The sequence below is a fragment of the Hordeum vulgare genome, chromosome 5H, assembly GCF_904849725.1.
Source record: "Hordeum vulgare subsp. vulgare chromosome 5H, MorexV3_pseudomolecules_assembly, whole genome shotgun sequence".
Taxonomy (NCBI): Eukaryota; Viridiplantae; Streptophyta; class Magnoliopsida; order Poales; family Poaceae; genus Hordeum; species Hordeum vulgare.
The window spans coordinates 65,765,817-65,837,905 of NC_058522.1; the positions used below are offsets into that span (position 1 = coordinate 65,765,817).

The following is a 72,089-nucleotide window of genomic DNA, read 5'->3' on the forward strand; positions in this document are numbered from 1 at the left end:
CTTGTCTCAGCAGGGCTCCGCCCGAGCTCTGCAGAAACGCGATCTAGAGGAAAAACCGTGGAGGTATGTGGTCGGGCTGCCGTGGAAAAGTCATCTCAAATCAGCCCTAAAACCTCCGTATATATAGGTGGGAGGGAGGGGGCCTTGCCTTGGGGCTCAAGGAGCCCCAAGGGGGTCGGCCGAGTCCAAGGGGGAGGACTCTCCCCCCCCCCCCAAACCGAGTTGGACTTGGTTTGGTGGGAGGGAGTCCCCCTTCCTTCCCACCTCCTCCCTTTTTTTTTCTTTCTCTCTTGATTTTCTTCTCCTTGGCGCATAGGGCACTTGTGGGCTGTCCCACCAGCCCACTAAGGGCTGGTGTGTCTCCCCCAAGGCCTATGGGCTTCCCCAGGGTGGGTTGCCCCCCCCCCTGGTGAACTCCCGGAACCCATTCGTCATTCCCGGTACATTCCCGGTAACTCCGAAAACCTTCCGGTAATCAAATGAGGTCATCCTATATATCAATCTTCGTTTCCGGACCATTCCGGAAACCCTCGTGACGTCCGTGATCTCATCCGGGACTCCGAACAACATTCGGTAACCAACCATATAACTCAAATACGCATAAAACAACGTCGAACCTTAAGTGTGCAGACCCTGCGGGTTCGAGAACTATGTAGACATGACCCGAGAGACTCCTCGGTCAATATCCAATAGCGGGACCTGGATGACCATATTGGATCCTACATATTCTACGAAGATCTTATCGTTTGAACCTCAGTGCCAAGGATTCATATAATCCCGTATGTCATTCCCTTTGTCCTTCGGTATGTTACTTGCCCGAGATTCGATCGTCAGTATCCGCATACATATTTCAATCTCGTTTACCGGCAAGTCTCTTTACTCGTTCCATAATACAAGATCCCGCAACTTACACTAAGTCACATTGCTTGCAAGGCTTGTGTGTGATGTTGTATTACCGAGTGGGCCCCGAGATACCTCTCCGTCACACGGAGTGACAAATCCCAGTCTCGATCCATACTAACTCAACGAACACCTTCGGAGATACCTGTAGAGCATCTTTATAGTCACCCAATTACGTTGCGACGTTTGATACACACAAAGCATTCCTCCGGTGTCCGTGAGTTATATGATCTCATGGTCATAGGAACAAATACTTGACACGCAGAAAATAGTAGCAACAAAATGACACGATCAACATGCTACGTCTATTAGTTTGGGTCTAGTCCATCACATGATTCTCCTAATGATGTGATCCCGTTATCAAGTGACAACACTTGCCTATGGCCAGGAAACCTTGACCATCTTTGATCAACGAGCTAGTCAACTAGAGGCTTACTAGGGACAGTGTTTTGTCTATGTATCCACACAAGTATTGTGTTTCCAATCAATACAATTATAGCATGGATAATAAACGATTATCATGAACCAAGAAATATAATAATAACTAATTTAGTATTGCCTCTAGGGCATATTTCCAACAGTCTCCCACTTGCACTAGAGTCAATAATCTAGTTCACATCACCATGTGATTCCAACGAATCCTACACCCATATAGTTATGGGGTCTGATCACGTCTTGCTCGTGAGAGAGGTTTTAGTCAACGGTTCTGAAACTTTCAGATCCGTGCGTTCTTTACAAATCTTTATGTCATCTTATAGATGCTGCTACTACGTGCTATTCGGAAATGCTCCAAATATCTACTCTACTATACGAATCCGTTTCACTACTCATAGTTTATTCGGATTAGTGTCAAAGCTTGCATCGACGTAACCCTTTACGAAGAACTCTTTAACCACCTCCATAATCGAGAAAAATTCCTTAGTCCATTAATTACTAAGGATAAATTTTGACCGCTGCTAGTGATTCAATCATGGATCACTCTCTGTACCTCTCAATAGATTTTGAGTCAAGGCACACATTAGGTGCAGTACACAGCATGGCATACTTTAGATTCTACGGCTAAGGCATAGAAGACGACCTTCGTCTATTCTCTTTATTCTGCCGGGGTCGGGTTTTGAGTCTTACTCAAATTCACACCTTACAACGCAACCAAGAACTCCTTCTTTACTGATCTATTTTGAACTCCTTCAAAAACTTGTCAAGGCATGCATCTTGTTGAAACTTCTATTAAGCGCTTTCGATCTATCTCCATAGATCTTTGATGCTCAACGTTCAAGTAGCGCAATCTAGGTATTCCTTTGAAAAACTCCTTTCAAACAACCTTGTATGCTTTACAGAAATTCTAAATTACTCCTGATCCACAATATGTCAACCACATATACTTATCAGAAATTCTATAGTGCTCCCACTCACTTCTTTGGAAATACAAGTTTCTCATAAACCTTGTACAAACCCAAAATCTTTGATCATCTCATCAAAGTATATATATTCCAACTCCGAGATGCTTGCACCAGTCCATTGAAGGATCGCTGGAGCTTGCATACTTGCTAGTATCTTTAGGATCGACAAAACCTTCTGGTTGTATCACATACAATGTTTGCTCAAGGAAACCGTCGAGGAAACAATGTTTTGACATCCTACGTGCAATATTTCATAAATAATGCATCAACAACTAACATAATTCTAACAGACCTTTAGCATCGCTACGAGTGAGAAAGTCTCATCATAGTCAACTGTTTGATCTTGTCGAAAACATCTTTGCAACAAGTCAAGCTTTTCTTAATAGTGACTTATCACCATCATCGTCTGTCTTCCTTTAAAGATCCATCTTTACTCAATAGTCTTATGACCATCAAGTAGTTCTTTCAAAGTCTACACTTTGTTTTCATACATGGATCCTCTCTCGGATTTCATGGCTTCCAGCCATTTGTCGGAATCTAGGCCCACCATCGCTTTCTCCATAACTCGTAGGTTCACTGTTGCTCAAACAACATGACCTCCAAGACAGGGTTACCGTACTACTCTGCAGCAGTACGCGACCTTGTCGACCTACGAGGCTTGTAGTAACTTGATCCGATGCTTGATGGTCACCATCATTAGCTTCCACTTCAATTGGTGTAGGCGCTACAGGAACAACTTCCTGCGCCCTGCTACACACTGGTTGAAGTGATGGTTCAATAACCTCATCAAGTTCTACTACCCTCCCACTCAATTCTTTCGAGAGAAACCTTTCCTCGAGAAAGGATCCTGGTTCTAGAAACAAACACTTTGCTTTCGGATCTGAGATAGGAGATGTACCCAACTGTTTTGGATATCCTATGAAGATGCATTTATCCGCTTTGGGTTCGAGTTTATCAGACTGAAACTTTTTCACATAAGTGTCGAAGCCCCAAACTTTCAAGAAACGACAGTTTAGATTTCTCTAAACCTCAGTCTATACTGTGTCATCTCAACGGAAATGCGTGGTGCCCTATTTAAAGTGAATGCGGTTGTCTCTAATGCATAACCCATAAACGATAGTGGTAATTCGATAAGAGACACCTTAGTGTGCACCGTACCAAATAGTGTGTGGCTATGATGTTCAGACACATCATCACACTATGATGTTCCAGGTGGCATGAACTGCGAAACAATTTCCACATTGTCTTAACTGCGTACCAAAACTCGTAACTCAGATATTCATTTCCATGATCATATCGTAGACAGTTTATCCTCTTGTTACGACGAACTTCACTCCGAAACAGAATTGAACTTTTCAATATTTCAGACTTGTGATTCATTAAGTAAATACTCTAGTATCTACTCAAATCATCATTGAAGTAAGAACATAATGATATCCACTGCATGCCTCAGCACCCATTGGACTGCATACATCAAAACGTATCACTTCCAACAAGTTACTATCTTATTTCATCTCAATGAAAACAAGGCCTTGCTCATGTGGTATGATTTGCATGTCACTAGTGATTCGAAATCAGGTGAGTACAAAGATCCATCAGCATGGAGCCTCTTCATGCAATTTTATACTATCATGACTCAAGCGGCAGTGCCACAAGTAAGTGGTACTATCATCATTAACTCGTATCTTTTGGCACCAATATTATGAACATGTGTAACACTACGATCGAGATTCAATAAACCATTGAAGGTGATCATTCAAGAAAACAGAGTAACCATTATTCTCTTTAAATGAATAATTGTATTGCAATAAACACGATCCAATCATGTTCATGCTTAACGCAAGCACCAAATAACAATTATTTAGGTTTAACACCAATCCCGATGGTAGAGGGAGCGTGCGACGTTTGATCATATCAACCTTGGAAACACTTCCAACACGTATCGTCACCTCGCCTTTAGCTAGTCTCCGTTTATGCTGTAGCTTTCATTTCGTGTTACTAATCACTTAGCAACCGAACTGGTATCCAATACCCTCATGCTACTAGGAGTACTAGTAAAGTACACATCAACATCATGTATATCAAATACACTTCTTTCAACTTTTGCCAGCCTTCTTATCTACCAAGTATCTAGAGTTGCTCCGCCTCAGTGACTGTTCCCCTCATTACAGAAGCACTTAGTCTCGGGTTTGGGTTTAATCTTGGGTCTCTTCATTAGTGCAGCAACTGTTTTGCCGTTTCACGAAGTATCCCTTCTAGCCCTTGCCTTTCTTGAAACTTAGTGGTTTTACAAACCATCAACTATTGATGCTCCTTCTTGATTTCTACTTTCGCAGTGTCAAACATCGCGAATCGCTCAAGGATCATTGTATCTATCCTTGATATGTTATAGTTCATCACGAAGCTCTCACGGCTTGGTGGCAGTGACTTTGGAGAACCATCACTATCTCATCTGGAAGATTAACTCCCACTTGATTCAAGTGATTGTCGTACTCAGACAATCTGAGCACACGCTCAACGATTGAGCTTTTCTCCTTTATTTTGTGGACAAAGAATCTTGTCGGAGGTCTCGTACCTCTCAACAAGGGCACAAGCATGAAATCACAATTTCATCTCTTTAGAACATCACTTATGTTCCGTGACGTTTCAAAACGTCTTCGGTGCCTTGCTTCTAAGCCATTAAGTATTTTGCACTGAACTATCGTGTAGTCATCAGAAACGTATATGTCGAATGTTCACAGCATCTACAGATGACGCTCGAGGTGCAGCACACCGAGTGGTGCATTAAGGACATAAGCCTTCTGCGCAGCAACCCTCGGTTTTACAGACTTAGTCTGCAAAGTTTGCTACTGTCAATTTTCAACTAAATTTTCTCTAGGAACATATAAAAACAGTAGAGCTATAGTGCAAGCTACATCGTAATTCGTAAAGACCATTAGACTATGTTCATGATAATTAGTTCAATTAATCATATTACTTAAGAACTCCCACTCAAAAAGTACATCTCTCTAGTCATTTGAGTGGTACATGATCCAAATCCACTATCTCAAGTCCGATCATCACGTGAGTCGAGAATAGTTTCAGTGGTAAGCATCTCTATGCTAATCATATCAACTATACGATTCATGCTCGACCTTTCGGTCTCATGTGTTCCGAGGCCATGTCTACACATGCTAGGCTCGCCAAGCTTAACCCGAGTGTTCCGCGTGCGCAACTGTTTTGCACCCATTGTATGTGAACGTTGAGTCTATCACACCCGATCATCACGTGGTGTCTCGAAACGACGAACTGTAGCAACGGTGCACAGTCGGGGAGAACACAATTTCGTCTTGAAATTTTAGTGAGAGATCACCTCATAATGCTACTGTCGTTCTAAGCAAAATAAGGTGCATAAAAGGATTAACATCACATGCAATTCATAAGTGACATGATATGGCCATCATCACGTGCTTCTTGATCTCCATCACCAAAGCACCGGCACGATCTTCTTGTCACCGGCGCCACACCATGATCATCCATCAACGTGTTGCCATCGGGGTTGTCGTGCTACTCATGCTATTACTACCAAAGCTACATCCTAGCAAAATAGTAAACGCATCTGCAAGCATAAACGTTAGTATAAAGACAACCCTATGGCTCCTGCCGGTTGCCGTACCATCGACGTGCAAGTCGATATTTCTATTACAACATGATCATCTCATACATCCAATATATCACATCACATCGTTGGCCATATCACATCACAAGCATACCCTGCAAAAACAAGTTAGACGTCCTCTAATTTTGTTGTTGCATGTTTTACGTGGTGACCAAGGGCATCTAGTAGGATCGCATCTTACTTACGCAAACACCACAACGGAGATATATGAGTTGCTATTTAACCTCATCCAAGGACCTCCTCGGTCAAATCCGATTCAACTAAAGTTGGAGAAACCGTCACTTGCCAGTCATCTTTGAGCAAAGGGGGTTACTCATAACGATGAAACCAGTCTCTCGTAAGCGTACGAGTAATGTCGGTCCAAGCCACTTCAATCCAACAATACCGCGGAATCAAGAAAATACTAAGGAGGGCAGCAAAACGCACATCACCGCCCACAAAAACTTTTGTGTTCTACTCGAGAAGACATCTACGCATGAACCTAGCTCATGATGCCACTGTTGGAGAACGTCGCATGGGAAACAAAAATTTTCCTACGCGCACGAAGACCTATCATGGTGATGTCCATCTACGAGAGGGGATGAGTGATCTACGTACCCTTGTAGATCGTACAGCAGAAGCGTTAGTGAACGCGGTTGATGTAGTGGAACGTCCTCACGTCCCTCGATCCGCCCCGCGAACAATCCCGCGATCAGTCCCACGATCTAGTACCGAACGGACGGCACCTCCGCGTTCAGCACACATACAGCTCGACGATGATCTCGGCCTTTTTGATCCAGCAAGAGAGACGGAGAGGTAGAAGAGTTCTCCGGCAGGGTGACGGCGCTCCGGAGGTTGGTGATGACCTTGTCTCAGCAGGGCTCCGCCCGAGCTCTGCAGAAACGCGATCTAGAGGAAAAACTGTGGAGGTATGTGGTCGGGCTGCCATGGAAAAGTCGTCTCAAATCAGCCCTAAAACCTCCGTATCTATAGGTGGGAGGGAGGGGGCCTTGCCTTGGGGCTCAAGGAGCCCCAAGGGTGTCGGCCGAGTCCAAGGGGGAGGACTCTCCCCCCCAAACCGAGTTGGACTTGGTTTGGTGGGAGGGAGTCCCCCTTCCTTCCCACCTCCTCCCTTTTTTTTCTTTCTCTCTTGATTTTCTTCTCCTTGGCGCATAGGGCACTTGTGGGCTGTCCCACCAGCCCACTAAGGGCTGGTGTGTCTCCCCCAAGGCCTATGGGCTTCCCCGGGGTGGGTTGCCCCCCCGGTGAACTCCCGGAACCCATTCGTCATTCCCGGTACATTCCCGGTAACTCCGAAAACCTTCCGGTAATCAAATGAGGTCATCCTATATATCAATCTTCATTTCCGGACCATTCCGGAAACCCTCGTGACGTCTGTGATCTCATCCGGGACTCCGAGCAACATTCGGTAACCAACCATATAACTCAAATACGCATAAAACAACGTCGAACCTTAAGTGTGCAGACCCTGCGGGTTCGAGAACTATGTAGACATGACCCGAGAGACTCCTCGGTCAATATCCAATAGCGGGACCTGGATGCCCATATTGGATCCTACATATTCTATGAAGATCTTATCGTTTGAACCTCGGTGCCAAGGATTCATATAATCCCGTATGTCATTCCCTTTGTCCTTCGGTATGTTACTTGCCCGAGATTCGATCGTCAGTATCCGCATACCTATTTCAATCTCGTTTACCGGCAAGTCTCTTTACTCGTTCCGTAATACAAGATCCCGCAACTTACACTAAGTCACATTGCTTGCAAGGCTTGTGTGTGATGTTGTATTACCGAGTGGGCCCCGAGATACCTCTCCGTCACACGGAGTGACAAATCCCAGTCTCGATCCATACTAACTCAACGAACACCTTCGGAGATACCTGTAGAGCATCTTTATAGTCACCCAGTTACGTTGCGACATTTGATACACACAAAGCATTCCTCCGGTGTCCGTGAGTTATATGATCTCATGGTCATAGGAACAAATACTTGACACGCAGAAAACAGTAGCAACAAAATGACACGATCAACATGCTACGTCTATTAGTTTGGGTCTAGTCCATCACATGATTCTCCTAATGATGTGATCCCGTTATGAAGTGACAACACTTGCCTATGGCCAGGAAACCTTGACCATCTTTGATCAACGAGCTAGTCAACTAGAGGCTTACTAGGGACAGTGTTTTGTCTATGTATCCACACAAGTATTGTGTTCCCAATCAATACAATTATAGCATGGATAATAAACGATTATCATGAACCAAGAAATATAATAATAACTAATTTATTATTGCCTCTAGGGCATATTTCCAACACTAGATTGGTAATTCTTGCAATGGGAGAAGTGCTTAGTTTTGGGTTCAATCTTGTTGTGTCCTCACCCAGTGACAAAGTAGGGGTAGCGAGGCACGTATTGTATTGTTGCCATCGAGGATAAAAAGATGGGGTTTTCATCATATTGGCTGAGTTTATCCATCTACATCATGTCATCTTACTTAATGCGTTACTCTGTTCTTCATGAACTTAATACTCTAGATGCAGGCACAAGTCGGTCGATGTGTGGAGTAATAGTAGTAGATGCAAAATCGTTTCGCTCTTCTTAACACAGACGTGATGCCTATATGCATAATCATTGCCTTAGATATCTTCATAATTATTTGCTTTTCTATCAATTGCTCGACAGTATTTTTTTCACCCACCGTATTATTTTCCTTTATGAGAGAAGCCTCTAGTGAAACCTATGGCCCCGGGTCTATTTTCCATATTATACTTTCAGATCTATAAAACAAAAATACCAGAAATATCTTGTTGCAATTTATTTACTTTTGTTTCTGAAATCTTTATATATATCTCTATCAGATCTCATCCTTGCAAATAACTCTGAAGGGATTGACAACCCCTTTTTAGTGTTGGGTGTAAGAGTTTGATTAGTTGTGTAGGTACTGCGATTGGGGCCTTGCTTGTTCCTCCTACTAGATTGATACCTTGGTTCTCAACAAACTGAGGGAAATACTTATCTACTTCGCTGCATCACCCTTTCTTCTTCAAGGGAAAACCAACACAAGCTCAAGAGGTAACACCCAACCACTGGAACACAACAGAAACGTGGTCGGTGGTTCCACCCCGGTGCAACCGCTCAACTCCAGTGCTAGACACGACAAAGTCCCAAGCGGTATAACCGCCTGGAACACCGGTAGTACCGGACTATATAATAAGAGCGGTACAACTACCCAACTATAGCCCAACAACCAGAGCTCAATAGAGTTGTGTCCGGTTGAATCCCGGTGCTGGGCTGGTTCAACCGCCTAGGGCTGCCACCCTGGGTCACCCAGCTAGGGACCACTCAGTGGCATCACCCCCAGGGTATCACCACCGGAGTGTTGGTTAGGCCGGATGTCTGGAGCGAGTGGTGCAACCGGTCAGGAAAGCGGTACAACCGTATCAAGAAGACACGTAAAACCAGAGCTCCCATAACTTCGCATACGAGCTCCGAATAGAGCAAACTCGAGCTTGTTGGATTCAGGACAACAAGAGCTATCCAACAGGAAATCTTAAGAAGAGCATGCAGTTATGAAAATGACAATGATATAGAGATGTGAAACCTCTATTAATTAAGAACCGGCAAAAACTCCAACATAGAAAACATCATAGAATATGCACATGAACTCCGTTTTCGATGAACACGAGCTTGTCATAAATATGATCATACGCTCTAATACTCACAAAGAGAAAGACCAAACAAGAACCAAGAAAGATGATGCAAGGATGCAAATGGTTTGAGCTCTCAACGAACGATACGATCAAGCTACTCACTTGAGAGCCCCCCTTAACAGTATGACAATCTATCCTAAAATAGAAGACCAATCAAGGAAAAACCTTTGCCTTGCGCATCGTCCACATGAGCTAGATGATGACTATGTTGTCCTCCTCAAGATGGACCACCTTTCTTGATTGCGCTGGCTCGATGAAGACTTGTAAACTTCTCCCTCATACTCCACTATGGGTGAGCCACTCTTCAACACATCTTCACAAGTCCATTGCCACCACAATGGACGGCAATCTTCAAGCATGATATGTTCGTGATGCTCCACTTGAACTTGCACACATACCATGGGATCACTTGATCCCTGTCGATACATCTTGTATGCTTTTGTGTGTTAATCAACTTGATTCACTCATTGATTTAGTCTTTATCAACCTTGTGTCTTTATGACCAATCTTTGGATAAAACCTTGAATGTCACCTTGGTCATCATATTAACTCCTTGAAACCAACATATGGACTTCAAGAAGTGCATATGGAGAAATCCTACAAATAAAACTTAAGGCAACCATTAGTCCATAGGGATTGTCATCAATTACCAAAACCACTATGGAGAAATATGCTCTAATACCATGTCCATATCTTCGGCTTCATTAGAAGAAAAGTCTAACAGATGAGTTAGATCTTCGATGGTTGCGACAAAGTGGGTGGTGGGAGGGGAATAAAGTTCCTTGTACCTAGCTTCGAGGCCGGAAAGGTCCTAGATAGGAGACTGCTTATCCAAATAGTCATCGGTTCGTGTTTAGGTCTTAGTCTCATTTGACCATGAGAGATCCGCCGGACTGGCGATCGAAGCCCCGATGGGACTGCATTCCGAAGCTCCGACGTAGAAATTGTATTCGGGCGGGATGACCCTCGTGCCCTCGAATTCCATAGTCGGATCCTGGCTCGACGCTGAATAGGGGTTAAAACCTATTCCGGACGTGAAGTCTAGAATAGGGTCCGAAGTTAAGGCTTCAGATTCTCCGAGGTTTTCGACGCAGCGGATTCTCGAAAAAGATCAAGTCGCCCCGGGTGTTGGGGACGAATTGCAACTTGCCTAAGTTAAATTCCTTCCCCGGAGTGATTCCGTCGATCTGATGATGAGCCACCTTGAAGTGTGAGGTGTTGCCGAAAGGAGAGGTTTGGTCGAAGACAAAGATATCACCGGGCTCAATGCCAACGTTGGTGACCAAACGAGCCATCGGTCCTTCTCGTGATCCCACATCGGAGCTCTCAATGAAAGCCCAATGTCGGTGTCCAAATCGGACGATCTCGAGTAGGGGGTCCGAACTGTGGACCTAGGGTCGATGGGTAACAAGAGACAAAGGGGATGGTGTTTTACCCAGGTTCGGTCCTTCTTGATGAAGGTAACACCCTACGTCCTGCTCTTGCTGTTATTGATGAGATAGTACAGAGTACAACGTTGATCTACTACGAGATCGATGTTGTGGTCTAAACCCTAATCGTAATGAGCATGATGTACCCTGCAAGCTATGACCACGTGGCTTATATATACGCTAGGGGTGTCAGGGTTTATACAAAGTCGGTTACAACAGAGAAGGAATATGTCGATGCCCATATCTCCTTGGATTGCACGCTAAGTCTTCGGAAGAGTCCATCCAGAATCCAACACTTGTGTCAATGGTCAAACAGGCCAGAGAGTTCGACCCATATGAAATAGGTAAGCAGCTCAAGGACCCCCTAGTTCCGGACCCCCTCACCCGTTGTATGTTTGTAAGTTGCAATCGTGCAAACCCCAAGTGGGCTACATTATCATTGGTAAGAATTGTTCAACTCAAGACAAGGGAATTTTTATCGTATAGAAATAATTGTCCCATGTGCAACTCCATATGGACTACATGATGAATGGAAAGAATTGTTCGGTTCAAGACAAGGCAACTTTCCATTTCTTACATATTTCTTCTAGTATAATATATTTTGTTTTTTTATCTCTTACTTGCTTTTCATATACATGCAAAATTAAACTAGCTTTTTAAAAAAGACCAAATGCAATACACTGATCGCAAAGAAAGTAAAAGAGTTTCCTTAAGAAGCTACTTGTTTGCATAACGATCAAGTTACAACAATGCATTATAAAGAGACAAAATAAACAACTGAAATTCATATATACATAAGTGAAGACCATGCAAAACTTTTTATATGATAAAGAAAGGGGAATACACTTTATTGATGCATGCTTCGTATATGTATCGAGAGGATGCGTGCGTGATTTTGTTGCTTTAATTCAACCGTTTTCTTGATTGATATTTTGTATGCATGGACCAACAAGCTATATTTTACGTGAAGCTGATACATCAAAACTTAAGTTTGTGAAATAAGAGAATGGATGAACTACATGCCTTTAAAAAAATAGTCGGAAGGTTCATAAGTCTATGGACAAGCGGTTACCCGTGAAAGCGTCCCCATTGCTTGTTCCAATCGAATATTTACATTTGTGCGTTAAAATGCACGATAACTTTTACCAAATTATCACCTGTAGCATTTTCTAGTGAAATGACAGCCATTTTTCATTTCCCTTGTGAGTATATATTTTCCCTGGCACAATGTCATGAGAAAAAAAGCAGGAGAGAAATGTTTTTATTCTTTTTCGAGAAGAAGCAGAAGATTTCTCTCCGCCTGTCGAGTCAAGCGGGTCTGTTCTTCTCCGCCTCTTGATCTCTGCAACTCTCCCGTTCCATTTCCACCCAACCAGACCGCCGCCGGCGAGCGGCCTCCACACCTCCACCTCCGCCTCCCGCTTCTTCCTCCCTCGCTCGCCCGGCTCCGGCGTCTCCTGTCCGCACCGCATGCCCGGAGCCCCCGTGCGCTCGTTCTCCCCCAACATCGACCCCCTCGACTGAAGCAAACCCTAGCCTCCTGCGCGCCTCGTGCAAATGGATGCGGGGGGTCCTAGCCCGAAGCGGAGGAGATCGGCCTCACCCGGTGCGGATGAAGACGGAGGATGCGCCGACTACATCAGCGCCCTCCCCGACGTCTTGCTCGGCGAAATCATCTCACTCCTCCCCACCAAGGACGGCGCCCGCACCCGAATCCTCGCGTCCCGGTGGCGCGACCTCTGGCTCTCCGCCCCTCTCAACCTCGACTGCCGCGAGCTCACCGCCGGCAGGTACGAAGTCCGTTCGGACGTCGTCTCGCGCATCCTTTCCTCCCACGGGGGGCCCGGCCGCCGTCTCTACGTCAACACCCACATCCACAGGATACCGGCAGACACCGTGGAAGCGTGCCTCCGATCCACCGCTCTGGACAACCTCGAGGAGCTTGATTTCATCAACTATCGGTCAGAGCAACCGCAGCGGGCATTGATCTTCCGCTTCTCGCCCACCCTCCGCGTTGCCAACATTGGTGGATGCAACCTCTCGGACGTCAACTTCCATGAGCTCAACCTTCACTTCCCCCTGCTTAAGCTGCTCGGTCTTCTAAATGTCACCATCTCCGAGTGCTCGCTGCATAGCCTGATTGCCGGGTGCCCCGCTCTCGAGTGCTTGCTGATTGACATGTGCGTTGGCTTCCGCCGCATCCAAATAAACTCCCCAACTATTAGGTGCATGGCTGCCCGTGTGACACAATGTGGGATACCGGTTATGACAGATTTACCGCAGCTCGAACAACTCGTCATTGAGAAAGCTCCTTGTCTTGTGAGGCTGCTCTTTCATAGAGGCACTGTTCTGCAGGTATCGGTACTCGCAGCTCCTAAATTGGAGACTTTAGGCTTTGTTAGTAATAAGTACGGTTCAGGTGAATTCTCCAGATTCACGATTGGCTCCACTGTTATTCTGGTAAGCCCTGTTGTTTCTCAGTTGCATTTCCATGTTCAGAAAAAAAAATACCCATCACCTGACTTGTGCATTGGCCTGATATTGTTGCTTTCATACTTGATAAAGGGATTGTCTGTTGATACCCTGATAACAGTGGTATACACCGTCAAGATTTTAGCTCTTGAGATGCACAATCTTAGTTTGGATACTGTTATTGAGTTGATGAGATGCTTTCCGTGCTTGGAGAGGTTGTACATTGAGGTAATGGTTCTTCGTTGATAGTTCAGCAACCCTTTCTTACCTACTTTTGGTCTGAACCTGTTGATTTAATCATTTGTGTATGTTCTTTCAGTCAGTTCAATCAAGACCGGGGAATTTGTGGCGTCGCAAACACCGGAATCTGATGAAATGTTTTGACACGAGTCTGAAGACGTTAGTGTTACAACCGTATCAGGGGAAGAGGTCACAAATCAACTTTCTTACATTCTTTGTATTGAACGCGAAAGTGCTGGAGTCGGTGACACTTGGCATCAAAACCAGGAATAACAATGAGAAGTTCTTGGCAGAACAACGCACCAAGCTTCAGTTAGAGAACAGGGTTTCCAGAGATGCTCAGTTTCATTTTAGAACTCGTTGTTGTGTCGGCAGCTCTTATGATATCGAGCATATCCGTGATTTGGATTTAACTGATCCATTTGCACATACGAGCTAGTTGTTCTTGCCGGTTGGCCTATTCATTTTGTGTCTTGTCAAACCTGAGTAGATAGCATGTTTGTAGTACCTTTTGAGTTTGTATCGTCTGGTAGACTGGTACCTTAATAGAATTCGGGAGACTATTTTTTATGATACTTTTGTCAGACGGGCCACATGTTTGCAACCCTGTGCTAGTTTGCATTAACTTCGGTGTTAGTGTTATTTCACCTTATGTTTTGTTGGCACTTTCTTGTTGCTTGTTGCCACTGAATGCTTGCCAGATTTCCTGAATGGTACTGTTAAAGTAACGTTTGCTCAACAGTGCAGATTCTAGCTATGCAGATTCTAGCTAATCATTGAACTCTATGCTAAATGTAAATCTTACTTCCTCTGATCCATATTACTTGTCACTTAGATGGATGTATCTAGCACTAAAATACGTCTAGAATACATGTGTTTGAACGACAAGTAATTTGGATCGGAGGGACTACCATTAAAGTAAAACTGTAAAACTCTGCTAGTTGTTGTAATGATTTTGAATACCATTATCTGAGTAATACGTGGCACATATTTTCGAATTCATTATATGCTCAAGATGAAAATCTGAAAGACTTGCTGCTAAATTGGAACTTTGTTGAAAAACTGAAACAATATGTTGTACATATATTACTGCTAGGAGAAGGATTTAGATGATTTTGAAACACTCTCAATAGCTGCTGCAAATCATCATTTGTTGTATCCATCAGAAGATACTCAAGTGGCCGAATATCCATTTCTGATCCCGAGCTCATCTGCATCTGGTTCAGAGAAAATAAATATAAAAGACATAAAAAATAAATTTATTTTTTTCCATTAAACGCATTAAGGAGCGCTAGAATGGTTGCTAACCAGCTATGCCATGTGCCGCATGCTGGTTGGTCGTAGTGAGAAAGTTTTTGATTTTTTATTATTTTCAAAATGAAAGTGAGATTTTTTTCTCTTTTTCTTTTTAAGACAAGTTTTTTTAGGGTTTTTTTATTGAGATAGATGTGATGTTCACATGATATAAGATTTTTTTAATTTTAAGATAAAGATATGGTGCGCACAGCTTTTTTCTCTAGCAGCCCGGAACTGTGGGCCCCAACCACTAGTGTAAGATGATTTGGTGTGTGAGGTCCGATCTAAATTTCAGATCATTTGAACATATGAATAGCTCTCAGAAAAAAAAGACAAATTTGGTCAGAACAGATGAACAGTAAACTGTTTCACATACCTTAAATTTATCATTTTTGCCGAGAACTGTTCAAATGTCCAAATAAGCTGAAAATTTTAAAACAGACCTCACGCACTTAAGTATCTTTGATGCAAACTTAAAAACAGTTTTTATTTTACTTTTCTTTCTTTTTGAATTTACTGTTCACCGCAGAAGCCGACGAGCTCGGGAGCCAAATAGCCGCACTCCTCAAAATTCAAATGGTTCCATGCACTGTGCCTTTGTCATCTACGCTATCTGCACCTGCTTCGATCTGAACCACGAAGGAAACAACAGGCTTGAGACCTGGTAGTTGTGTCCGCAGTTCTTATGATATCAAGCATATCCGTGATTTGGATTTAAGTGATCCATTCGCACATATGTAGCTACTTGTTCTCGCTGGTTGCCCATTTTGACAACCCTTGTTAAATCTGTTTTGACTTCTATTGTGATTTTCCACATTACCGCTTTTGATTTGCCTCCGCACACCAAAAAGCATCACAAAGATTCAACGGGCTTTCCTTTAGGCGCGGACCGATCAGATCTCGGACGGCAAATGCAAAGTTAACTGGGTAGTGGTTTGTCGGCCCACAAACCTGGGCGACCTGGGCATCCTTGACCTCGATAAATTCTCTCGGGCGCTTAGGCTTCGTTGGTTTGGTTTGTTTGGGTGGACCCTCTTAGGGCCTGGTTTGGGCTCGAAACCCCATGCCACGACAAGGACAAGGACCTTTTCTACGCAGCCACGAATATTACCATTGGAGACGGTTTAAAGGTGAGTTTTTGGCACTCCCCTTGGCTCAATGGTCAAAAGCCTAAAGTCATTGCTCCAGACATCTTCGCCCTTTCCAAGCTCCACAACAGCTGCGTAGCTGATGCGATGCACAACAATGCTTGGGTCAGGCATATTAACTTACAAGGCGGCCTTTTAGTTATCCTTTTTCAACAATTTTGTGATCTTTGGTCGAGAGTTCAGCAGATCAATCTCGCTCCGGGCGTTAGTGACAGCATTCGCTGGAAGTTCAGGGCGGACGGGTGCTACTCCACGGCCACAGTGTACAGGATGCAGTTTGTCGGATTGATTAAGTCTACACTGTCGCAGATGGTCTGTAAGATTTGGGCGCCTCCTAAGATTAAAAATTTCTCCTGGCTCGTCCTACAAGATAGAATCTGGACTGCTCACATGCTGCAGCGCAGAGGATGGCCAATTTGTGGCCTTTGTGAGCTTTACAAGCAGGAGCCGGAGTCGGTGGCCCATATTATGTTCAAATGTCGTTTCTCCATCAGGGTGTGGAACTTCATTTTCAGCTGGCTAGGGTGGCAATCTTCGACCCTCTCTTAGGTTGACCTTGAGACGATGAATCAATGGTGGGTCTCGAGCAAGGAACGACCAGGCTACTCCAGGAAGGCGATCAACTCTCTGCAGATGCTCGTTTGTTGGGAGATATGGAATGAGAGGAATGCTCGGGTCTTTCGAAACAAGGCTTCCTTGCCGTCGTAGATGACGACATCGATCAAGGATGAAGCAAAGACGTGGGTAGTGGCGGGTGCTAGGTTTCTGGGTACTATTTTACCGGGAGAGTGATCCCCTTGCTCCGGCCTGAATGGTCATGTAACCTCTTGACAATGTTCTACTTTCGTCTTAATTAATGAGACGAGGCAAAGTTTTTGCCTCCGTTTTCAAAAAAACAAAAAAAAAAATCGCGTCTTGTCCAAACCTTAGTAGTTGGCGTGTTTGTAGCCCTACCTTTTGAGTTTGTATTATCTGGTAGTCTGGTACCTGCGTGAGAGACTGTTTTTTGTCATGCTTTTATCAGAGGGGCTACATGTTTGCACTCCTGCGCTAAGCATTCGTTGCGTTTTGGACTCGAGACCAAGACCGTTTTCGTATATTGTGTATCCTGTATAGTACACGTGTAGTGTGTAAAATGGAAACTCAAAGTGAAAACAGTTTAGCTGTATATCGCCTGATTTTTCAAATTGAATAAGTTTATTTTATTTTCCTTTTGTCAAAGATTCGTGAATTTTTGTATTTCTTGTTGTTTCATGGTTTTTTGGCCTAGTTTTTTACTTTTTAAATAAGGGGTTTGCGGGGAAAAAAGAATAAGCAGTCAACAGCATGAATAAAACAATGCTCACATACACACGAAGGCTCTGAGTTGGATATTACGAACCTTAAATTTCTTCTACTATATTTCCAGCAAATGTTTGGACTGACCATTAACTTTAAGAAAACTGAAGTTATGGTAAGAGCATCTATAGTTGGACCTTGCAAATCCAGCTTCTCAAACGTCCGCGGACGCGATCACTCCCTATTTGTCCGTCCATGCAGCCATATTTTTCACTTTTTTTTCTCATATGTCCGGTCACTTACACGTGATTCGTGAAGAGGAAGAAAGAAGAAAAAGAATGAATAAAAAATGGTCTGGGACAGGGTCGTGTCATATGTGACGGATTGCCCCGACGCGTCCGCGAGCACTCATATCCTCCCCATAGTTGAAATGGATAGAAGGGTTCACGTACAGCCTAGACATATAAGGGCAGAGGCTCGGTTGAGTCGTTTGTTCTTTCTCTCCTGTCCAGTCATTGACCAGACGCGTTCGCGGACGTATAAAGGGTCATCTGAGGGGTCCGGGTGTAGATGCTCTAATGGAGTACTATGAGGTCGGGCGGCAAAGCATTGCTGGCCGACTTGATTGTCGGTTGGGGACATTCTATATCGCTTACTCATTCTGTTCCCAAAGAGGCATATAAATTCAGTTAAAAAAATTATTTTTAAGTTTGACCAAATATATAAAATAAAATATCAACAACTATAATATTAAATAAATAGGTCATGAAAATATATCTAATGATGAATATTATGATATTGATTTGATATTGTTTATCTTCAGAATTTATATATATATAGATAGATAACTTAGAAAACATTGAATTTTTAATAGAATTTATACGCAATCTATTGAGGGATGGAGGTAGTATCTGGGAAGGACGGGAATGTTTGGTTCCTAGGTGTATATACATCCTATATGTGAAAAAAATATCAATTCAATAAAAAGTTATAAAATTCTGAAAATATTTTAAAAATAAATTTGATATTTTATTGTATTTGTAAGAAAAATTCCGCAAAAGGACAATTGCACGTTGACGTCTTTTCCAAAAAAACAAATTTTTGATTAAGATAGTGTGAATAATAACCTATAATAGCAACTAAATTTTATCTTTTTTTCCCAAAAGTCAATGTTGGATATTTTTTCTTGAATTTTTTTATATTAATGCAAAACAAAGCAATTTTAATCAAAAATATTTTAAACTATTTCTATTTTATTTTTCTTATTTTTTTTTCTTATATGAAATGTATATACAATCAGAAAACAAAGTGTAGTTCCCTATCTGGGAATCCCTATTAGAGACTCTAGCATCGGTATTATTGATCTCCGTCTTGTTGTGACCAAAATCCAGCATAGAGTCCAGCCTTGGCAGAGGTGATTCTCCAAGCCGGCAAGAAAGGTGTTGATCAACTCGTTCATGTCAAGTCTTCTCATGTTTATTATGAGTTTCTATAACTTTAATGAGCCCTTAGAACACGAGATTGCAAAGCTTAAATCCAAATTCCTGTGGGCGGCCTAGACGGTCAGGGTAGGGCATCAGATTGATCAGATAGTGTCTTTTATGAGGACAAAGCATATTTATATATTTATAGATGTAGCGACTTTGTTCATCCACAAGAATGGTTTTGGATTGATCCCTGTATTTTTTTTATCAAGCTCCTGTGAATAATTAATAAAGGTAGTTGTATGTATCATGCTGGTGCGGAGGTCGGGGGTAAGGACATCTCCAACAAGAACCTGTAAATTTACTCCCGCGCCAGTCCACGGACAGAGTGGATTAGTCGTGGACACGGATGAGGGAGGACGCCATCCAACTTTAGCCGCATATATTTTGACAACAACTCAAATCATAGCCATCTAATCGGACGAAATTCGTGCAAACATGACCGGATTTCATGCAGACACGACAAATTTCATGCAAACCTGGCGGATTTCATATAAACACCACGAATTTCATTACATTTACATCAGTCCGGTTCTAGAGGTATAATTAATACCTAATCTAAATTGTCGTCGACGCCAGTTCCCCGTGTCCAACCATGAATCCCGAGAACTGAAACTTTGCCTTCTTTAGCTCCGCCTCCGTAACCTCCTCCCCCGGAGACCCAACAAGCGCATATATCCACCTCCATGTAGCTGCCAAGTGATTAATCGGTCAACATTGTTCAGCCCACGAAGTTTGGCATCGACGGGAGGGAAAGAGCGGTGGCCTTCCTGGGACCTGAGTGGCGGCGACCTCTCATGCACTACTCTTCGTAGTTGTCGGCGGCGCCCGTGGAAAGCGGTGCAGGGGACGCTCTCTCGGCCGACACGCCGCTTAAATGCCGACACCAGTGAGCGGTCGCGTTCGCTCTAGTCGGACATAAATGCGGACACTAACGCTCTAGAGCGGTGTTGACCGTTTTGTGTCGGAGGGGGTGGCGTTATTGGTAGGGCAGGGCGGTCAGTTCCTTACGTTTGTCTTTGGTTCCCCGAAAAAAAAAAACACATGTGAACCGCTCCGCGGGCCGATACATGACCGCGTTGGATGGCTTCCGCGGTCCGAACTATTGCGAGAGGTTTGTAGGCCTACCTTGGAGATGCCTAATCCATCAAAAATAATAATCTTTTAGGCGGTCAATAGATAGACATGCATTTGCAAACCTAAGAAAGAAAGACTCTAAATTCATTTAGAGAAGCAATACGCTTTCTAATCATAGAATGGTACGTTCTATATATTTTCCCTCATTGTACTATTCCCTTCGTACCTAAATATAAGTTTTTATAAAGGTTTTACTAGTCGACTATATACAGATATATATAGACATAGTTTAAAATATAGATTCATTTATTTTATTTTGTATGTAGATTTATAATGAAATTTTTTAAAAGACTTATATTTAAAAACGGAGGGGAGTACTACTACGTACAACGTAAGCGCTATTACAAATCATCTTGGAACTCAGCGAGTTGAATTATTCAGAAACTGTTTTTTAGCTATCACATGGCTATCCCATGACCAAATCTGGGGAGAATCATTATTCAGACCCGCATGCGGAGTGAGTCGCTGCCCAGCTGCTCCGTCTCACCATGACCACATGCTAGTGCTAGCTGGGGCGTCACCTGCTGGCGCCACGTGAGACATGATGGCGGGTATCCGTATGTGCATGGGCAGGGTATGAACATACTTTTATATATATGAATAGTATTCATACCCTATCTGTTAAATCATGGGCAGGGTACGAGTATAGCCTTGTATTCGTGGATATATCCATACCCTACTCATTTATGAATTAATGTTATGTTATCGTCAATTAATCATTATTTTGTCATGTGACTCATCTACTCCTATTAATTTATGAGTATGTTGTGATTTTTCAATTTTGCTCATGCTCATGTACTCATGTACCTCTTATCGAGCCAAGAAAATTCAATTTTGTGTCAAATGTGCTATCAATGAGTGTAGAATTGTGAACAATTTGTGTACTATTTGTTCTACCCGCTGGGTATCCAATGGGTACAGGTAATCGTGGGGTATGGTATGGGTAAAGTTTTATACCTGTGGTTATAGATATGGGTAGAATTTTATACCCATTAATTATACAGGTATGGGTATGATATTGCTCTACCCTGCCCATACCCTACCCATTGCCATCCTTAGAGTTCACGCGTTACATTATTAATGAAAAATAAGAAAAAAACCTAGGCGTCCTCGGCGGCGGCGTCGAGGTCGGGCTGTGCCGGAGCGGGGACGGGCTGTGCCAGCGCGGATAGGGCGGGTGTCGGCGATGGCGCGGCATGGTGCATCGTCATCTGAGCTTCAAGGTAGGCGGCCTTCTCTGGAAGAAGCGCGTTGGCGTGGACGACGAGGGTGTTCGGGAAGAAGCCGGGCGTAGCACGGGCGCGCTGGTGCGCCTGGTGCATCGTCCTCTTAGCCTGCAGCTAGACGACCTCCTCTGGCAGCATCGCACGGGCATAGACGACGAGGTTGTCACCGTTGTCCATGACTGTTGGGTCGTCGAGAAGGAAACAAAGGGGTGGCGAGATGTGGACGGGCGGGCTTCTGGAAGCAGATGACGGAACCCACCGTACGCTCGGATTAAAAAAGGCCGGGCGCGGTCCTCGACGCGTGGACCCGAGGATGGCGGCCGTTATAAATTATATTGACCGCGGTGGTTGGGGGCGGACACCGAGGGGGCATGCGTGTGTCGCTTCGCGTCCGCGCCGACGTATTTTAGTCCCAACTTTGGACCGGAAATGGGTCGACGCAGACACAAAGCGAACGCGTTTTGATAATGGGTTAGCGCGCTGGGTCATCATTTTTATCCGCGCCGACTCAAACGGTCGGCGGCAGACGAAATGGGTCGCCCCATTAAAGTTGCTCTAAGAGGCTTCACACACATGTATATGTGTTGCAACAGAGAAATTGTAAGTTCAGAACAACTTAAATTGATTATAAAGATAATGTGAACCACCCATTATAGCTGGTACAAAGATACTATAGCATATATGTTTGTATTTATAGCACAAGAAAGAAGACATGCCTGATGATGGTATGGAAAATGCATTATAGATAACTCTTATAGTCTTATTACTATCACAGCTCTTCTCTATTACTATCACAGCTCTTCTCACGCATGCTCGAGCAGCTGCTCGTCGACGTCATCGTTGACTCGCCATTGTAGTAATCCTCAATGTATACGTTGTCCCTCACGTGGGCGTAACAGAAGAAGTAGCGGTCGTCTACGCAGACCTTGGCAATGACCGTACGCTGCGCTCCATATCAAACTTGGCAAGTCTACGTACTTCAAACTAGATAAAGAAATCAACTTGATCTATCAAAGGTGAGACCATCCGACAAATATGAAATAACAGGGCACGTCATACATGCTACTCCAGATTATGTATGCTTACAAGTAAGAGGTTCACGTTCTCATAATCGATCCAATTCAGCTATTTTCAAGAGTTAATATATCTCATAGTCACGGATGAAATATTGATAGCAAATTACTCTTATTAACTACTGATGATGTTGTGCTATGGGTATTTAATAGTAATCAATTACCATTGTAATTTGACGTACGATCAAATCGAGGGCGGCACAAGGGGTGAGATCTTTACCCTACTCTTGGTGAAGATCTCCTACGACGGCAACGACAGGTGGGATTTTCGTCGGCGGCGAGGACTCCTGCGGCGAGGGTGCATGCGAGAGAAAGGGCGATGTCATGGAGACGAGATCACAATATGAGGGGCTTGCGGGAGACGACGTATGAGAGTGAATTTCAAAAATTGGCTCCGCTGATATAAATATCCCCTAGCTGTCGGTGATACTGACTTGGAAATGTTGATGCTACCGATTTCCATAACTGTTAGGTGAATGTGAAACTTGGTGTGGCCAAGATTTAGCAATCGGTGGTACCGAGATCATAAAACCATATCAACCCTAGTGCGTCAGTGGGACCGAGATTTTGGAGTTGATCACACCGAGTGGCACATGGGAGGTTTTGGAAGTCAGCTCTTGTCGAGACAGATCTGTGAGTGCTCCTCATAAAAAGTGTCTCTAAAGTGCTTGCTCAAATTTTGTGATGTAGCATGAATATAATTTGAGACGATAAAGCATTGATAACTAGAAGGGTACTTAGGCATTCTTGTATATCCAATTGGCCAAAGAAAAATAAAAGCCAAATAACAACAATTGGATATCCTCGAATGAGCAAAAATATGCATACCAACATGCTCACACAATAAGATGTCAAATAAAACATGGCAAACATGCATAACCACTCTAGTATCTACCGAGCACTTTGGCGATGACGAAGTCATCTATATATGAGTATATTAACTTAGGAGCCAAGAAAGAATACTTGATCATAGGTCATACTCATCGTTTAAGCACAAGTGGGGTTGCCACTTTTACATAAAGCTTTCAATGTGTTCACACCTTAAGAGATGCTTATACTCAAGTCTTAGAGTAAAGCTCTCCCTTGATGTGACATCCCCCCCAACAGGGATACACTAACCTTGTGTTTTGTCATAGAATACTTCATGTAGGTGTAGTAGTGGTGGATGCTTGTTGTTGATGAAGATCATCTTGAGTTCGGAGCAATCCTTGTTGTTTTTTACTCTTCTCACCTACATGGGTTAGTCCCACAAACAAGGAACATATACAAGGATATCCATGCACATGGAGTGAAGTGCATATGAGGTGATTTCCATTGATATATTAATTACATTGTACCTTTCTCACCTTTGAGGGAATGTGTGACTCCTTGAACTAATGCAAATGCTTGGAGTTGATTGCACATAGTTCTTGCCAAAATGAATAAGAGTGAATTTCATTGGCGGAGTCACCCCTCAAGAACTTCTCTAGTTCTTCTTCTTGGGTACCCACATCAAGTTGATGGGGATCCTTGGAGTTGAGATAACACTTGTTGAAGTAGAGCTAGTGGTGGCCTTGGGAACCTACTCGGACATGGCTTGGGAGTTGGGATTCTTCTTGAAATGAGTCAATCTCTTCTTGAAGATTGTCCTTGCCCTTGAGTTTGTGGTCTTGTGCTGGAAGGTCATCTTGAGCCTTTGTTCCCTTGGGAAGAGTAGGATCATACTTCTCCTTTTGGGGAACAAACTTCGGGTTGGGTATTGACCTTCTTCCCATTTAACTCCATTGACATTGAAGTAGCCAATGCCGTGTTTCTTCCGATGTCCTCCTTGCTTCCATACAATCTCCTCGAATTGCTTACTTCCGACAAGACTCTTGAATACACCTCTCTCTATAATTCCTTTAAATAAACCGTTTTCTTGCTCAAGTGTAACTTGACTAGGAGAATCATTAGTGGAATCGAAAGAGCGACTAGCAACAACATCATTAGATTTAGCATTAGTGATGTTGTTACTTGATGAAGAAACTTTCTTGCCTTTGTTACTAGCATGCTTAGGTTTAACTTGTGGAACAAAAGGAGACAAGAGTAATTGTTTGGCTAGATAAGAATAACTCTTCTTTCGAAGATCATCATTCATTGCTTTTATAAACTCATGCTCTTGCTCTAAATTTAGCTTCTCATGAGTTCTAGCAAGCTCTCTATGATCTTCTAGAGTAGTTTCATGAGCTAACTTAAGAGTGTTTAATTCTTTAGTTAGACGTTCAATCTCTTTCTTATCGTCATCACACGACTTATCTTGACTAGCATGATTATCATCAAGTTCATTTTCATTGTTATCACTAGTTCTCTCAAAGAGCAAGTCATCATCTCCATGTAAGTCACCCTCATCACTATTAAAGTCAAAGTATTCGGGGTGTGATACCTTGGGGATTCTTTCCATGAATCATTTTCCAATTCCTTCATTTGGTGAATCAAATATGTCATAGGAGTTGGAGGATACGAGCGCAAGACTGGCAACACCTCCATATTGACTATAGTCTGAGTTGGGGTGGTAGCTTCTCTCGGGTTGGTTGTCGGACTCGGAGCCGGATACCCATTCACCAACATGAGCTTGATGTCTTCTTCTTGAATGGCTCTTCGTGTACTTGTCCTTTTTCTTCGATTCCTTGCTTCTCCGGGAGGGTCTTCGTTCATAATGATCTTCTCTACTTGTTCTATCTCTTTGAGATGACTCATCTTTTGAGCTTCGTCTTCTAGATGACTCTTCTCTTCGTTTGTGGGGAGTCGAGCACTCATTGGAGTAGTGACCTGGCTTTCCATAGTTGTAGCAGCTTTTGTCATGACTAGATGAACGCTTCTCTTCATATCTTGAACTGAAGCATCTCTCTTTGCCTCTATTCTTGTAGAGATTGTCGAATTTCGTGACCATGAGGCTTATCTCTTCATTGGTTACAAGGTTGTCATTTGAAGTAGCGGGTGTATCACTGGAAGCTTTGTAAGCACCGCTTGACTTGTTGTGCAGCTCTTCTTTGTCCTTGAGTGACATTTCATGAGTGGCAATCCTTACAATAACTTCCGCTGTCTTGAGATCCTTGTAGTTTGGTCTCATTTGGATCAATGTGCACACGGTGTTGTACTTTCCATCCAAGGCTCTAAGGATCTTTTTATGATGAATTTTTCAGTCATCTCTTCGCTTCCTAAGCCGGAAATCTCATTTGTGATGAGAGCTAGCCTAGAGTACATCTCAGCGACTTCTTCACCATCCTTCATCTTGAACTTGTCAAGCTGACTTTCTAGCACATCCAACTTAGATTCCCTCACAAACTTGGTACCTTAGTGCATATCAACCAAAGTATCCCAAATCTCCTTTGCATTCTCAGGACGGCTGATTTTGTTGAACTCTTCGGGCATAGACAGTTGAATAGAATGTCACATTCTTGAGCGTTGTATTGCAACATCTTCAATTCTTCAGCAGTTGCTTTGCGATCCGATTCCCTTCCATCACCAAAGAATTCACCTTGCAAACCAACATGAACGACAACCCATACGATGGGGTTATGACCAAGAATATGCATTTTCATCTTATGCTTCCAATTAGTAAAGTTTGTACCATCAAAATATGAACCTCTACGGTGGTAATTTCCCTCACTAGACGACATACTCTCCTAGGTTGTGAAACCAATGCAATGGAGACCAAATCTCCGATACCACTTGTAGGATCTGAAGTATGTTTAGAGGGGGGGGGTGATAGACTACTTGACCAAATTAAAACTTAGTCTTTTCCCAATTTTAGTTGTGGGTAGGTTTTACCATTTATAGTAAGTCAAGCACACCCTACACATGCAAGTCTAAGAGTATCACAACAAAAAATAAAGACAAGCATATTTAAATAGAGGGTAGGGAAGGAAGATCAAACGCAAAGGTTGACACGAAGATTTTTGGCGTGGTTTCGGTAGGTGGTGCTATCGTACGTCCACGTTAGTGGAGACTTCAACCCACGAAGGTTAACGGCTATGCGATTCCATTAAGGGATCCACCCACGAAGGATCCACGAAGAAGCAACCTTGTCTATTCCACCATGGCTTACGTCCACGAAGGACTAGCCTCACTCGGGGTACATCTTCACAAAGTAGGCGATCTCCTTGCCCTTACAAACTTCTTGGTTCAACTCCACAACACAAATTAGGAGGCTCCCAAGCGACACCTAACCAATTTAGGAGGCACCACCATTCAAAAGGTAATATATGTGGTAGAACGATGAACTCCTTGCTATTATGCTTCAAAAAATACTCTCCTCAACACTCAATCACTCTCTCACATATTTGACATGGGCAGGAGAGATTGATTTGGTGGAAAGCAACTTGGGGAGGCTAGAAATCAGGTTTCAAATGGATGGATTGGAATATCTTGATCTCAACACATGAGTAGGTGTCTCTCTTTCAGAAATATGGATATGGCAAGTGTATGTGTGTTTTGAGTGCTTCCTCTATGAACGAGAGATGGTGGAGGGATATATATAGGCATCTCCAAATACAACCGTTACAACATTATTGCCCAAGTCGGTGAAATCAAAGTGAATCTCGGTGGCACCGATTTGCACAAAATGTGGCAACTTTCGAATTCTCGATGAGACTGATATGTGAATCTCGGTGGTACACATATGGTGACCTAGGATAGATCCGAAATCTTAGTGAGACCGATTCCAGAACTCAGAAATTCCGATTCTTCGAAACGTCATACCAAAAACTTGGTCACTGGTTTCGGTGGCACCAAAGTGAAAGTTGGTGGTACCAAGATTCTAGGGTTTGGTGAAGGTTCTGTGTGGTGGAAAATCGGTAGGGCCGAATGGGAATTCTTGGCGGCACCAATTTTGATGTTTTAGGCTTTGGACAGAGAACTTTGTGGGAGAATGGCTGAGTATTTTTGGTGCCTATCTCTAAGCACTTGGGCAACCAATTCATCATAGTTACTTCATCCCCTATTAATAGGCTTTCCTATGGACTCAAATATGATTTCTCACAAATATATAATGCAGAGTCTTGTAGCTTGAAGCTTAGCCAATCCTATTCATTTCCTTGCATTCAGGGGTTTCTCCTCTCAATCCTTAGCCAATGCATATTTGAACTTTTCTGAAATATACTAGGATTGAATAATTAGTTCAATGATACATATGTTCTTATTAATTATCAAAAGCAAGTTAGGGAGCAATTGTGCTTTCAGGGAGCTATAGTAGGAAATATCTAACCCTGATAGACTGGGACAAACAACATTAGATGTGTCGTAAGATGACGTGCTCGCGACGTTCCTCGGTAAAGATTGTCTCTCCTTCTGAGTCGTCCACCCAGCTACCTCTTATCCCCTTGCCACACCGTAGGACGGGCATCATTAAAGGTGCTATAACTCCATCGAGCTGCCACGCTTCCCGACCAGCCCCACCTAACCTCCTGCCCGCTCGACACCTAGCTGATGTAGACAATCAGCCTATCGATATGGAGCGACGACTTGGCGGGTGAAGACCTTGGGAGGAGCACTTGCAGTCGGGTCTTCCTTACCGGTTGTCTTGCTCCTTGCTTGCTGTTGCTTGGAAGTTGACGTCGCTCGACGAGGTCTTGCCGGTCCGGAGGCCGCAGTCGTCTGTGCACAAGTCCGGATACTAAGGGCCCGTTTCTTAATACACCGACACACGGGGATTTGTGGTAGTAAAAAATAAAAAGGAAAGGAAAAAAGAAAGAACACAAGTAGAACCAGTCTACTTTACAGTACTAAGGCCCTGTTTGGTTCCAAATAAGTCACCAACTTATAAGTTAAAAAGTGCAAAAAGTGACTTATTTTGCCAAACAGGTTCAACTTATAAGTCACCCCAACTTATAAGTCATAAGTTGCTCCACCCCAACTTAAAACTTATAAGTCACTTACTTTTGGGTGGGTCCCACCACTTTTTCAGCCAGCCCACCCGTGACCACGCCTCCCCACGCCCAGGCACCGCGCACCCCACCGCGCACCCCACGCCTCCCCATCGTTCCAGGCACCCACGCACCCCATCGCGAGCTCGCGCCGCCGCCCTCCATCGCGAGCTCGCCGCCGCCGCCCTCCATCGCGAGCTCGCCCCGGCCGGATCCGCTCGCCTCCGCCCGGATCCGCTCGCCTACTCCGCTCGCCCCCCGGTTTCCACCATGGCCGGTAGGAGCTTCGCCGCCCTTTTCCAAGATTCCCAAGGCACCGACGAGGAAGAGGTCAGGGGCTGATGTCGCTCCTCGAGACCAAGGCCCCGGCCATCGGGTTCGACATCGGCAGCTCCGACGGCGTGCACGGCCTGGCGCTCTGCCGTGGGGACGTCCCCAGGACGATGTGCGCCGAGTGCATCCGCTCCGCGGGAGCCCAGGCCCAACGCCTCTGCTCGTCCAAGAAGGACGCCGTCGTCTGGCTCGACGCCTGCATGCTCCGCTACTCCGGCGAGCCGTTCTTCGGCGAGGTCGACGACGACCACAGCGCCGTCGTGCCGGGAGGTGTCCAGAGCGCGGCGAGGTCTGTCCAGTTCGACAACGAGGTCGCCGGCATGATGAAGAGGCTCACGAGGACGGCGTACCTCTCGCCGCTGCTGTTCGCCGCCGGGGCAGCCGAGGCGGTCGCCGGGACGCGAAGACTGCACGGGCTCGCGCAGTGCACCAAGGACTGGTCAGGTGACTTATAAGTCAGGTGACTTAAAACCAGTGACTTATTATAAGTCAGGTGACAACCAAACAAGGGTGACTTATAAGTCAGTGGTTTTAAGTCACCTGACTTATAAGTCACCTGACTTATAATAAGTCACTGGTTTTAAGTCACCTGACTTATAAGTCACCTGACTTATTGGAACCAAACAGGGTCTAAATGTAAATGGGCCGGTCCGTTTCGATCGCGACCTGCCCAAGCCCCTATACGAGACATCACACCATCCTCTCCTCTCGTCCTCCCGGTCTAGCCCCCCACCCCCTCCTCCGGCCATGGCCCCGGTCTCCCACTCCCCTCCTCCGGCCACGGATCGCGCCTCCTTCCCTGACTGGGTCATTCTGGACCGTTTCGTGGTATGCAAGGATGACGTCCTCACGGACGGCGGCGACTCGACCATGGCCTCCGGCAGCAACTCGAGGGGAAACAAGTTCCACGCAGAATTTTGGATTTCGTTTTGCATTTTTTTCCGGTCCTGGGCGAAATAGACGAATTTCGGAATTTTGGAATTTTTTCGAAAAAAACCGGACGAAAAGTCAAATCCAAAAATTGAAAACTGGGACGAAAACTGGCCGAAAATTGAACGAAAAACGTCCGAAATTTGACATAATTTTTGAAATTTTGTGGAACAATGACATATCACAGAAACATACTTAATTGAAGGCAAATTATAGCATTCCAGAATTCAATCTAGATTGACGAATCAGGAGTAAAGATTATAGTCTACCAATCATAACTTAGGTTCTACATCCAGGCCAATCCGTAGCATAGTTTAACTACATCCAAGATCACAGCAAAAGAGCATCCATCCAAATGAATTGTCCACAACTAGTCCTGGACAACATTTCATGCATCCCACAAAATAACATTCAGAGTTCTCATACACCACAAAATGCAACCAGAAGCTTCCTTCTTCCATTCTTGTGTCATTTCTTCACTGGACAGCAACCTTGCGACCCCATACGATGCTCCAAATGCTTCTACAAATGCCAAAATGATGGTGTATTAAGTCAATCAATATTACAAGGTAAAGTGGGCTGATGCAATCATTTGGCAATTTATGAAGCTATGAATTATTTGGATTAATTTCCACTACAATGACATTCCTCGTGGTTGTACGAATGCTAGAATTAGCAATCTGTAGGTAAACTTGCAACGCCTAACCAAATATAATACTAGTAATTTTGAAAAGAAAAACAAACTTGCTAGCATTCCTAACCAGGTCCAATGAACTTATAACTGTGTCAGCAAAAAGAAACAGTTAGCACGCCCCATGCAACTTTCAGCAAACAAAAACCTTGGCAGAAATGTTTGGGCATTACCGAAATGCGAGGATTACTAAAATACTGAAACAGTAGTTTCTAACCAAATATAACAGTAATTTAAGCTTCAGAAATCTAGATCATTTCAAATCAGGTCAATGAACTTACCTGTCAATTGTAAAGGCTCGTCAAGTCCTTCAGCTTCGTGCTTTGCTTTCCTGGTCGAGACCTACGGCAGTTCAGCAAACCTCCATCATTTCTTTCCTCAACCTCGTTTCCATCTTGGCTTGGTTGATCTTTTTCAACTCGGGTAGTTGAATCTTCTCCATCAGCTTCACTTGCGCTATCATCTCCGCATTCATCCTCATCATCAATGTCTATGTAGTCATCTTCTTCTTCATCATCATCACAATCAATGTAGTCATCCTCATCTTCTTCCAATACTCTCTTCCTTTTCGTTCCATTGCCCTTCCTTCCAAGATGAGAGGATTTCTTGCTTGAGTTAAGGCGACGTATTTCCTCGAACACGGCGCTAGCAGCATCAGATCCATCCAAGATTACATGTTCCTCATCCTCATTCAACCACTCCATCATTGGATTAGCCTCATCAAACATGGTTGTATTCATCATCATTGCACATGGATCAACCTCCTTATATTTATCATTCTCTCTCACCCGGTCCTTGTCTTCTTCAGCACGTATCTTCAAAGGTGTGAAAACAAAATCAGTAAATAACAGCAACGTAAACAACAATGTTTTCTAAGAAAATGGAGGATCATGGTCTCAACACACAAGAGAATTTTATACCTTCAAGTTGTGGCGAACGGATACAAACTTGTGCAGCTTGCCATATAATAGACGATTCCTTTGTTTCGTGTGGACCAAGGCCCAAGCGCTCCAGTTCCTTTCACATCCACTTGACGACACACATTGGGAAACAATTCTCAAGGCATACTTCTGCAGATTGGGAACGTCCCCTCCAAACTGAAACCACCACTCGGCTACCACCGAAAAACAATGAGATTAACGAGTTGCAAATTGGAGGAAAGTGCGACTAAGGATCTGCAAGCATTGTAACTTACTTGGTGACATTTTTTCTGCTGAAATGTGTGCGACCCGTTGACCAAACCTTCCACGACGTTCCCTAAAAGCGCTGATTTCATAAATGGCCAAAGCAGCACTATCAGGGTCAGCTATCTTCTCTATCGCAACTGTTAGTGCAGAAGCGAATTCCGGAATATTGCTCAGATTGACCACATAATGTGTGTTTGGATCAAGGACAGCAGCTGCATAAGAACGGTCTTCCAGCTCCACGCTCCGCCGCGAGTGTCCCGCATACTCCTGCGGGTAGAAGGCGGCGCGTCGGTCTTCGACGACTTCCACGTCGTCGCCGCTCACCGCGACGCCTTGCTCCTCCAGATGTCTTATGTCATCGATGTGCCCCGTCCCGATCAGCACAGTATGATCTATAAGTGCAGGATAATTGACTTCTTCCTCTACAGGGCCGGTGGGGGTGGCTCGTCCCCGCCGTCGCTCAGGCTTCTCCCCACCCTCGGTGGCACCGAGGAAGAGGTCCGAGCCCGGATCAAGGCCGAGGGTTCCTTGATGACGACCAACCAGTGCGTGCGGAGGGCCAATTTTTTGGATGTGGGCGTCCTGTGCCGCGCCAATGACGAGTTTGCTGTCGCGGAGCTCCAGATCACCTGGTCCAAAAAACCACCGGAGCTCCATATCTTTTGTCCGTCCAGGTCCAGCCGGTGGGAGATTAAGCAGCCGTCGGTCGTACTCATGGATTGTCCGGATGATTTTTCCTTGGAGGACTTGCTGTTTCACTGGGATTTTGCTGGATTGACTATTGTCGTGGGATCATGTTCTGCAATGTATTCGACGACAGCCCCGAGATCCGGTTCCTTCAATTCCCTGCAAAAGTGCCCAATCTTCGTAGCAACTGCCACGGCACTGGGTGGGTAGATGTGTGCCAAACAGTGGGTGTCACCAGCTGTGGCGCCATGAAGTTCGTTACCGTTGTCCGTTCGGATGGACAGATTATTGGAGATTTGAAAGGATCTTCTAGCTTCACGGTCACCTCATGGACTTTAAGGATAACAGAATTGAACAAGATGGCGTGGGATAAGACTGATGAGCTTACATCCAATGAGCTCTGGAGTCTTGATGGTTTTGCCGCGACTCTCCCGCACGCCCCGTTGCAGTTTCCTCTCATCAGCATGAATGATCCAAATGTTATATGCTTTGTGCTGAGCCAGAGGGTAGCAGAACACTGTTATTACGATCACTGGTCAGTTTCCGTTGACATCAGCAGGAGGACAGTGAAGGGTTTCTGCCCATATGTCAATCCTGAATTAGAAGAAACTGATGTATCTCGTGAGACCAACTTCTCGAAAGCAAAGTACTGGTACTTCAAGTCGTTTCTTCCTGCCGAGTTCTCTAAACACCTGAATCCTCTTAGCGACAGCGCCAGGTAATTACTTACTCATGTGTGCTGAGGTTCATCATGACTAGCTATTGTGGATTACACTATTGCCTACTGTTTTGATGTTTGAATGATCAAGGCTTATGCTCTTCCTATTGATAACGCGCGAAATTATCTCTGAAAAACTGTGTTTGGCATTTAAGGCAAATTTGTGAAACACACACTGTTATTCACAACTAGCACGATGCCCGTGCGTTGCCACGGAGCCATTGGGATATGAGGTGGTCAAATAACGTTAGTGCTCTTGTGGCCGTTGTGTGATTTACAATTATACTAAAAGATGGCAAAAATACAGTGAGAGGCATGGTGCACCAAAGAATTTCAAATGACCATAGTAGGCTGGAAAGAGACACTAAAACCAATATCGATTTTGAATTGAAGTCACACTTTTGTGTTTGTTATTTGTACCCTTTACAATAAAGTTGGTCTCACATGAAAGTAGTGTATTTGTTTATTTATGATAGATCCAATATATAAGTAAGTACATTTGTTTATATGTTTCTTGGAAGGTTTGCAGTTTTACATGTGTGGATGCATGTATTTGTTTATTTTAAAAAGATGTTGGACCCACATGTGAACTCACCACCAACTTCAATCTTTAAAAGTAGGGAACATATAAGTTCAAGACATTGACATGGTTTTCAGTAATACTTTGACCGTAACAGATCTACTAATACGAATATGATGTTGTCCTGATTGGTAATTCTTTCTATACTGGTGGTTGAACGTATGAATGTTTTACTAGCACAAATTCTGAACTTGTTATATATTTGAATGAGAATGAGTATATCATCAGTAGGTACGGACGCAGGGAAAAACTACAAGTGCTCCCCAATTTTGCTTATCAATTATTGGCCGCGTTTGCTGCCTGTCGTTCAACCAATGAGTAGCATTTTTTTAACCTAGAAATACATAAATGAACTTACTAGTGGTACGCCAGCCAGAAAGATGGGAACACCGATTCGCTCGAGCGTGGCGACGGGCGAGGGTTCACCTACCGCCATTAATGGCAATTACTGCCGGCCATCTCACCCTCGAGCTGCCCCCCTGCTCCACCGCTCGTCTCCATTTGGCTTCGAGCCTCCCCTCCACTCCCAACCTTCGACGCGTGGCGAACATCCTTATCCGTCGGAGGGCCGCGGCGTCTCCTCTTCCTCGGGCTTCGATGGCGGGCGAGAGGAGAAGGATCCGGGTGCGGCGACTTCGCCCGGAGATGGTGTCGCCACCGCGGGCTCTCGACTATCCAACCCCGATGAGGCTGCTGCCATCAGCAGAGCTTCGATCGAAGGAGGCCCGTGCGGAGATGCTGCGGGTGGTTCGGGGGAAATTTCCGGATCGTGCGAGTTGGCCAGCGGTGATGGTGGATATAATCCGCATGGCAACTTTCGCGGAACAGGCTCATTTCTGCGGGGACGAGGGAGGCATGGACTACGAGTTCGTGTATTGGGCGATGCGGGAGGCGGAGGCCACGGATCCAGGAGTGGCGTGGAAATGGAGTCGATTCAAATCGTCGATTCCGTTCCTCCTCAACATCAGGCCGCCGTCGGTGCTGGAGCTGTCTCAGATCCCTCGCGGGGAGCTGCCGCCGGGGGTCGATCCTCCTCAAGCCAATTGATCTCGCGAGCTCCTGGTGGACGTGCTTCGCGACAAACTACTTCGAGGCGAGGACGTCGGGTGGGGGAGGGTCATCACTTTGAACCTCCGCCATGGCCAGGAGATCGAGGTGTGGTTCCTCCTCATCGTAATCGGGTTAGTTGATTTCCTTTTCCTCTCCGGCACATAATTTCAATGACTGGTTGCTGTGATCGTCTGATCACCGATGGGCGTGAGAAAGATCAGAAGAAGACCCCGTGCGACCTTTTGGTTGCTGCTGATAGTAGTAGTATTATTTCAGATTTGGCTTCGGATAAATTTCTGTAGGGATTTGTATCCCACCCCATATCCCTGCATCAGGATCAAATGATCTAGGTGAGTTGAGGCAAGGTTCTGATATTGAATCAGGAAACTCCTCCTCTGTTTTTGTGAATGATGCTAGAGATTGTAATAATAGGTTTGTTCCCCCAATGTTTGAAGTAGAATCCGATAGTTGTTTGGCAATAATTCCTGGGTTTATACCCGAGGACAAAATTCAAGGAATGATAGAACTGTCTGTGAATTCATGTCAGAAGATGGATATGCCAGTTTCTACTGATGGTGAACACAAATTTAGTGACGCTGGTTTTGTAGATGTAAATAGAAAAATGAGCTAAATGAGAAAGAAAATGATATAATTCGCGGGTCAGTGGTGGTTTGCGAAAAAAGGGTTTTAAGGAAGGGAAATAGGAAAGCACACGGGTTGTTTCTGCAAATGTGGGAGCTGCTTTTGATAAAAGTATCAAAGACTGGCCTCTTCTGGGGACAAGGGCAGTCTCTAAACCGTTGATCAGAGGATCTGTGGTGCACAGGAAAACAGGAAAGAGGAATACGCCTTCGGGGTGTAATGTCGGGGTCTCATTATAGCTTTGAGGAGGAGGTGGCTGAGTTTTATGGGCAGCTCTGGGTTATCCCTTCCCCCAATTGCCGCCAGAATAGACGCAGACCGTGTCTGCCCCCTCCCAACCCTAGTTCTATAGGTAGTCGGCTGTTCTGGATCAGGAAAGACATTTTAGATCTGGTTGCTTCTCTGTAGAAGACTGCTATCCTGTAGTTCACCCTGGTAGGTTTGACCCCATCCCAACTGATTTCCAGATCGATAGTGGGGGTTTGTGCCCTGGCAAGCTATCTTTCGTGGGTGCTGTGAAGAAGAAGATGGATCCAAGAGGGGGACATCGCGCTAGGAGACAACCTCCTAGGAAAGGGGATCAGGGGGCTTCTTCTAATCCTCCTGCTGCTCCTACTGCTCCACCCCCAGCTCCTGTGGTGAAGACTGGGGGCCCTGTGCAGAAACCAGTCACTGGTGCTAAGGCTGCTGGTGCTGCTGTGGGACAAGTTGCTGTTCCTGCTTCAACTACACCTGTGGTGCAACCTCTAGATCCAAGGTATAAGGATATGATTTGTTTCAATTGCAGTTGGCCTGGTCATTATGTAGGGAACTGTGTAGAGGCAAAAAGATGTTTATCTGTTCTAGAAATCACAATGTCAACAATTGTGTTGCTTGGGCTAAGCTGCAACCTTCTGCTGAGTTTTTTGGAAGTGCTGCTAATGGGCTTGGTTTCTACCATATTGATATCCCCATGGCTGCAGAATCTAATTGGATGAACTTCAAGAACTGTGCTATTCTTAAAGTTCTTAAAGGAGAGGTTTCTGCCTCTGATCATTCAACTGAATGGAATTTTTTGTAAAGGAAAAGAGTGGCCTTGGCAAATCAGAGAGCTTGAGGAAAACAAATTCCTATTGAGATTTCCCCCTTGGAAGAAGCTTGAGGACCTAATTGAATTCCCAGCTTTTGATCTCCCCATAGATGGTGTTTCTGTCAAGATATGTGAATGGATTGGTATGTTGGATCACTATGAAGAGTTAACTGAGGTATGGATTCAGGTGGAAGGGATTCCTCCAAAGTGGTGTGCTTGGAAGGTGTTTGCTCAAATTGCATCTTGTTTTGGGATACTTGTTGATGTTGATTGGAATGAGATTTTCAAGAGTTTCTATGAAAAAATCAGGATTAAGGTGGCTTGCAGGGACCCCATAAAAATTCCTTTTGAAATATTGGTGGAGATGAAGAAGAAGTTGTACATCCTATATTTTACTATGGAAGGTTTTACTCAGATTGGGGAAGGGTCTGATGGGGATGATGAGGACCCTGATTTAGACATTGATGATGAAGATAATCTGGAGGAGGATTTAAGCCAGGATAAAGATGTTCTGGATGAGGGAGCTGAACCTATTGATGAATTAGACAAAGCTAACTTTCCTACTGGAGAACCTTCTGGTTCTGGTGGAAAAATAGATGACAAGTATATGGCTGCTGCTCAATTTCATCATGTGATGTTGAATGATGACCTTCATGAACAATTCATTGAGGAGGTGGGGAACAAAACCCCAAATGGCCATGGAGAGGAAAGTATTGAGGAGGTTGGTGACTTTATTCAAGAAAACCTGGACATTGGTTCTCACATGGATTATTGTTCTGCTCAACTTAGGAAAATTGAAATGAATGATCCTGATAGAGAGGAGGATATTCTTATGCCTGAGATGGTCTGTCTACCTGAGAAAGTGGCAGTTGGTATTGGTTCTGCCAAAAGATCTTTACTGGAATCTTTGGATATGGTTGAGATGGAGAAAAAAAGGAAGAGTGAATCAAACAAAATGAAGAAATGGGGGCCTGTGCTCTCTTCTATACCAAATACTAGGCAACATGGAAATGTCAAGATTATGGATAAAGCTACAACTTATTTACAGAAGAAAAATCTGGAGATACCTTCTTCTTTTCAAGGTAACTCTTTTACTACTACTTTTGTTAATGTTTTGGCTAGTCAAATTACTAGTATTGATTTGTGTGTGGGGCAAAATGGAGAAGAACAGAGTGATATTATTCAGGATCTTGTTATGTGAGAACAGATTAGATGTTTAGATTTTGCTGATCAAAATCCTGAAACTGTTTTGCCTGTGGACTTATACACTCCTGTTCGTGGAGGAAAAAAATTCAGATTCGGATAATACTTCTAGATCAGTTGACGCTGATGATCTAGATGCTATCTGTCCGAATTTAAGACAACATAAGAGGCTTTGTAGCCTGTCTCACCCCTTCAAGATATCATGATTGGTGCCTTCTGAAATATTAGGGGTTTGGGGCAACCTGGTAAATTACAGCGTCTGAGGGATTTTGTTTGTAAAAACTTGGTAGATTTGGTTGGTTTCTTTGAAACCAAGAGAGAGGTTATTGATAGTAACACTTTAAATACAATTGCTGGTAGTAGGAATTTTTCTTGGCATCAGTTATCTACAATTAAAACGGCTGGAGGTGTCCTTGTGGGCATTAATAATGATTTATTTGATACTATTGGTTTTGTCAACAGAAGATACTGTGTGGTTGCTACTATTAAAAACAAACAAGATGGGAAAGTGTGGCAATTTGTTGCTATATATGGTACTTCTTATAATGAACTTAAAATGGATTTTATTGCTGAACTGCACGATGTGTTGAGTTGTGCTACTTATCCCATTCTCCTGGGTGGGGACTTCAATCTGGTTAGGTCTGATTTGGATAAAAGTAATGGTGTTATAAACTATTCTACATCCTTTCTTTTCAATGATTGGGTTAATAAATGGGGTCTAATGAAGATTAATGTTGCTAACAGGAAATATACTTGGTGCAACAATCAGAATGACCCTATTTATGCTACTATTGATAGAGTGTTTACATCCCCTTCCTGGGATGCTATTTTCCCACTATCTGTACTGAGGGCTTTACCTAGGATTGGTAGTGATCACACCCCGCTAATATTAGATACTTTGGCTCGAAGGGTTGTCTCTCCTAAACTGTTTCGGTTTGAGAAGTGGTGGTTGGATCAACCTGACTTTCGGGGTGTGGTTATGAATAATTGGAATACTCCATGTTTAGGGGATAAAGCTGTTGATGTTTGGATCATTAAAACCAAACGTCTCAGGAAGAAAATTAAAGGTTGGAGTGCTAATATAGAAGCTGCTATCAAGAAGAAAAAGAGGGATTTGATTCAGGAATTTGATATACTTGATGTTTTTGCTGAATCTAACCGTGTTTCTCAGGACGATCTAAAGCGTATGAAGGAGATTAAATCCGAATTAGAAGTTATAATGAGAAAAGAAGAATCTGCTTTGTGGCAGAGGTCTAGGGATAGGAGAATTAAAGAGGGGGACAGGAATAATGCATATTTTCATGCTTTGGCCAATTACCGACATCGTAAGAATCATCTATATGAGTTGATGGGTGATCATGGTCTTGTTTTTAGTACTGAAGAGATGTTACCTATTGCTACTGCCTATTACAAAAATTTATTTGCTAAAGAAGAAAGACATAACATTCAGCTGGCCCCTGCCTTTTGGCAGGAGGATGAAAAGATTTCTGACTGTGAAAATGATGAGCTTCAAAAGCATATATCTGAGGAAGAGGTTAAGGAGGCTATTTTTAGTTCTTATGCTAGTGGTGCTCTTGGTCCTGATGGATTTTCCTTTCTCTTTTACCAGTCTTTTTGGGAAGTGATCAAATCTGATCTTATGGCCATGGTGAAAGATTTTGAGGAGGGCAATCTGGAACTACATAGACTAAACTTTGCTTTAATCATTCTTCTCCCTAAGGAACCAGAAGCTAATACTATGAAAAAGTTTAGACCTATCAGCCTTAGCAATTGTGTGGTTAAGATTTTGTCAAAAATTCTTACCAATAGATTGTCTCCTATCTGCAATAGGCTGATTTCCCCAAATCAAACTGCTTTTATCAAGGGCAGATATATTCTTGAAAGTGTGGTCCTTGCTCATGAAGTGATTCATGAGGTTAAAAAATCTAATAGACCCGGGCTTGTGCTCAAATTAGATTATGAAAAAGCATATGATACTCTCCTTTTTTTAGAGGATTCTGTTGAAAAGGCTAAGAATTTTAAATGGATTTTTTCATGTTTTGAGAATCTCTCTAGGATGAAAATCAATTTTCATAAAAGTGACCTAATTACTATTAATGTGGATGAGTGTAGGGCTAAGTCTTTTGCCCAGATTTTTTGCTGTAATATAGGATCTTTTCCTATTAAATACCTTGGGGTGCCTCTTCACTATGATAAGTTGAGGAGGGAAAACTTACAACCTTTGATTGATAAGATCATCAAGGGCATTTCTGGTTGGTTGGGTAGATATCTTACTTTCAAGGGGAAAATTGTGTTGTTGTGTGCTTGCATTGTGAGCATCCCTGCTTATCTCATGGCATTTGTGAAGTTCCCCAAATGGGCTATCAATGCCATTAACTCCCAGATGGCTCATTTTTTGTGGGGCAATGTGGGGGATCAACATAAGTTCCATTTGGCCAAATGGGGCTTGGTGTCTAGGAAGAAAGATTTTGGAGGTTTAGGCATACCGAATATTAGAGATTATAATATGGCATTGTTGGCTTCCTAGGGAAGAGATTTTTTATGAATAATTCTGGGGACTGGAAAAATGTGATTACTTATAAATATGATGTGAATTGTACAAATATTTTTTGGACCAAAACAAAATTTGGGTCTCCTTTCTGAAAAGTGTTTCCTGGGCCTTACAAGCTTCTAGAAATTTTTATCATTGGAAGATTGGAAATGGTGCTATTATAAGCTTCTGGCATGATGTGTGGGCTGGGGAATGTTCCCTTAAAGTTAGTTTTTGGAAATTGTTTACATTTGTAATCAACAAGAATGTGTTGTGGCCCAGGTTTGGGATGGGATAACACTTAGACTATCATTTAGAAGGTGTGTTGATCATAGTGGACTAAGTGACTGGGAAATGCTAATTTATCACATAAAGAATTACCCTCTATCTGATTCTCTTGATACTCCTGTGTGGGATTTGGAATCAAAAGGCATTTACTCTGTTAAATCTTTTTATAAGTGTATCAACTTTGGAGGGGTGGTGTCTCCTTTTGGAGATTCTCTATGGAAAACTTTGTGTCCTCAAAAAATTCATGTGTTTTTGTGGCTGTGTCTATATAACAAATAATTGACTAGAGATAATGTGGCTAAAAGGATAATAATTGAGGATAAATCTTGCCTATTTTGTAGTGAAGATGAATCCATCCAGCATTTATTTTTGACTGTGTGAATTCTAGTCTGATTTGGGATATTATATCTGATTTCTTTAAGATCTGCAGATTAAGTTGCATTAGTGAGGTTGCTTCCTTTTGGAAAGTCAATAAACAGAGGCCTGTTCTTAACTTGGTAATTGCTGCCTCCTTGTGGAGTATGTGGAAGTTAAGAAATGAATTCTGTTTTCAGGGTTGCAAGTGGAAAAGTCTGGACTGCAACATTGCCAAGCTAAGAGGGATTTTACTTCGCTCGGAAGTTCTCTGTGGCGTTGCTCAGCAAACCGAACTGAAGCAGTTCATTCGACTGCTGGACAAGCGCCGGGGGGAGATTCTGAGGATTGCGTGGCGATGATCTGAAGACTATCCTTATCCTTAGTTTCTTTTTCTCCTTAGCAGTTTATCTTGGCTTGTAATAAATAAGTAGACTATGCACTTTACAGGACAGCTTCCTTTGTTGGGGTCTGCCTGTGGTTTTTCAGGTTGGTGTGGTAAAACTGCTATGTAGTTGGTTATGGGCTGTTTTTTGCTCCATTTATAAAAGTGGGGTAGGGGGGAAACCCCTTTCATTCAAAAAAAACTTACTAGTGTTTGATCCCCGCACCTTCATATTTTAGTAACTTATAAGCAACATCTTCTGTTAATAAGGTGCCTCTTTCGGCATTGTTGATAGGAGAGATACCAAGGTATAGATAACCCAGGAAGCCTTTGGAGAAAAGGTGCATGGATTTTGTTTAATAGTGTATGCAGCTTCCTATCTTTATGGATCTGTCGATCTGATAATGAATGTGATCCTAAGTTTTTGTTGTGCTTGAACAGAGCCCCCCCAATGTATCCATGGGAGTAGTGGATTCAAACCTGGTCTAATTGTCAACATTTATGCTTCCTCCTAGTCTTATTACTGTAGAACATATAATTCTTTGTCTTGCAACTCTGTCCTGCTCCCACCATGATGGACTCCATAGTCCATCTGTCTTCGAATCCACAGCTTACGTAAGAGCATCTCCAACCGGACTGGACCAATTTGGCCACTCATATGTCTGTGGACATTGTCTGGACAGTGTCCAGGTGTGTCCACTTTGAACCCTCATTTGTCCATCCACACAGCCATATCCCCCATATTGTCCGGTCAAACGTATATAATTGGTGGAAATGAAGAGAAAGAGAAAAGAAAGAATAAAGAACGAGATAGAGTGGTCTGGGGTGGGCCGCGTCCAACGTGACGGACTGCCCGGACACCCGCATATCTTCCCCATATATGGGCTGAATTGAGGGTTCGTAGACAGTCCGGACATGAGAGCGATTTGAGGGATCCAGTTGGGTGGTGTTTTTTCTTCTCATATCTTCCCCACATATGAGGGCAGTTTGAGGGGTCCAGTTGAAGATGCTCTAACGCACTCCCCTGCAGCACCACGGCCATGGATCCTCTTCACCACCAAAACTGTAGCTTCAACTTCTGCTGACAATCACATGTAGGTCCGGCTAGTGCGCATAACTGTCCATTGTAGCACCAGCGATCCATTTTGCCATACACTCGTAACTGGAGAAAGGGAGAATTATTTAAAGGGTTTAATCTAGTTTTATGAGCCAAGGTGTAAATGTGGCTTCATAGTCCAGTTGAATCGTATACTTCAGTGGGCGGGGCTTGCTCGGGTCTCTCGGGCTACGGGCTAAGCGAGCTGGCACTCGGGGGCGGCTCGCTTGTCGAGACCCTTGCCTCCGACAGGCAACAACGACGAGTTCGGCAACATGGTCCGCCCACGATCGTATCCTCCGTCCGTCGGGTGGTGGTGAAGCGGTTCGCTCGCCATGAGCAGCGCATCGTGCGCATTCAGGTTCCCCACGTGAACGTAGGCTGAGGCAGAGGCCGCTGGAGACGTACCAGGGCGACCTCCTTGATGTGCCGGTGGCCAGAGGAAGCCCTGCTGCCCGTGCGCGGCGGGGGCGAAGACGGTGGTGGCCACAACGCTGGTAGGCCGGTAACGGCCATCCGACGCTGAGCTCTCGGGGCGCATGCGGTGAGTGTCAGTCATGGGGTCGGTGAAGTTGGGAGAGACTGGAGTGGGAGACTGGTTGCGCACCCCTACCTGGCATGCCAAATGTCGGAATTGGGGCTCAACAAACCCAAGGAAAGGTTTGAACACTAGGTTGCACTCGCTCTCCAACCCTGTTCAACCTCTCGACCCCACGGCGACTCTCCGACGTCCTGAACTAGGAGACGAGGTAGAGCACACGACAGCTAACTTTGGTTCGGGCCACCTTGCGGTGTAAAATCCTACTCCTGCTTGTGGTGGCATTGCTTTAGGTGGAAGACAAGTATAAAGGTGGGTTCTTGCCCTAGCAGGGGGACGAAATTGGATCGCGTTCTATGGAGACCGGGCCTCTCCTATATACCGTGGTCTCTAACCCGTCCAACTGCCGTTGGGTCTGGCAGGACGGGGCGACTATCGCCAGCCGGCCGACAACACAATGACCGGGCGGGGCATCTACCGCCAGCCGGCCCAGGGGGCTAGTCGGCCCCCAAACGTCTTGGAGAAGGATTTCCTCCGCTTTGGTATACCCAGGGGCCATTTCCCCATAAGTACCCTCGAAACCATTTAGGTCCGAAGGCCTCCGAGCGAGGGGGCCCAGCGGTTTCCCCCACCCCTAGAGGATTGTTGTTGGAGTTGACGCGCCCGTCGGAACCGGTGGGCGAGACGATCGGCCACCGGCCGGCTTGGGCGATAGCCAGTCGAGGGCCAACCGGACACCACAACGCGTGGGGCAGCTGCCGGCTGAGGGCCAGTCGGAAGCCCCGGCGTCTGGGCCCCTGCGTCGATGCTTCGGGATCGGCGTCGGCTGACGCGGCTGCGTGTGGCCCGGTAGTGGGGGCGGGCCCGCCACCACGCACGTAACCGGACGTCGCTACACACCGTTTTGAGTCCAACCACACACGCACGCGCCTGCGGCATCGCTAAAACCTTGTTTGTAAAACTGTGTATCAAATATTCTCGGATTGGGTTGGAAGTTGGCGTGTGGTCTTATTTTTATGTAGGTAGGTCGTCTGCCAATTTTCGTCGCAATCGGAGCTCGTTTGATACGCGTATCATTTATTATATAGCGACATTATAGCTGGTTTAATTGCCGGACGTTCGGTGTTTTAAAAACTCGGTCACGGGCCGCACCATTTCCCTCTCATCCCTACATAGCCCAACCACACACCCCATTAGAGCCATCTAGTCACTTCCTCCGTTCGTGGTCGTCAGATCGCGATCGGACGGACGAGGTCCAACCCACCATAGACCAAACCCTATATAAGAACCATCCCATTGAGGAGTTGTCCCACTCCACTAGGGTTTCTCCCTAGCCATTTTGCAGCCACCCCCCCCGAAAGAAAAACCCCACCTGCTAGCTCCACCTCCTCTCTCTTCCGAAATCCATCTCTGGGTCAGATCTGGATGACTGGATCCCCATCCAACGGCCCAAAATCACCCCAAACCCCACCTACCGGACATGTCCGAGTTGGACATGTCCGGGCGACCACACGCACCCCGAGCCATGCCCTCAACCTCTCGCAGCCATGAGGAGCCCGAGCTCCATCACCCGAGCCCTTGCATCCACGCGTCGTCGCCCGTGCAGGTTCGCCAGAGCCCCGCCGGCCGCCGCCGGAGGTCACCGCGCTGCCAGCCCCGCAGCCGCCCCCTCGCTGGACGGAGCCACGCAGCTGTGGCTCGACCACGTCGCCACCGCCATGGAGGTCATCTGCTCCGTCCTCCTCCTTCTTCTCGCCGCCATCCAGCCCGTGGATCCGGCCGGTCCCTCGTCGGTGACCGCCGCCTCAACGCCCTTGCCTTTCCGCGCCGGCCACCGGAGCTGCCGGACGCTGCCAGCCCCGATCTGATCGGGTCGGGAGGACGACCGTTGTCGCCTTTTGCCAGATGAGCCACAACCGGCCCAGTTGGCCCAGCCGAGGCCCAGGTCCACCCTAAGCCTAGCACCGAGCCGGCCTAGTGGCCTCTAGTGAGCACCCCGTTCTATCTCACGCCCCCGCGCGCGTTTTAGTTATCTTACGCTCACCCTTGTTGGCCCACTAGCTGCAGATTCGGGCCGTGTAGTTTTTTTAGGACCTGCAAATTTATTAATTTCAGAAAAAGCATTGATTTTAAAATGTCCGTAGTTTTAAACCGTACGTCGGATCACGACAAATTTTATATGTAAAACGTGTAGATTTTCGCGTTGAATAATATTTTCCAACTCTCATGTATATTTAAAATTGTTAGACATGTTGTGTGCATCGGTTTGTGTGTTGACGTGATAGAAACAGTTTAATTCGTAGCTAGATAACCGTAGCTCCGTTGGAGATGAGCTATATATGTAAACCGACTAGAATGACGTGTAGTTTCTCGTGAACTACTTTGTTTTGTCGCTTAACAAACATAAAATGCAGTTAGGACAGATCTGAACATACTACAAAGTTAACGCGTGGGGTTAGTTCGGAGATGCTATATGTCGTTTCCGGCCTCATTTAAAATGCCTAGATAGGTAGATTATTTGTGCTTTACCCCTTGCCATGTTTAAACAACATTTAATGTTGTTGTTTACTTAAACGGGAGCGAACTAAATAATTCAATTGTGGAGTTTCGTCAATATGCAACTCGTTCGAGTGGCGCATTATCCAAATCCACTAACTCAAGTTCGTTCATCACGTGAGTTGAGTTTAGCTTCAATAGTGAACATCTCCATGTTGATCATATCAACTATATGATTCATGCTCGACCTTTCGGTCTCTTGTGTTCCGAGGCCATGTTTGTACATGCTAGGCTCGTCAAGTTTAACCCGAGTGTTCCGCGTGTGCAACTGTTTTGCTCCCGTTGTATGTGAACGTTGAGTCTATCACACCCGAACAACACGTGGTGTCTCGAAACAACGAACTGTCGCAACGGTGCATAGTCGGGGGAACACAATTTTATCTTGAAATTTTAGTGAGGGTTCACCTTATAATGATACCGCCGTCCTAAGCAAAACAAGGTGCATCAAAGGATTAACATCACATGCAAATCATAAGTGACATGATATGGCCATGAACTTGTGCTTCTTGATCTCCATCACCAAAGCACCGACATGATCTCCATCGTCACCGGCGCTGCACCATGATCTCCATCATCATGATCTCCATCATCGTGCTGCTATCGAGGTTGTCGCGCTATCTATGCTATTACTACTAAAACTACAACCTAGCGATATAGTAAAAGCATCTGCAAGCACAAACGTTAGTTTAAAGACAACCCTATGGCTCCTGTCGGTTGCCGTAGCATCGACGTGCAAGTCGATATTTAACTATTACAACATGATCATCTCATACATCCAATATATCATATCATGTATTTGGACATATCACATCACATGCATACCCTGCAAATTCAAGTTAGACGTCCTCTAATTTGGTGTTGCATATTTTACGTGGCTGCTATGAGTATCTAGTATGATCACATCTTACTTAAGCAAAGCCACAACGGTGATATGCAAATTGCTATTTAACCTTCTCCAAGGACCGCCTCGGTCAAATCCGATTCAACTAAAGTTGAAGAAACAGACATCCGCCAGTCATCTTTATGCAACAAGTTGCATGTCAGTCGATGAAACCGGTCTCTCGTAAGCGTACAAGTAAAGTTGGTCCAGGCCGCTTCAGTCCAACAATGTCGTTGAATCAAGAAAAGACTAAGGATGGCAGAAAATTGAACATCAACGCCCACAAACTCTTTTGTGTTCTACTCGAGATATCATCTACGCATGAACCTAGCTCTGATACCACTGTTGGGGAACGTTGCATGGGAAACAAAAAAAATTCTATGCACACGAAGACTTATCATGGTGATGATCATCTATGAGACAGAGACCGGATCCACATACCGTTGTAGATCGCTAAGAGGAAGCGTATATAACGCGGTTGATGTAGTGAAACATCTTCACGATCCATATCCCAACCCATCCCGCGATCTCATCACGATCCGTCCCGCGATCCCATCATGATCCATCCCGATCTAGTGACGAACGGACGACACCTCCGCGTTCAGCACACGTACATCTCGATGACGATCCCCGCCTTCTTGAACCAGCAAGATGGGGAGGAGAGGTAGATGAGTTCTCTAGCACGACGGCGTGGTAGTGGTGGTGGTGATACTATTCCAGCAGGGCTTCGCCTAAGCATCGCCGAACTAGACTATAGGAAAAACAGATGTAGAGAGAAGTAGAGGGATCACGTGGCAATTAGGGTTAGGGCTGCCTCTAATTCCTCTAGTATATATAGGAGGGAGGGAGGGGAGGAGGCAGCCTCAAACTCTCAAGGTTTGGCTGAAATTGGAGGTGGAGGAGTCCTACTCCAATCCTACTAGGAGTAGCATTCCTCCTCTCCACTTGGAAACCATTTCCTCCTCTTCCACCTTTGGGTTTTTTCCTTCTCAAACCTCATGGGCCTTAGTGGGGGATTAGGGCAGCCCACCGGGGGCTGGTTTGTCGCCTCCCACAGCCTATGAGGCCCCTCGGGGCGTGACACCCCTCCCGATGGTCACCGATACCCTCTCTGCAATCCCGGTACACTACCGAAGTACCCGAAACTTTTCCGATGATCAAAATAGGACTTCTTATATATCAATCTTTACCTCTGGACCATTTCGGAGCTCCTCGTGACATCTGGGATCTCATTCGGGACTCTGAACAACTTCCAGTTACCAACACCTATAACTCAACTATGTTGAAACATCACCGAACCTTAAGTGTGCAGACCCTGCGGTTTGAGAACTATGCAAACATGACCTAAGACACTCCCCGGTCAATAACCAATAGCGGGACTTGGACGCCCATATTGCCTCCTACATATTCTACGAAGATCTCTATCGGTTGAACCTCTATGTCAAGGATTCAGTTAATTCCGTATGTTGTTCCCTTTCTCATTCGGTATGTTACTTGCGCGAGATTCGATCGTTGGTATCTCTATACCTAGTTCAATCACGTTACCGGCAAGTCTCTTCACTTGTTTCATAATACAAGATCCCGTGACTAACTTCTTAGTCACATTGCTTTCAAGGCTTATTGTGATGTTGTATTACCGAGTGGGCTCCGATATACCTGCTACGTCGATAGAAACCTTCTGTCGTCTCTTGAGCTTGCGTTGGTTTTCCCTTGAAGAGGAAAGGGTGATGCAGCACATGAGCAGTAACTATTTCCCTCAGTTTGAGAACCAAGGTATCAATCCAGTAGGAGAATCTCGTCAAGTCCAGAGTACCTGCACAAACACAAAGAGCTTCCACCCAACGCTATAAAGGGGTTGTCAATCCCTTCAAGATTGATTGCAAAGTGAGATCTGAAGGCGGAAAGTGCAACGAAGAAAAAGAGTAAGGCTGGAAATATGGTGTGGAGTAGACCCGGGGGCCATAGTGTTCACTAGAGGCTTCTCTCAAAATAGCAAATATTACGGTGGGTGAACAAATTACTGTCGAACAACTGATAGAACCACGCAAAGTCATGACGATATCTAAGGCAATGATCATGCATATAGGCATCACGTCCGAGACAAGTAGACCGATACTTTCTGCATCTACTACTATTACTCCACACATCGACCGCTATCCAGCATGCATCTAGTGTATTGAGTTCATGACAAACAGAGTAACACCTTAAGCAAGATGACATGATGTAGAGGGATAAACTCAAACCAATGATGAAAATCCCATCTTTTTACCCTTGATGGCAACAACACGATGCGTGCCTCGCTACCCCTTCTGTCACTGGGTGAGGTCACCGCACGGTATGAACCCAAAACCAAGCACTTCTCCCATTGCAAGAATCATAGATCTAGTTGGCCAAACAAAACCCACAACTCAAAGAGAATTACAAGGATATGAAATCATGGATAAAAGAGATAAGAAGAAACTCAAATAAGGTTAATAGATAATCCGATCATAAATCCACAATTCATCGGATCTCGACAAACACACCGCAAAAGAAGATTACATCGGATAGATCTTCATGGAGAACTTTGTATTCAAAATCCAAGAGAGAGAAGAAGTCATCTAGCTACTAGCTATGGACCCGTAGGTCTATGGTGAACTACTCACGCATCATAGGAGAGGTCATGGTGTTGATGAAGAAGCCCTCCGTATCCGAATCCCCCCTCCGGCATGGCACCAAAACGTGTCCCAGATGGGATCTTGCGGAGACAGAAGCTTGCGGCGGCGGAAAAGTACTTTCGATGATCTCCCGAATTTTTCTGGGATTTTAGGGAATTTATAGGCGAAAGTCCTAGGGCAGAGGTGGCCCAGGGAGCCCACAAGCATGGGAGGCGCGGCCCCCCTGGCCGCGGCTAGGGGGCTTGTGGGGTCCCTGCAGGCCCCCTGCCCTGATTCTCAGGCTTCCCGATCTTTTTATGTTTCGGAAAAAATCTTTTTGGCAGTTTCGTTCTGTTTGGACTCCGTTCAAAATCCTCCTCTGAAAGGGGTCAAAAACATGGAAAAAACAGGAAGTGGCACTTGGCGCTGAGTTAATAAGTTAGTCCCAACAAAATATAAAAGGCATACAAAACATCCAAAGTTTCACAACATAATAGCATGAAACCATAAAAAGTTATAGATACGTTGGAGACGTATCAAGCATCCCCAAGCTTAACTCCTGCTCGTCCTCGAGTAGGGAAGTGATAAAGACTGAATTTTTGATGTGGAATGCTACCTAGCATAGTTGTCCTTTGCAACTTCTTTCATGTGACATGAATGTTCATATCCGTAAGATTCAAAACAATAGTTTGCTATTGATATGAAAACAATAATACTTCAAGCAAACTAGCAAGGTAATCATGAACTTTCAAAATAACAAGGCCAAGGAAAGTTATCCCTACAAAATCATATAGTCTGGCTATGCTCCATCATCCTCACACAACTAATGTAAATCACGCACAACCCTGGTATTGGTCAAGTAATTGTTTTCGCATGCTTACTTTCTCAAACTTTTTATAACTATCACGCAATACATGAGCGTGAGCCATGGATATAGCACTATAGGTGGAATAGAGTGTGGTGGTGGTTGTGAGACAAAAAGAAGGAGATGGTCACATTGACTCGGCGTATCAAAGGGCTATGGAGATGCCCATTAATAGATATCAATGTGAATGAGTAGGGATTGCCATACAAGGGATGCACTAGAGCTATAAGTATGTGAAAGCTCAAAAGGAGAACAAGTGGGTGTGCATCCAACTTGCTTGCTCACGAAGACCTAGGGCAATTTTGAGGAAGCCCATCATTGGAATATACAATCCAAGTTATATAATGAAGATTCGCACTAGCATATGGTAGTGACAAAGCAAGAAGCTCTCAATCATGAAGAACATGGTGCTACTATGAAGCACAAGTGTGGAAAAAGATAGTAGCATTGTCCCTTCTCTCTTTTTCTTTTTTTTATTTGGGCTCTAGGGCCTCTCTTTTTTCCTTTTTTTGTTTGGGCTCTTTGGCCTCTTCTTTTTTCCCTCACACGGGACAATGCTCTAATAATGATGATCATCACACTTTTTATTTACTCACAACTCAAAGCTTAGAACAATGATGACTCTAAAGGAAATGCCTCCGGCAGTGTACCGGGATGTGCAACGATCCTCCGGCAGTGTACCGGGATGTGCAACGATCTAGCTTGGCGTATGACGTTCAAACATCTCGCTGGCTATCTTACGATCATGCAATGGCAATATGAGAGTGACAGCACAATTCATGAGACGGAACGGTGGGAGTTGTATGGCAATATATCTCGGAATGGCTATGAAAATGCCATAGTAGGTAGGTATGGTCGCTGTTTTGAGGAAGGCATATGGTGGGTTTGTGCACCGGCGAGAATTGCGCGGCACTAGAGAGGCTAGCGATGGTGGAAGGTGAAAGTGCATGTATACCATGGACTCACATTAGTCATGAAGAACTCACATACTTGTTGTGAAAGTTTTTATTAGTAATCGAAACAAAGTGCTAAACACATACTCCTAGGGGAAGGGTTGGTAGGTGTTAACCATCGCGTGATCCCGACCTCAACACAAAGGATGACAATCAATAGATCAATTATGCTCCGACTTCCTAACATAGTCGTTCACCATACGTGCATGCTACGGGAATCACTAACTTCAACACAAGTATTTCTAGATTCACAACACCCTACTAACATAACTCTTAATATTACCAAATCCACGTCTCAAAACTAATTGAGACGAATCAAAACTTCTCTTTCTACTCAATGCACATGAAGATGGAGGTTTTTGTATCCTCTTTGGGTACCTATCACCTTTGTAACTACTTTCATAGCATAAGCCAACTACCAAGTCACGCACCGTCGTGCTCTAAAAGATATAAGTGAAGCACATAGAGCAAAATTATCTAGCTCAAAAGATATAAGTGAAGCACTATGAGCATTCTAGCAAAATCACGATGAGTGCATGTATCTCTATCTCAAAAAGGTGTGCAGCAAGGATGATTGTGACACAACAAAAAAGAAAGGACTCCTACGATACAAGACGCTCCAAGCAAAACACATATCATGTGGTGAATAAAAATGTAGCTCCAAGTAATGTTACCGATGGATTGAAGACGAAAGAGGGGATGCCTTCCCGGGGCATCCCCAAGCTTAGGCTTTTTGGTGTCCTTGAATTTGGCTTGGGATGCCTTGGGAATCCCCAAGCTTGAGCTCTTTCCACTCCTTATCTCTTTGTACATTAGAACATCACCCAAAACTTGAAAACTTCACAACACAAAACTAAAACAGAAACTCATGATAACGTTAGCACAAGAAAACAAACTACCACCACTTTATGTACTGTAGCAATCTTGATTTCTATTTATATTGGTGTTGGGCTACTGTATTCTCACTTTTCCATGGCTAGTACCCCCCCCCCGATACTATCCATAGTTTCATCAAAACAAGCAACCAACTCAACAAAAACAGAATCTGTCAAAAACAGACCAGTTTGTAGCAATATGTATACTTCGTATACTTCTGTTACCTCAAAAATTCGGAAAACTTAAGACTGCCTGGGCAAAAGGCATATCAACCAGTAGCAAAAAGAATCAACTCCAAAGCTCTTTCTGAATAAACATGAAAAATCATCTCGTGAGCGAAAAGTTTCTGTCTTTTTCCAGCAGGATCAAACAACCATCACCAAGACTAGTCATAAAGGTTTTGCTTGGCTCAAACACAAAAAGAAACACAAAAAACACAATCATAACAGAATTATGATGGTGTGGACACAACAAAACAGAAAGAAAAAAATTTCATTGGGTTGCCTCCCAACAAGCGCTATTGTTTAACGCCCTTAGCTAGGCATAAGGCAATAGAATCACGTATCGTCGTCTTTGGTGCTCAAACCATAAGTGGCCCTCATCATGGATTCATAAGGCAATCTTATTTTCTTTCTAAGAAAGTGCTCCATGCCCTTCTTTAAAGGAAATTGAAATCTAATATTCCCTTCCTTCATATCGATGATAGCACCGATAGTCCTTAGGAAAGGTCTACCAAGAATAATAGGGCATGTAGGATTGCAATCAATGTCAAGCACAATGAAATCCACGGGTACATAGTTCCTATTTGCAATAATAAGAACATCATTGATCCTTCCCATGGGTTGCTTGAGAGTAGAATCCGCAAGATGCAAATTAAGAGAACACTCTTCAATCTCATTAAAACCTAGAACATCATATAAAGACTTTGGAATCACGGAAACACCAGCACCCAAATCACACAAAGCATTGCATTCATAGTTTTTGATTTTGATTTTGATAGTAGGTTCCCACTCATCATGAAGTTTCTAGGGATAGAGACTTCCAATTCAAGTTTATCTTCAAGAGATTTTATCATGGCTTCGACGATATGATCAGTAAAGGCCTTGTTTTGGCTATAATCGTGTGGAGAGTTTAGCATGGATTGCATCAAGGAAATGCATTCAATCAAGGAGAAACTATCATAATTTAATTACTTGAAATCCAAAGTAGTAATTTCATTACTACTCAAAGTTTTAATATCTTCTACTCCACTTTCAATGCTTTCAGCATCAAGATAGATGGACTCCAAATCATTAGGGCGTTTTTCAACCAAAGTGGATTCATATCCAGCCCCATCATCATTAGGTTTGACACAAGAAAAAAGATTCAATGGGAGTCACACCAAGCACTTTAAGATCTTCGTGATTCTTATCACGAGAACACGCCTTTTTAAGCCATTCATGTCTAGCACGAATTTGGGCGGTTCTTTCTTTGCTCTCAATCATGGAAACACACATTGCTTTCAAAGTTTCATCCATATTGATCTTGGGAGGAGCACATCTAACTTTCAAAGCATCAATATCACTAGACATTCTATCAATGCTCTTAGCCAAATCGTCAATTTTGAGTAGTTTTTCCTCTATGGACGCATTGAATTTTCTTTGCGAGTTGACAAACTCTTTGATATTACTCTCTAGATCAGAGGGTAATCTATTGTAATTTACATTTGTATTGTTGTAGGAGTTGCCAAAGTTATTAGAGGAGTTACTAGGAAAAGTCCTAGGAACATAGTTTCCTCTAAAAGCATTGTTGTTGCCAAAATTATTCCTACCAACAAAGTTAACGTCCAAGCTAGCGTTGCTACTCTCAATTAAAGAAGACAAGGGCATATCATTAGGATATAAAGGAGCACTTCTACTAGCAACCAAATTCGTTAACTCGTCCATCTTAGCACTCAACGAGTTAATTTCTTCTATAGCGTGTACCTTCTTACTAGTAGGTGACCTTTCAGTGTACCACTGAGAGTAGTTCATCATGATATTGTCTAGGAGTTTCGTGGCTTATCCTAATGTGATTTCCATGAACATTCCACCTGTGGCGGAGTCCAAGATATTTCTAGAAGCGAAATTCAAGCGAGCATAGAATATTTGTATAATCATCCAAAGACTCAAGCCATGAGCGGGACTATTTCTAATCATCAATTTCATTCGATCCCAAGATTGTGCAACGTGTTCATGATCAAGTTGCTTAAAATTCATGATATCATTACAGAGAGTGATAATCTTAGCCGGCGGAAAATACTTGGATATATAAGCATCTTTGCACTTATCCCAAGAATCGATACTATTTTTCGGCAAAGACAAAAACCAAGTGTCGTGGGTATAAGTCTGACAGTAGATGTGTAGGGTACGAAAGGATGGGCAGAGCCTTAGCTACGGCGGGGTTGTATGAGTTCAGGCCCCTCTACGGTGGAGATAACAGCCCTACGTCTCAGTGCTCTGGGAGCTTTTTGTCGAGTGGAATATGGATTACAGTGAATTGCTAACTCTTGCACTAGTGGGGAAGGGCGGCTTATATAGAGTGCGCTGCCCTCCACAACGGTTCGGTGTACAGGGGTGGAGTAGTGGCGAATAAATGCCTACGTTACAGGTAACATATGTCTTAAATGCTAATAAAGGCACAGGGAAACGTACGACCGTTTCCCTCTAGGGGGGTTACGATGCACAGAGTGGAATCCAGTCGGTTAGTTTGATACACTCCGAATGCTCACCTCCGACTGGATGGTGGAGGATCCTTTACCGACTGGATGATGGGAAGTCCTTACTTCAGTCGGAACTGACTAAGGGCCTTATCCCTTATGAAGGGTAGTCCTTGGGTAGGACTTATAGGGCAGGCCTATGACCCTACCCTAGGACTATAACCCCATCATTAGTCCCCGAATGGATTGGGGTTGGAACGACGAAGCGATGCTTGGAGTACGGATCCGACTGGTACGGATGCGACTTTGACGTTGCTTGCCTCGATCCATTTTATCTTCTTTGACCAACGATCCGAGTGGAAGTATTTGTGAAACAAACTATCGGGGACCGAGTTCTTCCGTGGTATCTTCTGACGTGACCAGTCAACTGACAGCGACGGATTTTCCGGGATCCTCAAATTTCGGTTGCCGCGCGCTCAGCGGGGATGACGACATCGCGCTCGAGTAGTACCTGACGCCTTGATTCCCGCGCCTTCATCTTCTCCACTAATATCGCCGCGACCGGTCGGGGGATAAGATTTCGGGGCCACTTGCCAGTGACCCAGTCGGAACCTTATTTAACCCTCCGCGGCGAGGGTTTTTGCGTTACACTTGCATTTGCTCCGCTCCTCTCGCCATCCCTTGCGCATCCTGAGCTCCTTCCCTCTCCTTCTCCCTCGCGAATCCGCAGCCTCCGCCATGACAAAGGGGCAGACTAGCAAGCTAGAAGCGAAGAAGAAGAAGGGGAAGGCAGCGGCTCCTTCTCAGCGGCGGCAGCGAGCGCTACCGGCGGGTTGGATCCAGGGGGATTTCCTCCCCTCCACAGTGACGGAGGAGAACCTGCTGGAGTTGGTGGAGCATGGGATGATTGCGCATAAGTCGTGGAGGTTGCCGGCGGAAGGCGAGACCGAGCCGGCGCCCCGGGAGGGGGAGCGCGTCTTGCTGCTGAGCCATGTGCACAGAGATTTCTCTCTGCCTCCTCATCCCTTCTTCAAAGGTATCATGAACCACTTCGGGGCGCAGCTCCACCATTTTCCTCCCAATGCCATAGCTCATCTCTCTGCCTTCGTCGTTCTGTGCGAGTGTTTCATCGGCTGTCCTCCCCATTGGGGGCTTTTCAAACACATCTTCTCTGCTAGATCCCAGACTATCAAACGACTTAGCCAGTCGGATGACAAAACCCACCTTCTCCAGCTCTGCGGAGGCTTAGGCTTCCAAAAGAAAAGTAAGAGTAGCTATCCTGCTCTTCAGCTGAGTGAATCTGTTAGGAACTGGCAGTCGACATGGTTCTATTGCCAGGACGTCGCCTGCCCGAATGCCACAACAGGATTGCCCCCTTTTAGCTTAGACCGACCGGCTCCGCCTAAGCAGCTCGCGCTCACGAAGGCGGAGAAGATCCATATCCAGCCTCTGGTCGACGCACTCGTGGATGTCGTCCGAAGGGGAGTCACCGGCATAGATTTGCTGTAGGTTTTCCTGGGCCGGCGCATCCAGCCTCTGCAGGCTCGACACCACACCATGTGGCATTACACGGGGCCTGAGGACTCCACTCGGACCAACGTCGAGTGCGTGACCGGGGAGATGGTGGCGTCGTGGGTCCTCAACATCACAGGCGCCTGCGAAAACCCCAGAGGGGCCCAGCGAGTGAGGGCCTTCCGCGCGGACAACCCTCCTCTGAACGAGGTGAGTACAATTTGTCGAGTGCACGCGACTGTCTTAGATTTATCGCTTTCTTGAATCACTGTCTGACGTCTGATGTTGTCAACTGCATCTTGTGCAGGCGTGGACTAACTGGTTTTCTCCTGTCTCGAACGGGAATCCGGCCGAGGAGGAGGAAGGCAGCCAGGAGGGCAGCGTGGAGAGCGTCGAGTACGTCTCCGACAGTGGGGAGACGGATGAGGAGGAGTCCACAGAAGAGGAAGAGGCAGACGAGGAGTAAACTCGCCACCTCCACCACCAGAGCTTCGGACTAAGCGCCGTCACGAACCCGTGGCTCCTTCGGCCCCTCCGGCATCCTCGAGTGCGCCGCCAACTGCTCTTGTGGTACCGAGTGCCTCGCCAGCCGTTCCCGTGGCTCCGAGTGCTCGGAGCACAAAGAGGACCAGGGACTCTGCTGCTGAGCCTGCGGGCCAGCCCTCTAAGGTGGCCAAACCGAGTGGATCTAAGCCTTAGAAGGCTTTACCGCGGATGAGGGTCGCAGTTCCCGTCACCTCCACGTAAGTGCATTGTTCTTCTATCTTCTTTCAGTATTTGATTGAACTCCTGCTTATTGGTCGAATGAATTTTACTCGACAGAGTTGTCACCTCTGCTACCTCTCCGACACGCGAGGGGGACGATCCCATGGACATGGACAACGTTGCCACATCCCAGCCAGGTGCGTCGTAGTGACTCCGAGAGCCTACGGTATTGCGTCACGAATTCTTTCTTTGGTCTTGCCTTTTTCCTGTGGTCTCACGCTGTTCGGTCAGGTTTCCCTGAGGGGTGATTTTTGTGGAGGAGGACGACCAGGGGAGGTCTGAGCAAGCTGCGGTGCCTGTCCTTGAGGTTGTTTCGCCGGTTACTACTCTCGCTATGGACGCGCTGCCGACTGAGGCGATGCCGTCGACTGAAATGACGCTGATCGCTGCTGAACCGACTGGAGCAGGCCTTGGGATGCCCAAGGAGCCTCCTACGACGCCAGGCCCGTCGACTGTGGAGTACAACGTCCAGCGCTTCCCGGAAGATCAGGTGGGAGCTGCCAAGGGGGCCATGGTGCAGGCGGAGCTGATGGCGGGAGAGGCCAAGAAAGCGTACGACTCCATTGCGTCCGTGTACCAGCGAAGCTTGGAACTGCGGGACGATATCCGAGTAAGTGGGCTAGTAAGTATTTACTTTACTCTTGTAACCCACTGGGTGTTTGAGCAATGCACTCGGATATTGTATGATTATTTTGTAGTGGGTTCACTCTTAGTGAACCCAGTGGGTGTAGTCCCCGAGACTTCTGTCGAGTGCTTGCACCGGCAGTTGTCTTTATACTTTTTCTTTAACTTGATCAGATCAAAAACTAATCTGCTCGAATTTTAGCAGTGGGGGCACTCCGAGTGCACCTACTGGATGAGTCCCCGAGAGTAATTTTACTCAGGTCGGGTAGAAGTAACCTCATAGGCTTGTTTTTTGTCATGTACCTCAATAGGGCGGATCTGTTTGAGGTTCATGCCAATGGGGTCACTCTTAGTGAACCCACTGGGTGTAGTCCCCGAGACTGCTGTCGACTGCTTGCGTCGGCAGGGGTCTGAAGAACTTAGGATTTTTATTGTTGTCCTTGTTGAATCTGTCTGATCGTCTCTTGGCACTGTCTTGCAGAAAACTTGCGAGATGGGAGCAGCGTACGAGACTCTGAGGGCTGAAAAGGTTCAGTTCGCTGGGGAACTGGATGCAGCGATGGTTGCAATGGCTGGTATGAAGGATGTTCTGGCAGAACGAGAAAAGTCCTTGGAGCAGGCTCGTGAGGCAAACAAGGCATTGACTGCTGAGGTGGAGAAAATGGGGAAACAAAGGACCGAGCTGATGGGACAAATGAAAGTGTTGAACAGGCGGTGTATAGCACACGAAAATTATGTCAGTGACTGGGCCCGGAAGATGGTAGCGCTTCTGGGTGGTAAGTTCTGTTTTTCCGAGTGCTTGTCGACTGTGCAATTCATTCGGCGCTTATTGTTTGCTCGTCCTGTCTTTGCACATTTTTGCATGGACGCTGAGATTGAAGCAGCTGACGTTGAGCGGTCGATTCTTGAGAACATTCCACTCGGCGAGGACGCCAATCGAGATCTGCTCCGAGCGCACATTCGCCTGGGCAAAGTTGGACCTTTCATCGGTCGACTGAGAGAAGTCGTCGGCCGAATTGACAAGGAGCTTTGGCCTGAAGACGAGTCTCGGCCCGAGATGGAAGGCTTGATGACTCGGCTGGAGGAGGTCCCGAACCGAGTGGAGGCGTGGTGCGGCCGTCGCTCTGCCTGCGGCTCGCTGTGGTGCGGCCGTCACTCTGTCTTTGGTCCGAGTGCACTGCAAGGAGGCTCGCGAAGAGAAGCTGAAGGCGTTGCAGGTCGCTAACACGAAAAAGCTTTGATTCGAAGACTTCATGGAGACCTTCCTTGAGAGCGCCACCCGCATCGCCGACGGGATCGACCTCGACACATTCGTAGAGCCTGCCAGTCCCAGTGCCAGTCCTGACGACGTTTGAGAAAACTTGTACCTCGGTATGCCAAGTGTTGGTTGTAAGAAACTTTGGCCACTTCTGTTGGCCGTCACATTCTTGGTTCAGTGTGGATAAGCTTGATCTACACCGAGCCAACTATCCTTAGGTGAACTTTGAATTTGAATCGAACCTTTTGCTCTTCTTTTGCCAAAGAGTTGTTGATACGATTTTGGCTCGTGTTTTTGTTTGGCGTTTCTTGGTGAAGCCAATGGAAAACATGCGGAGCATGTAATTGTCAGTTGTCTTGACATCTGCATGAGCCTCACTGAGGGTCTGCTGAGTCTCTGAGTGAATCTGTAGGATACACTCAAAGGCAATAGAGTACTTAGGCGATTCCTGATCGCGGCTAAGTCTTTGAGTGCGACTGTCAGGTCATACTCGGAGCGAGTTGTTACTCATGTAATTGTCAGTGGTCTTGACATCTACATGAACCTCAATGAGGTTCTGCTACTCATGTAATTGTTAGTGGTCTTGACATCGACATGAGCCTCACCGAGGGTCTGTTGAGTGCCCGAGTGTATCTGTAGGATACAGTCGAAGGTATTTGAGTACTTAGGCGATTTGTGATCGCGGCTAAGTCTTCGAGTGCGACTGTAAGGTCGTACTCAGAGTGAGTTGTTACTCATGTAGCTGTTAGTGGTCTTGACATCTACATGAGCCTCAATGAGGTTCTGCTACTCATGTAATTGTCAGTGGTCTTGACATCTACATGAGCCTCAATGAGGGTCTGCTACTCATGTAATTGTCAGTGGTCTTGACATCCACATGAGCCTCAATGAGGGTCTGCTGAGTCCCCGAGTGTATCTGTAGGATACAGTCGAAGGAAGCTTTCTAGTTAAGCGATTCTTGATCGCAGTTAAGTCCTCGAGTGCGACGGCTAGTGCACGCTCGGAGAAAATTTGTACTTAGGCGATTCTTGATGGCAGCTAAGTCCCCGAGTGCGACGTGAAGTGCACACTTGGAGAAAGTTGATACTTAGGCGATTCTTGATCGCAGCTAAGTCTCCGAGTGCGACGTGAAGTGCACACTCGGAGATAGTTTGTACTTAGGCAATTCTTGATCGCATCTAAGTCCCCGAGTGCGACGTTTAGTGCACACTCGGAAAAAGTTAGTACTTAGGCGATTCTTGATCGCAGCTAAGTCCCGGAGTGCGACATTTAGTGCACACTCGGAGAAAGTTAGTACTTAGGCGATTCTTGATCGCAGCTAAGTCCCCGAGTGCGACGTTTGGTGCACACTCGGAGAAAGTTAGTACTTAGGCGATTCTTGATCGCAGCTAAGTCCCCGAGTGCGACGTTTAGTGCACACTCGGAGAAAGTTAGTACTTAGGCGATTCTTGATCGCAGCTAAGTTCCCGAGTGCGACGTTTAGTGCACACTCGGAGAAAGTTAGTACTTAGGCGATTCTTGATCGTAGCTAAGTTTATTTTTTTGAGACCGGAGTCTGCGACCGCGGAAGAATTTTGAATCTGCAAAAACTCAATCTGCTTTGTATTATTTCACCAATACTTGTTCTTTACATTACTTCAGTCGACGGTCACATGTAGAAGCGCTTCAGGAGATCTCTGTTCCATGCTCGCGGCTCGTCCGTTTCTCTGTCGATGTTGTAGAGTCTGTATGCTCCGTTGTTCAGCACCTTGGAGATGATGAAGGGTCATTCCCAGGCGGGAGCCAACTTGTGAGGTCTTTGCTGATCCACTCGAAGCACCAGGTCGCCTGCTTGGAATGTACGACTCCTGACGTGTCGCGCGTGAAAGCGCCGCAGATCTTGTTGATAAATGGTTGAGCGAGTCAGTGCCATCTCGCGCTCTTCCTCTAGAAGGTCCAGTCCGTCTTGCCTTGCTTGTTCTGCTTCAGCTTCGGAGAAGAGTTCAACTCGTGGAGCGTTGTGAAGCAAGTCACTCGGAAGGACCGCTTCTGCTCCATAAACAAGGAAGAACGGGGATCGCCCTGTAGATCTATTCGGGTTTGTGTGGAGACCCCAAAGCACCGAAGGTAGCTCGGTGACCCATGCCACAGCGGCATGTCCCACCTCTCGCAGGAGTCAAGGCTTCAAACATTGCAGAATAAGTCCATTCGCCCGCTCTGCTTGTCCGTTTGTTTGAGGATGCGCCATAGATGCAAAATCCACTCGGATACCTTGGCTTGCACAGAAACCTTTGAATCTGTCCGAGTCAAAGTTTGTCCCGTTGTTCGTGATTATGCTGTGAGGTACCCCGAATCTGGAGATGTTGTCCCTGACAAACTTGATGGCCGTTAGGGCGTCGAGCTTCTTGATGGGCTTGGCTTCAATCCATTTTGTGAACTTGTCGACTGCCACCAACAGATGTGTGTATCCCCCTTGGCCTGTCCTGAATGGACCGACTGTATCTAATCCCCATACTGCAAACGGCCAAACAAGAGGGATTGTCTTCAACGCAGATGTTGGCTTGTGGGACTTGTTGGAGTAGAACCGACAGCCTTCACATCGGTCGACCATATCTTTAGCCATTTCATTCGCCTGCAGCCAGAAGAAGCCAGCTCTGAATGCTTTGGCGACGATTGCTCTTGAAGAGGCGTGATGACCGCAGGTTCCCGAGTGGATTTCTTCCAGGATTAACTGCCCCTCCTCAGGGGAGATGCATCGTTGAAGAACGCCTGAAATGCTTTCCTTGTACAACTGGCCATCAATGACAGTGAACGACTTTGACCTACGGACGATCTGCCTGGCTTGGACTTCGTCTTCTCGTAATTCCTGCCTCAGGATGTATGCGATGATCGGCACAGTCCAATCGGGGATGATAGCAAGAATCTCCATGATCAAATCAACCACAGCAGGTACGTCGACTTCAGTCGGATCTGTCGAACTCTTTTGTTGTACTGGTTCCTCTGTGAAAGGATCTTCTTTAACTGAGGGAAGGTGGAGGTGCTCGAGGCAGACGTCACTCGGGACTGGTCTCCGAGTGGATCCGAGTTTTGCTAACTCATCAGCTGTTTGGTTCTTTAGTCGCGGAACATGGTGGAGTTCTAGACCTTCAAACTTCTTCTCGAGCTTCCTCACTGCATTGCAGTATGTGGTCATGGTGGGGTTCCTGACGTCCCACTCTTTCATCACTTGATTAACCACCAAATCCGAATCGCCATAGACCATCAGGCGACGGACGCCGAGTGCGATGGCCATGCGCAGTCCATAAAGGAGAGCTTCCTACTCTGCCTCATTGTTGGAGGAATCAAAGTGTATCTGCAACACATACTTGAGTTTGTCGCCCTTTGGCGATACGATCACAACGCCAGCGCCGGAGCCATTCAACATCTTGGACCCATCGAAGAACATTGTCCAATGAGCCGAGTAGATGTGGGTCAATTGTTGTTGTTCTACCCATTCTGCTATGAAGTCAGCCAAAGCTTGAGACTTTATAGCTTTCTTGGCCTCGAACTTGATGTCGCAGTATAACATCTCCATTGCCCATTTCGCCACTCGGCCCGATGCGTCCCGATTGTGGAGGATTTCCGACAACGGAGCATCAGAAACGACAGACACCGAGTGGTCTTGGAAATAATGAGCCACCTTCTTCACAGTCATGTAAATCCCGTAGATAAGTTTTTGATAGTGGGGATACCTCTGCTTGGAAGGAGTCAGGACTTCGGAGACGTAATACACTGGCCGCTGAACTTTGTATGCTTTGCCTTCTTCTTCTCGTTCGACTATGAGAACAGTGCCGACGACTTGATTTGTAGCCGCGATGTACAGAAGAAGGGGCTCTTTACTGAGCGGAGCAGTAAGAACCGGCTCGGTGGAAAGTAGGACTTTGAGGTCGTCAAATGCAACTTGGGCTTCGTCTGTCCACTCGAAAGTATCTGATTTCTTCATGAGTCGGTACAGAGGAAGTGCTTTCTCGCCGAGTCGACTGATAAACCTGCTCAAAGCCGCTAGGCAACCTGTGAGCCGTTGAACATCGTGTATTCTGACCGGCCGCTCCATTCGAACGATGGTCCCGATCTTTTCGGGGTTGACATCGATCCCTCGTTCGAAAACGAAGAAACCGAGTAACTTTCCGCTGGGAACACCCAATGAACACTTGGTAGGGTTGAGCTTGATATCGTACCTACGAAGGTTGGCGAATGTTTCTGCCAAGTCAGTCAGCAGGTCGGAACCTTTGCGTGACTGGACTACGATATCATCCATATACGCCTCCACTTTCCGACCGATCTGGTCGAGGAGGCATTTTTGGATCATGCGCATAAAGGTAGCTCCTGCATTCTTCAAACCGAATGGCATAGTGATGTAGCAGAAGCACCCGAATGGGGTGATGAAGGTTGTTTTTAATTCATCGGGGCCATATAGACGGATTTGATGATAGCTCGAGTAGGCATCAAGAAATGACAAACGCTCGCAACCCGCAGTCGAATCGACAATTTGATCGATGCGGGGGAGCGGAAAATGGTCTTTCGGGCAGACCTTATTGAGATGCTTGAAGTTGATGCACATTCGGAGCGACTTGTCCTTCTTGGGCACCATGACAACATTGGCGAGCCACTCGGAGTGGTGTACCTCGCGAATGAAGTTGGCTGCCAAAAGCTTGGCCACTTCTTCTCCGATTGCCTTCCTCTTGTGCACGGCGGACCGACGCACGCGTTCTCGGACAGGCCGAGCGGTGGGATCCACATGCAGTCGGTGCTCAGCCAACTCCCTGGGGACACCTGGCATGTCAGAGGGCTTCCATGCGAAGATGTTCCAGTTCTCACGGAGGAATTGGGTGAGCTCGGCTTCCTATTTAGGATCGAGGGTGGTGTATGTTCGTCGGGGCAGCGGTGTCGTCCGTCGGGTGGATGCTGACCTTCTTCGTCTCTCCCGCCAACTGGAATGCAGACTCCAAAGCTGGCTTCTTCGCACGCATCAAGTCAGTGGGGTCGACTGTTTTCTTGTACTCGTGAAGCTCGAGGACAGCCATCTGCTGATCGGCGATCCTTGATCCCTGCTGGAGACACTCTTCGGCCCGCTGTCGATTGCCTGTGATAGTGATCACACCTTTCGGGCCTGGCATCTTTAGCTTCAGGTACACGTAACATGGACGGGCCATGAAACGTGCATACGCCGGCCGGCCCAGAATTGCATGGTACGCGCTCTGGAAGTCCACCACCTCGAACGTCATCTATTCCTTGCGGAAGTTCTTGTCGGAGCCGAAAACGACGTCCAACGCGATCTGGCCGAGTGACTTGGCCTTTCGTCCAGGGACGACTCCATGGAACTGCATGCTGCTCTCGCTGAGTTTGGACATCGGAATGCCCATCCCCTTGAGAGTATCGGCGTACATGATGTTTAAGCCACTGCCGCCATCCATGAGGACTTTGCGCAGTCGGACTCCTTCCACCACCGGGTCGACGACCAGAGCCTGTCTCCCTGGGGTGGGTACGTGTGCTGGATGATCCGACTGGTCAAAGGTGATCGCAGTCTGAGACCATTTGAGGAACTTGGGGTTGGTAGGGGTGGCCATGTTCACCTCCCTGTTCACCAGCTTCAGTCGACTCTTGCTCTCAATGTCAGCAAAAATCATCAGTGTTGCATGGACTTGGGGGAACGAATCCTCCTCATCCTGTTCATTGTCCTTTTCACTCGGTTGCCCTTCGCCGAACCCCTGGATCAGGAGGCGACATTGCCGAGTGGTATGCTTCGGATATATGGCGTTACCCTCTTCATCCATCTTCGTGTGAATCGGACATGGCTGGTCCAGGATGGGGTTATTGAACTGCTTCTTCTTGGGGGTGAACTGAGCCTTCCCCTTGCCCTTGAACTTGGCATTGGTAACAGCTGCGGCTTCTGCCTGCGGAGTGGACGGAGCTTTCTGCTTCTGCTTCCGAGTGTTATTCATATCTCCATCGGCGACTGTTTTGTGCTTGCCGCTATGGATGCGGTCCTCTTCTTCGCCATTTGCATAGCGTGCCGCTATCTCCATCATCTTGCTCATGGAGATGTCACCTGTTCGACCGAACTTCAGGTACAGATCCTTGTACCGCACGCCTGCCTTGAAGGCGCAGACTGCTTGGTGCTCTGTGACGTTCTCCACCGTGTGGTAGAGGGTCGTCCAACGCTGAATGAAATCACGCAGGGGCTCATTCTGCTTCTGGACACAGTGCTGGAGCTCCACGAGGCCAGCAGGGCGCTTGCACGTCCCTTCAAAGGTCTTGATGAACACTCGGGCCAGATCTGCCCAGCTGTAGATGCTTGAGGGGGCCAACTGGTTCAGCCACGCTCGCGCCGAGCCACCGAGCATCAGAGGGAGGTGCTTCATGGCGACGTGGTCGTCCCCTCCTCCGATCTGGACTGCCACTCGGTAGTCATCCAGCCACGTTTCTGGCTTGGAATCTCGTGTAAACTTGCTGATCCCCGTCGCCAATCGGAAGTTGGGAGGGATGTCAGCCAAACGGATGGCTCGACTGGAACACTCGGGACCAGAAACGATGGTCCTGCTTCCACTCGGACGGTCAATATCGTGACCATCGCGGTGGGCTCGGCCCCTGTCGACCCTCCACTGGGCGATATGCCCTCTCGCGTCGGGCCTTGGATCGTAAGTGTCACCGACTGAACGCCGATCATCATGATGTCGGGGCCCGTAGGGCCCACCCCGCGGAGGGGGTGCGTGAACGGCGACGATCTTCGGGATTCATGGAACGGCTGTCTCCCCTGGGTCGCTGATGAGAACTAGGGCTGTGAACTGACCGATGCGTGTTCGCATGAACAGAACTATTGTGGATCCTGTTGTGCGACTGGGAGATCGCCGAGTTTTGCTGCTGCGCCGTGTGCAGCAGGGCGCGGATTTGCTCGATCCCCCTGCCAGCCTCTGAATCAGTCGGCTGAAGGGAATCGGCTATCTTGGCAGCGGCAACCAAGTTGAGGATGGGCGTGCGGAACAACTCCACGTTGCTCCGCCGAGTGTGCCAACCGGTAGAACGGCGAGGTGGACGGCGAGCGCCGGATGTTTCGCCGATCTCGTGCTCGTTCCGGCCAGTTTGGCGGGGACTTTCATGGGAGTTGGCCATGTGTACTTCTGCTGCAGGCCCGCGACCCAAGTACTCGGAAGGAAACTCAATCGGAACCGAGTCCGATCACTGGGACGGCGGGGCAACCACAACCGACTCTAGGACCGCCACTTGTGAAGACGCGTTTTGGCGTGCCTGGGCGTGTTGCACCCAATGCTGGAGCCGCGGACGGTGGGACCTCTTGTTGCGGCGCGTGACGGCGGTGTAGGTCGACACCGGAGCTGACTGCTGGAGAAGAGGAATGCCGCGGGCGCCGGCACGGAAGTGCGTAGCTCCGCGACGGGGAAGCGCCTCGACGTTGAGAGGGGCGTCCCGAAGCAATGCCGAATCGTCGACGATGAAGGAGAGAGCACCGAAGAGGATCTCGTGACCCATGCTCGAATCTCCACCGGACGACATGATGAAAAGATGTAGTCGCAAACTCGCTGGAAGTCGCTTAGACGCCTGCCCCACGGTGGGTGCCAACTGTCGTGGGTATAAGTCTGACAGTAGATGTGTAGGGTACGAAAGGATGGGCAAAGCCTTAGCTACGTCGAGGTTGTATGAGTTCAGGCCCCTCTACGGTGGAGGTAACAGCCCTACGTCTCAGTGCTCTGGGAGCTTGTTGTCGAGTGGAATATGGAATACAGTGAATTGCTAACTCTTGCACCAGTGGGGAAGGGCGGCTTATATAGAGTGCGCTGCCCTCCACAACGGTTCGGTGCACAGGTGTGGAGTAGTGGCGAATAAATGCCTACGTTACAGGTAACGTATGTCTTAAATGCTAATAAAGGCACAGGGAAACGTACGACCGTTTCCCTCCAGGGGGTTACAATGCACAGAGTGGAATCCAGTCGGTTAGTTTGATACACTCCGAATGCTCACCTCCGACTGGATGGTGGAGGATCCGTTACCGACTGGATGATGGGAAGTCCTTAGTTCAGTCGGAACTGACTAAGGGCCTTATCCCTTATGAAGGGTAGTCCTTGGGCAGGACTTATAGGGCAGGCCTATGACCCTACCCTAGGACTATAACCCCATCACCAAGTTTTTGCTCGATCTCGCAACAAGAAAGGAATAAGCTTCAATTTAATCACATCATTATCCACATCTTTCTTCTTTTGCATATTGCAAAGCTCATTGAAGGTGTTAAGATGGGATGCGGCATCTTCACTAGGAAGGCCGGAGAATTGCTCTTTCATAACACGATTCAGCAAAGCGGCATTGATTTCGTATGACTCTGCACTAGTGGCGGGAGCAATCGTAGTACTAATAAAATCATTATTATTAGTATTCGAGAAGTCACAAAGTTTGTTGTTTTCATTCATGGTGACTTGTGACAGCCCGAGACCGACGTTCCAGAAGATTCCCCTTCTATTCCGTTTTCGTCATGTGTCTATTTTCTTTTGTTGCATCATCATCGCATCATGCGCATCATCTGCATTGCATCGGCATCTCCGTTGCCGCCAATTTTGAAAACTTGCATCCGTTGTTAGTTGCGGTTCACATCGTTGCCCGTTCTCAGCCCGACCACACACGCACGCGCCCGCGGCACCGTCAAAACCCTGTTTTTAAAGTATGCGTAAAACTTTCTCTGATTGGGTTGAGATTTGACGTGCGGTGTTATTTAAATATAGGTAGGCTGCCTGTCAAGTTTCGTCGCAATCGGAGACCGTCTGGTACCTGAACGGTCGACCGTAGCGGCACCGTATTCGGTCTACCGTCGGATGTCTGTCGGTGTTTTAATATACGTTGTCGGGCCGCCCGTTGTCCCTCTCGTCTTCGGTAAACCACCCTACACGGCACGTACCCATTCCTGCGTGCGGAATCGTCTGAATCCGACCGCACGGTTGGATCCGGAACGCGATTCCGGTTAACCGAGCCCTTCTTTTCTCTATAAATATCCCCTCCATCATATTTTTTAGACAGCCCCCTCCTCTGCCTCGAAATCCGCACCCCTAACCCTAGCCTCCCAACTCTCTCTCTCCTCCCACCTCCCACCAGCCGCCGGGCCCGCCAAGCCCATCGCGCCGCCGCCTCTCTCTCTCTGCCCGAGAAGCCGCCGCGCCCTCTCCCCATGGCGCCTCCCTGCTCCCGAGCAGCAGCCTCGCGTGCCGCTCCGCCCTAGGCCGTCGCCGGAGCCCGTCTGCGCCGCCTCCTCGCCACCCCCCTCGAGTCCCTGCGCCGTGCCCGCCTCCGGCAGCCGTCGCCGGCATCCCGAGCTCGCCCATGCGCCCGTGCACCCGTGCGCCCTACTCCCGCACCGGGCCTCGCCCTCCGCGCCAGATCCGTTCTCGAGCCGCTCCGGGGCCCGTCGTCGGCTGCTCACTGTCTCCCTGCCGATGTTGCCTCGCCGCCTGGAGCACGGCGGCGGCCGAGCCGGCCCCTGTCCCCGCGATCCGATCGGGATCGGGAGGAGAACGACGAGCGCAACGCTTGGCCCCGTCCTAGGCCTCCCAGCGCTCCAGCCGGCCCAGCGAGCGCCAGCGCAGCAGCCCAGCTCTCCGCAGTGCCAGCCCAGGCCGAGCGTCCCGCCTCGGCCCACTCGCCCGATCCGGCCGGCCCAAGCCACGACCTCCTCTCCCCGGCCCAAGGTGAGACCCCTTCCCTGGTCTTTTGTTTTTTTACGCTTGCCCAGGCAGATGATTACTATCTTGCGCCCACCTATTCGGCCCATTAGGATTAGGTTGATTTCGGAATTATTATATATTCTAGAAATTAGACGTACATTCAAACTCCCGTAAGTTTTAAACCGTACATCCGTTCGCGATGAGTTGTATATGTTTTTCGTGTAGAATTTCGCGTAGTATCCGTTTTTGCATCTTGCATGAATGTTTGATGTGGTTTGACCCACTGTTTTCCTAGATATGCGTGCTGCCCTAATAGGTTCGTGTCCCGTATTTATATTTCGCGCAAGACCGGATTGCTCGAATGCCTTAGATAAAATGTTCATGCTCTAGGGACCCATTTGCCATGTATTTTAGAGCGGCCATTTGTATTTTTACGTGTAGGGAATTGCCGGTAGTTTATTTTCCCGTGTATAGGTTATTTTCTCGCATTTTTGTGTGGCAATATTTTTGTGTTGCAACCCCACATATTTTATATGTTTTCGGGGTAGAAAAAGCAATTAGTTTTAGCTTTTGAGTAAATTTTGAGGTTGGTTGCTGTCTTGTCTTGCTTGTATCTTGTGATGTGTAGCTCTTTTGAGGTTGGTCCAATGGAGTTAGTTGTAGCCCTTGTGTTTCTCTAGCATTCTGTGAAGTTTCATGCCATTTGGAGTCATGTAGCTTATGATTTTGCTGCTGTCAATATTGCTTCAGATCGAAAACTGCACTTTCATGAGGTGTAATTTTCACTAAGTCTGAAATAGTGTGTGAGAAGCCATTTTGTGTCTTCTTTTCCTAGTACTCCTTGCTGCCATGCTAGTTGTTTTTAGTTGTTTGTAGTAGTGCGTCTTGTCCTCTTTCGTGCCATGCCTTGCTTGAGTTTATCGGGGTTGAGTAGCTCGTAGTTGTGGAGCGTAGAAAATGCTATGTGACTGATTTTGGCAGATTGTGGTGATTTCTTGTTTTGCTCGTAGTTTTCAAACCGTAGCTCCGTTTTGATCATGTCCTACATGAAACCTGCTTAGAACCTCGTGCAGTTTCATTTTCTCTTGCTGGTCGTATGTTTTGATGTGGTCGTGACTGCCGTTGCACACATATTGCATTCATGTCGTCATATCTTGCGATGCTTGTAACTTTTGATCCGTAGCTCCGTTGGAGATGTTCTTTATGTGTAGATTGCTTGAAATGACGCGTAGAATCACATGAACCTATTTGTTTTGCTGTTTAACAACTAATTAAATGTGTTAGTTCAGGTCTGGACAGAATCGTAAATTAACTTGTGAGGTCATTTCGGAGGTGCTATATGTCATTTCAGACCTCACTTAAAATGCCAAGATAGGTAGCTTAATTACGCTTCACCTCTTGCCATGTTTAACCACATTTAATATTGTCGTGTACCTAATCGGGATAGAACTAAATAAATTAACGTGGAGTTTCGTCAATATGCAACTCGTTGCATATTGAACTTCACTTAATGTGTAGTGTTTGAGTGTATGATTTGTCATGCCGTGACTTACATGTATTCAGCTGCTCATGCATCATATGTGTTGTGCATCGTGTGGTGAATTCCGTGTGTTGATTTGTGTTTGCGGTTGCTTCGTCTCGATAGAGTTCCACAGCGTGTCAGAAAGTGAGGACCCGTTCGACTACATCGGTTCGACTGCTTCACGGAGTCATTCTTCTTCCAAGCGGGATCTCAGGCAAGATGACCATTTCCCCAGATACCATTACTATCATTGCCATGCTAGTTTTATCGCTTCTATCGATTAAGTCTCGTTGCCTACCACATGTTAAATACCAGCCTCTCAACAATGCCATGAAAACCTTCAACCTGTTCAACCTAGCAAACCACTGATTGGCTATGTTACTGCTTGCTTAACCTTGTGTTAGCGTTGCTAGTTGCAGGTGTTTTGCTTCCATGTGAAAGCATGGGTTCCTTGTTATATCACCATATTAAATGCTATTTAATTTAATGCACCTATATACTTGGTAAAAGGTGAAAGGTTCGGCCTTTCTAGCCTGGTGTTTTGTTCCACCTTTGCCCCTTAGTTTCCGGCTACCGGTGTTATGTTCCATAATTGAGCGCTCCTAACACGATCGAGGTTGTTATGGGGACCCCCTTGATAATTCGTTTTAGATTAAAGCTGGTCTGGCAAGGCCCAACATTGGTATTACATTTGCCTAATAACCTAATAAAATTGCACAGGGACTTTCCGGACCCCGAGGATAATTTAATCAACCCCCCGGGCCAGTGCTCCGCATGAGTGTTGGTCCACCCACCTAGCAGTCGGCGGTGCCACCACGGGGCAACTCGAGGTTTGGCTACCGTCCACTTTGCATAGACGGTGTGTCCTGAGAATGAGATACGCGGCTCCTATCGGGTTCATTGACACACCGGGTGGCCTTGCTGGATTAGTTTTACCTTTGACGAGATATCTTGTGCATCGGGATTCCGGTGATGCTTTGGGTAATCTCAGAATTGAGGTTTTCCACTAGGGAATCCGACGAGATCGCGAGCTTCGTGATTGAGGATTTCTATGCGGCTTGTGGTAATTTGTGATGGACTAGTTGGAGCACCCCTGCAGGGCTAAATCTTTTCGGAAAGCCGTGCCCGCGGTTATGTGGCAACGTGGAAACTTTGTTTAACACTGGTTCTAGATAACTTGAAGTTAACTTAATTAAAATATGCCAACTGTGTGCGTAACCGTGACTGTCTCTTTCGTGAGTTCTTTCTCCGATCGAGGACACGGAGGGGTTATGTTTGACGTAGGTAGGTGTTCAGGATCATTCTTTTGATCATCAGTAGTCACGTCCGCTATGCGTAGATCTTTCCCCTCTTATTTCATGTACTCGTAAGTTTAGCCACCAAATATATGCTTAGCCGCTGCTGCAACCTCACCACTTAACCATGCCTCACCCATTAAGCTTTGCTAGTCTTGATACCTTTCGAAATGAGATTGCTGAGTCACATATGGCTCACAGATTACTACAACACCAGTTGCAGGTACAGGTAAAGGTTACTTGACGCGAACGCGTTGATTGTTCATTTGGGGTTGCTTCTTCTTCTTCTTCATCGATCTAGGATAGGGTTCCAGGCCGGCAGCCTGGGACAGCAAGGATGGACGTCGTTCTTCTTTTCTCGTTTGTTTTCGTCCGTAGTCGGACCCTGCTCTTACTCTTGATGATAATGTAATGTACTGATGTGACTCTGATGTAGCTTGTGGCGAGTGTAAGCCAATTCTATTATATACCTCTTCCTTTCAGTACATGTACTTGTAACAATATCCATTCTTGCGACACGACGAGATGCGCTTCTATCCCTGACGAGGCCTTCGTGCCAAATTGAGAATAGGGTCGCATCTTGGGCGTGACATGACTTCAACAAACAAGCAAGCACACAAGCAAACAAAGAGCAAGCGAGAGAAAATGGCGGACAAAAAGGCAAACGAAAAGGTAAATCTTTTTGTAATTTTTTTTTCACAAGTGGGGGAGAGGAAAACGAGAACCAAAAAAGTAAATGCAAGAGATGAGTTTGCGACACTTACTTGGATGAGTTCGTGACTTGATCCTCCCTGGCAACGGCGCCAGAAATCATTCTGCTACGTCGACAGAAACCTTCTGTCATCTCTTGAGCTTGCGTTTGTTTTTCCTTGAAGAGGAAAGGGTGATGCAGCACATGATCAGTAAGTATTTTCCCTCAGTTTGAGAACCAAGGTATCAATCCAGTAGGAGAATCTCGTCAAGTCCAGAGTACCTGCACAAACACAAAGAGCTTGCACCCAACACTATAAAGGGGTTGTCAATCCCTTCAAGATTGATTGCCAAGTGAGATCTGAAGGCGAAAAGTGCAACGAAGAAAAAGAGTAAGGCTGAAAATATGGTGTGGAGTAGACCCGGGGGCCATAGTATTCAGTAGAGGCTTCTCTCAAAATAGCAAATATTATGGTGGGTGAACAAATTACTGTCGAGCAATTGATAGAACCGCGCAAAGTCATGACGATATCTAAGGCAATGATCATGCATATAGGCATCACGTCCGAGACAAGTAGACCAATACTTTCTGCATCTACTACTATTACTCCACACATCGACCGCTATCCACCATGCATCTAGTGTATTGAGTTCATGACGAACAGAGTAACGCCTTAAGCAAGATGA

The 72,089-nt window shown here is 46.1% G+C and overlaps 3 protein-coding genes across 4 annotated transcripts; 2 read left to right on the forward strand and 1 right to left on the reverse strand.

Annotated features, from left to right (window-relative positions):
* The first annotated feature begins 12,380 nt into the window (after window positions 1-12,380).
* Window positions 12,381-14,381, forward strand: LOC123453191 (F-box/LRR-repeat protein At2g29930-like). Of its 2 annotated transcripts, XM_045129968.1 has the most exons (3): window positions 12,384-13,559; window positions 13,665-13,799; window positions 13,891-14,381. In XM_045129968.1, the coding sequence occupies exons 1-3, from the start codon at window positions 12,657-12,659 to the stop codon at window positions 14,248-14,250; spliced, it is 1,398 nt and encodes a 465-aa protein (XP_044985903.1). In that variant the 5' UTR covers window positions 12,384-12,656; the 3' UTR covers window positions 14,251-14,381. The 2 variants fall into 2 exon arrangements, with proteins under 2 accessions (XP_044985901.1, XP_044985903.1); XM_045129966.1 differs by having other exon boundaries at window positions 12,381-13,799.
* Window positions 14,382-28,676: 14,295 nt separating this feature from the next.
* Window positions 28,677-29,628, forward strand: LOC123396331 (cysteine-rich repeat secretory protein 38-like). Its single transcript, XM_045091289.1, has 3 exons — window positions 28,677-29,112; window positions 29,162-29,178; window positions 29,296-29,628. Exons 1-3 carry the CDS (start codon window positions 28,677-28,679, stop codon window positions 29,626-29,628), a joined length of 786 nt encoding a protein of 261 aa, XP_044947224.1.
* A 222-nt stretch (window positions 29,629-29,850) lies between these two features.
* Window positions 29,851-32,133, reverse strand: LOC123396332. Its single transcript, XM_045091290.1, has 4 exons — window positions 31,485-32,133; window positions 31,210-31,403; window positions 30,571-31,104; window positions 29,851-30,120 (listed from the first exon to the last, which is right to left on the reverse strand). Exons 1-3 carry the CDS (start codon window positions 32,131-32,133, stop codon window positions 30,574-30,576), a joined length of 1,374 nt encoding a protein of 457 aa, XP_044947225.1. The 3' UTR covers window positions 29,851-30,120; window positions 30,571-30,573.
* Window positions 32,134-72,089: the final 39,956 nt, after the last annotated feature.

Coding starts and splice junctions, on each gene's coding strand:
- LOC123453191 (XM_045129966.1), top strand. CDS start 12,657: ATGGATGCGGGGGGTCCTAGCCCGAAGCGGAGGAGATCGGCCTCACCC. Junction 13,800..13,890: donor TGGAGAGGTTGTACATTGAG/GTAATGGTTCTT, acceptor ATGTTCTTTCAG/TCAGTTCAATCAAGACCGGG.
- LOC123396331 (XM_045091289.1), top strand. CDS start 28,677: ATGTCGCTCCTCGAGACCAAGGCCCCGGCCATCGGGTTCGACATCGGC.
- LOC123396332 (XM_045091290.1), bottom strand. CDS start 32,133: ATGGAGCTCCGGTGGTTTTTTGGACCAGGTGATCTGGAGCTCCGCGAC. Junction 31,404..31,484: donor AGCAGAAAAAATGTCACCAA/GTAAGTTACAAT, acceptor TTTCGGTGGTAG/CCGAGTGGTGGTTTCAGTTT. Junction 31,105..31,209: donor CCGTTCGCCACAACTTGAAG/GTATAAAATTCT, acceptor ACACCTTTGAAG/ATACGTGCTGAAGAAGACAA.